The sequence below is a fragment of the Rutilus rutilus genome (genome assembly GCF_951802725.1).
Source record: "Rutilus rutilus genome assembly, chromosome: 20".
NCBI classification, from domain to species: domain Eukaryota; kingdom Metazoa; phylum Chordata; class Actinopteri; order Cypriniformes; family Leuciscidae; genus Rutilus; species Rutilus rutilus.
The window spans coordinates 9,113,126-9,185,214 of record NC_140225.1 but is presented as its reverse complement, the minus strand read 5'-3'; the positions used below and the strand labels follow the sequence as shown (position 1 = coordinate 9,185,214).

Genomic DNA, 72,089 nt, shown 5'->3' with positions numbered 1-72,089 from the left:
TTTGGTATATTTTTTTGTAATATTCTACTGTAGGCCTATCTAGGGTTTAGCGGCTCTGCAGACACTGACCTGTTGCAGACACTGACCTGTTGCTGTCTCATACAGTTGTGGCCAAAAGTCATGTCCGACTCAGGAAAATTATTTATAAAATTTTGTATGCATGTTATGAAGTTGTGCCTGGAGTGTAAAACTAATGTATGCATTACACGTTTCAGTTGTATCAGTTGTCAGTGAACGCAATAAAACCATTTTTGCCAAGTGGTCATACCTGTCACAAACTTGCCGTGGAAGAAAGACAAATGATGCAGGATCCAAATTGTCAATGGTGAGACATACAATGGTGTTGACATAGAGGAGTCGGTGGAATGGTGGACCATGGTGGAGCTGAAGGTGGGAGGAGCCAGGGTGGAGACCTGAGTGACGGGTTAGGCAGAATCCAGGGCACGGACAATGGAGACGGAACCGTGGTGAAGGTAGGAACCGGCATGGTAGAGAGGTTGACAGACTGGGGTGACTCCGAAGCGCTGGAAGCCTGGAACCCAGCCGCTGACTCACAGGACTGAGACGTTGACGGCTGACCGGGGCAACGATGCGGTGAGAGAGGGCGACGGGGAAGCCAGAGGAAGGGAGGAGTCCGATGATGACGTAGGGGTGCAGGGTGTAGGTGTCGCCGGAACCCCGGAAGTCCGTGTCAGGAGCTGGGCGTTGACCGCTGAAGGCCGACCTGTAGTCCCGATCAGTGGTGTAGTCCTAAAAAAAAAAGTGGTTTACTACACCCCCCCAGAGAAAAAAATAATTAAAGGCAAAAACATGTCAGAAGTCATTGTTTATTTGGTTTATTAGGTATATATCAATTCATATACATTTATATCAATTTACAAGTCATTGTTTTTTTTGTTAATTAGGAATATATACATTTAAAACTACATTTACAATCTGGTGTTTTTTTTATTTACATTTATCTATTATGCATTTTTTTTTACAGTACGTTCCAAACAGATTTACTATTTTTTGTTATATTTACAGATTTACATTGACGTGACTGAGGGTCATTTGCAGTGCGATGATGTCTTGCCCAGGAATTAACATATTTCTCTGGGTTGAACAGTGAAATTGGTGGGCCATTCAGGTTGATCATCATTAAATTTGAAACATGTGAAACAAGAAGCAAAGACCTCTTGTTGGTCAAGATGGTATTCATCAGACTGAAACCTCTTTCACATTCTGCAGTACTTACAGGAAAAGTCTGCATGCAGTTCTTAAGGGGTTTCAAATTCTGACTTTCAGTTTGGGGAGATTCAATTAAGTCTCGCATTCCCTTAATGGCCTGGTCAGGGCACACATTAAAACGTGCACAAAGCCTACAAATCTCTGCTTCACCATAACGAATGCTAGGCTCTGATGGCCACCTGCTTGTGTCAAGAATACTTAAATCTTTGAGAATGTCTTCTTCAAAAGGAAGACGTTTCTGTAGACTGTCAATTAGCCTTTGCAAGAATAGACTTGAATTATGCATCATTAAACTAACATGGGTCGCATAATCTACCCAAGTCTTTACTTTGTCATAAGACATAAGATAACACATCACAAATGTTTGCTTTTTAAAAGGTATTTGCAGTGGGATAACCTCGTAATGTGTCATTACAATTTTTATTTAATTTAAATTTGTTGTTGGATAAACATTAAATGACAGTCAGTAGCAGATGCACAAATCCCAAAGCAGCCTTCTGATTTTATCCCAAATGCTGCATTTATTTAACACATAACGTTAACAGACTGTTTTATGCAAATATTCATCATGATGGCAATTTTAGTATTTTTTGTGTATTTGACTTTCTGTCTGTGGCTTGTTAGCTACTTTAAACATAATTTCTGATCAATTTCTGATTCATGTATATGCTTCTTTATCAAGTTGAAATGTTTATAACTTCAAAAATCCTGTGCTGCTTAAATAACGTTATATTTCTGCCATATACGAAATCATGATGAGGCAAAGGCATCATAAATCAGCAACGGCATAACAGACTGTAATTACCGGTAGCTGTAATTAAACTAATTTCAAATACGTTTATTACCTGACTGCCTCAACGTGAAACCATCTTCCGTCGTCAATCGATGAACACTGTGCTCGCTCGCTGGCATCCTGCGAATGATGCTCGATAACGGCGTCGTCGGGGGCGGGGAACGACAGAATTCAAACAAAAATGCACCAATTACAACAAACGTTCGCGAGTTAAAAAAAACACTTGGGATACAGTTAAAGGGGACGCTAAAACAGGAGTAGATTAGGGACGTCTTAATCAGCAAAACAAGTGAGTATACGGAGGGTATACGCTAATATTGATCCTCAGAAGTTGTAATACGCAAACAGCCCTGGGGAAAAAGTAAGCATACGGAGTATACGTGCGTATGGCCCCGACTACACCACTGGTCCCGATGGAACCCAGCGGAGTCACTGGGCAGACGGCCCGTGGAGGTGACGAGGGAGTGGTGAGGCAAGGTGCAGGTGACGGGTTGACGGGCTGAGGTGGAGACGTATGCCCGGAGGCCCGATGCGTAGCCGGGGACTCTCCTTTATGCCACACTGGTGTTGGAGAGGCCCGAGGCAAGGCAGGTGAGCCACACAGAGCAAGCGGCGGTGGCAGAGCCATGGAGCTTGATGACATCAGTGGTGCCAACGGATCCAAGGGACTGGCTGAAACCAGCGATGGAGATGGGCTCAGGATGTTGGGGTAGGAAGAGGGCAGAAGAAGGTCTCTGGACGGAACCGGTGAAGAGACTGATGATACGAGGGTGGAGACTTGGGTGGGAATAGGATCCGCCGACCACAGGTCTATTAGGATCTGGCTCTGCCATATAGACTGATCCGCCTGCCAAAGCTCCGGCACTTCGATCTTCTCCGTGGATGCCTCGGGCTCTCAAGTGGCGAGAGAGAGTTCACCATTCTGGAGCATCATGGCTAGACACCCCAGCCACCGTCAGTTCTCTGGGCGAAGAAGGAGGTGCGTCCATCTTCTTATAATTAAATACTTGTTTAGAGAGTCAGTTATTCTGTCACAAACTTGCTGTGGAAGGAAGACGAATGATGCAGGATCCAAATAACATTAAAGTTTACTGGTGAGTAACACATACAGTGTGACCACATACAATAACTGACAAAGGATGAACAGAACGGGGAGGATAAATACACAGAGTGAAGAGGGAGCTAAACAGGCACAGGTGGAGAAAGGTAAACTAATCAGGGACTAACGAGAACAGGTGTAGACAATACATGACATCATGGTGACAATAGCAAGCTTGCACTCATTATCCCCCCCCCCCCCCCCCCCCCCAAAAAAAAATCACTATGTGGCAAGTATTAGCTATATTAGATATTATATTGTGGGTTTTAGTGAAAATGGCCTGATGGAAGGAGCTGTCCTCTGCAACCAAGGAAGGTATTGTTAAAATGGCTAAATCTGGTCAATCAGTTTTGGATATTACTCATGTGCTGGATATGCTGGCCAAAGAAAACTAGTAAGCAGTTTTGACAGGAGGATGAAAATCACCTGAATGTGGGTCCACCTCAGAACGGCTTCTATAGACCTGGATGAGACCTCCAACCTCCAATTTCATCTCGAACTGTAAGCTAACAGCTATAAGAGGCTGGATTGACAGGTTGTGTACCAGTAAACCATATATTAGTTTTATCTACTGCAAAAAACACCTTGCATTTGCCAAAAAACATAAGGATTGGAATTTGAAGCTCCACATATAGATGTAGTTTCTGATGTAGTAAACTTGCTCAGTAGCTCACCTGGTATACAGCACTCCACTTGAGATATGAACGCAATGAAATGAACAACCAAAGTTGCCAGATTTACATTAATCTGTTTCGAATAAAACGAAACTTGCCACTCGCTGGACATCACACTTTGAAAGTGTCGCGAAATGTGCAAGAAGCATTATTATAATATAATTTTGCAGAAATGTCCTTGTTTGCGCCACAGAATAAAACATTTTATAAAGTCAGAATTGCATGATATAAACTCACAATTGCGTGTTATAAAGTAAGAATTGCAAGATATAGGCCCCGTTTACATGATGGGAAAACGCAGATATTTCCCAGCGTTTTGGCCTGTCATTTACACGAAAACGCCGTTTTTATCCCAGAAAACGATTATTTCTAAAAACTCCGGCCAAAGTGGAGATTTCTGAAAACGCTGGTTATGTGTTGCCGTGTCAACTGGGAGAAACAGGGTTTTAGGTTCTCAAATGTCACATTATGCGCCAGAAAACGCTTACATCATATGAGCATCCTATGTTTAGAGTTTGTTTGGCTACTGTTTGATCATGGATGCTGTTAAGGTGATACTCATTTTTACTTTTGTGCAAACGCTTTTGGCCTGTTTGCATTTGCTTCGCTATCTGTCCACACAAACGAACCTCGCTCTGTTGTTTTGAAAGGAACAGGAAGTCGCTCGTGCTATTCGTTGTTGTCGATTTTGAGGATTCTGATTGGCTTGCATGGCTTTATCCTTCTCCCTACACTGCCGCCCATAGGTTTGGCATAGTTATGATGTTGCTCGACGGCGTATTTATGCGGGATGATGTAAACGACAACTTTTTTGAAAACGATGTTGTGTGCACGATGTTATTTTTGAAAACGGAGGGGGGGGAATATTCGTTTCTCTAAATACCCGGCTATGTGTAAATGTGGCCATAAACTCTTGCATCTTTACATCTTTTCTCAACTGCGACTTTATATCACACAATTCTGATTTTATAACTCACAATTGCGACTTTATACCATGCAGTTCTGAGATAATTGCGAGATGTAAACGCGCAATTGTGAGAAAAAAAGTCAGAATTGTGAGATAAAAGCATTTAATACAAAATCCAGCACATTGAGTGATTTAGTGGTTTCTAACAGCCAGAGAATCTATTTATTTATTTATATTATTATTATTAATTATTTATATTTGAATCCTTGGCAGAGATGGCATGCAGTGTTTTCATGTGGTTAGAAACAAATATACCCACATAAAGGTAAAAAAAAAAAAATGGAGGCACATATTTTCCCTTAATGAAAAAGTACATTTCTGACACAGTTGGAGACTGACATTGAAATCATGGTGAAATAATAGCTTTAGAGCGTTATTAGACTAGCATGTGACAGGACTCTCTGCTACTGCACATAACTCAAATACCCACCAAAAGGCAAACTGCACTGTCCCACAATACGCAACAGATGAAGAGCCAGAGATGTGTGTGTGTTTGAGGACACCTGTCCCCAAAGCTCACTCCTCTCTACGGCTGTCTCTCACACATCCTCACTAATCGCTGATTTGGCAGCGTTACTCTGACAACATTCCAAGGTCCAGTTTCAGGAGAAGAGCTCTCACACACCAGCTTACACACAATTACACACGGACGTACACTCACACGTCATTACGGGGGCTTTATGTCCCTTTTTCTGAACATGGTCTCTGTTTTGAACTTTTATCGTTGTGTTACAGCTGTGAACTCACTTGCGAAATGATGTTTATACGTAATACTTACTTAATATTTTAAGAAAAGTTCTCGTATCTTACAGGGGGATCTGACGAATGAAAGCCAAGATACTGATAATGCAATAGTCCATAATTGATCTCTTGGACTCAAGCAACTGATTTTATTTAATATCATGTTTCACAACATGGGAATATTGTAATACTCTTAACTTTTCAAAGTTCAAACTGTTTGCAGTTCATGCAACTTCATGACTCCAGAAAATCATTTTGACATTCATCAGGATGTGTGTTCTTACTGTATTTAAAGTGGAATCTATAGAGAAAATCTATAGAGAATATAGATCTAAATCTATAGAGAAAATGTACAGCACCACAAATATGCAACTATATACGGTTCTTGTCCTTTTTATTGTATTGAAGCATTTAAACATTGTTTAAGCATGAGAATGGTGCGTTTATGTGCAAAGATTTAGGCTAATCCAGTCATTCAACTCATGTTATAATCATGTAAATAAACTACATAAGGCATTTTTAAAGAAACCAAACTTCACTCATTTAAGTACATCCACTTAAAAAGTAATCCCACCTATCTAGATGAAATAATAAACTTTTTTTTTACTAAATAATTTGTCTAAGTGATTAAAGAGAAAGAAACGTTTTCACATCTCTGCTTTTAAACCCTTAGATTTCCATTGTAAGTGGATTACTGTACATGGGTTTTTAAAAGACTGAGGGACGAGTCAGAATAATTTTCTGGAGTAATCAGCCGCATGCCACAGATGCTGGCGCTACAGCTTGAGCTGTATTTAAGCCAGAACATTCTTCTGACGACAAGCATAAAGAGGTACATTTGAGCAGCTCTTTTGAGTGTGTCCGCAGTGCATGCTTTCCTGAAACATTCTGCCGTTGTGTTGTAGAGCCAAAAGCTTTCACACAGAATGCGTCTCTCTGTGGAAACATCTGGAATTTGAAGGAATTAAGGGTGCCAAATATGCTGCCACAAAACCTCCATAGCCAGAGAGCAGAAATAAGAATTCTAATTATGAATCTGACTTTTACTCCTGTATTCATTACCTCATGCCGTCAAACAGAAACATCATGGAACTTATCATGCAGTCAATGTTCACTTGGTGCCATAGGTGAGATAAAACTTGATCAATGGAACTACTATTTTAATTAGCAATAGCGCACCTAAAATTGAAAGTCATCATCATTCTGTCATCATTTACTCACCCTCATGTTTTTCCAAACTTGTATGACTTTCTACAGTGAAACACAAAAGAAGATATTTTGAGAAATGTCTCAGTGTGTTTTTGGTCCAATGAAAATGAATGGTCTTTAATATTATTGATTGGAAAGTTATACAGGTTTGGAATATAATAAGGCCGAGTTGCAAAATGATGACAGAATTTTAAATTTCAGGTAAACTATAGGCTACCTTGGGTAGTCTAATCACTGATTTTTTCCCCACTTTTTACATCATTTCATTTAATTTATTGGCAGTCGCATTCACATCCACTTGGTTCAGAAATCCGAAGTGAATGGGCATGATGCTTCTGCCATCTCTCTCATCAGCCAAAGGTAAAGAGCTTGTGGATCAGTCCTCATGGGTGTCTTACTTATCTTTTACCTTTCAGAACACAGGGTTCACATTCTACTGTGCTGGCGTTAAGACCCGTTCAAATTTCCTGAAGCTCTGTGTAAACTTCTGTCAGTAACTTCTCACCCCGGCCAGTCAGAGGAGTCTCCAAACCGACGCGACGCTTGAGACGTCTCTCCTCACTCAACCTCTCTTCTCACTTTCTTGTCATTTTTACCTTCCGTCTTGCTGCTCTCCCCATTCTCCCGTTTTCGCTCTGTGCGTCATAAGCGTTGGTGTCTGCAGTGGCTTTTTAATAGGGGCTGAAAAATGTTGCCGCTCCGCCGTCCAACGCCACAGACTAACGGTAAACATCTTGTCTGGTCAGAGCGCAGTGCCAGTCGGGTACACACATGCACATGAAAACATGTTTTTACTTTATTAAATTTAGCAAAAAATAGTCAGTGACTCTGCCCTTTCTGTAACCACATCGAAGGTATTAATTATGCTCAGGCCTCCCAAACTCTGCCTGTTATTGCAAACTTCAGACCACCGATGAGTGTGTGTGTGCTTTAGTGTGCACTACACACAGTCAACCAGCAACAATTACAGAAAGGTCTGGCACGACATGAGTCCAGCAAACACACACATATATATATATACAAATCAAATGAATTAAGTGCAGGCGGGAGGAGATTTCCTGCATCCTTTCTTTTTAGGATTTTTTTTCTTTGGTCAGAAAAAAAAAATTCTGTGTTGACTGAGGATACAGACCAGCATTGGGTACAGAGAGCAATAATCATCCTTACACAACTCACAAGTCATAGTTACAGGGATGCTATGGCTTTTAAGGTCATTTTTTATTTTTAAAACTTATTAGAGGCATTATTTAAACTCATCATATTCTCTGTAGTTCAAATATAATTTTAGTCAATTCAGTTTATAACCATTTTCCAACCCCATTCTGACCATGTTTATTAAATGAAGTTTTATGTAACAAAGTTCGGGAGGAGCATGTTCAGGTAATCATCCAATCAGCACAAGAAGAAGCCAGTATAAATAAAGCCTTCCCTTACCTCCTGTCTCATGACAAATTTCTCAGCATCCCGCCACCACCCCATCACCTCACACTCGGCTGGGTCTGCTCATAGATACCTATGATCTATACATTCATAGGGGGGAGTACTCTGGGGTCGGGCCGAATTCCGAGCTCGGAGCCCTCCCCCCGGACAGCAAGCCAAATACGCATTATAATATTACATCAGATTTCATTAACATGTGAACTCGTGAAATGGCTCTAATCCAATTGCGATTTGATTGCAATTGCTAGCGAGTCCAATATATTCTGCATCACTCCATCTTATTGCAAAGCCTCTGTGATGTACGAAACCCAAGGATTTCATAACAAACAGGTTATTGCAGCTAAAGATAATTATTGCAGCTTTAGCTAAAGATAGTCTTTTGAAAGTTTCGAGCTCTGAAAGTTACAGTATATTCTCATGATATGACCCCTTTAATTCAGAAAACTACATATTATGGTCTGCTTATTACAAGGACCCTAAGGTGGACTTGTATACCCTGCAAGGCATGTGAGTCATCTCTCATCTGGTATTTATTGTATGTTTATACCGTGTATACCACATATAAAGCACTGAGGTCATAGTGAGAGCTGCAGTGTGGAGTACCAGGTGCCCACATTTATCTTGTGGCCTATCATCAGCTCTAACAAACACAAAGCTTTTGCATTAGTAGAATTCTGAAGCCCTTAGACGTCCACCATCCTGGGTTTTGAACACCATCATTATGGAGAATTTTCCAAATCAGATGCTCAGAAGGGCCGTGACACATAAAGCCATCGGTAAACGTCTGTGGGGCTAGATTTTGCATTGTGTTCCACACATTGGGCTCATCTAGTTGGGCTCACATTAGTCTTGCGTATAGCCAGACCTTCAGAGTGACGGCAGAAGGTCTGGACTCTATAGCAGCTTTCATTGGCCAAGGACTGCCCAGAGGCCGTCTGACTGACATGTAAAGCAACCATGCTTTTTGTTTTATTCTGCTTTATGTTTAGGTGGTGAAAATGTAACGTAGATGTCCCTACAATAACAGACCGGTGTGTAAAACTCTTGGACGGATTTTAATGCCGCGAACTTTACATACTTTTTTGAAAATCCAGTGTTTAGTTGATCCTGAAAAGTTTACTTTTTGTGCTTGATTGATTGACTGGAGGCATAAAAAGCAGTCAGATTCAGTGTGAAACGTAACGGTTGTGCATTTTGAGAGTTTTTACTGGCCATGAAATTTGCATTATTTCTTTTAAAAACAGGCAGTTATTACTACTACCCATGTCTGAACGATTTGGTTATTTCGGTCTCAATATAGACTAAGCTTTACTTTTTGGTTCCATCGTGTGTGCATTTCTGTACGTGCATTTTTAGAGTCTAATTGATTTTCTGTGATCATTAAGAGCATGCCACTGATGCTGTCGGCAGCAATGCACAGCTCATTCCTGCAGTTTAGGATGACTTCAGCATCGCTAGTACCACTGCGTGACCAAACATATTACGCATCTCTACATAAACAGATGTCCTCATTGAAGTTGCCTTCAGCAAAACTAATTGTGCAGAAATATAACCAAAAGTTTGTAAAGCGCTTTGTAACATATGGCTATGGAAAGATTACAAATCTGACAAATCCCATAGAGCGTCTGGTTTTGAAGAGTCTGACTGGTAGGTGACTGATTTTCAGTGAACCTTAAGCAATTACATTCAAAGTACTGCACTGTGGGACAACTTGGTAATATGGTGAGAGCAGTGAAAGATGACATGTGGGGAGGCAAAATGAGAGAAATCGAGGCTTGTGGGAGTCAGAGAACCCTGCAAGAATAAAAAAAAAAAGAAAGAGGTGTAAAGGAATGAGGGATGCAAAGCCTCCCTCTGAGCAAACACATCTCTGAATCAGACACACCAATTTAGACCTGGCTCTCTCAAACACATTTGTGAAAGGAGCTCTTCAGCTGTAAAGTCCACGCACACGAGCACACACACACTAAACGGACTGAATGAGTCTCTTCAGAGCTCTGGGGAAGCAGGATGTTCCCCTTCAGGACATATTTGAGTCTTTCAGCTCTGGAGAGCCGGCAGGACTCCAGCAAACAAACATTCACAGTCACAAATGCAATTTGTGTGACAGTTTGTCCTAGTCTAAAACTTTTTGTTTTATTCAGAACTCTATTCCATTAGCAACTTGTGCTCGTTTGACAGCGTTTGTCGTTGCTTCAGTAAGGCTAGCAATGCTGTCAATAGAGTTGCTAATGCCACCACTGAGCTATATTAACTTGCATTAGTTTAGAAAGAGAGAGAGAGCACGTTAAAATAGTTCATTGGTGTCATCTTACGACTCAATTTGTCCATTGGCTGTAATAAACTGTCTTTGGAGGAGTTCAGTACTAATTTATATCATATTGTTAATGTATAGCCTATGTATAGACAAGGGAGCAAGGAAACCAAATTGTTGTATCTATAGTCTTGTGGCTAGGGTGATTATTTTATATGTTGTGAAAGACTTTCTTTTTAAGCTAACCCATATTTCATGTCCATGTTATTTTATTGATTATACCTAGCCATATGGTAAATGGGATTATGTATATGCAGCTCATAATTATCGCAAAATTAATTCAAACAGGGTGATAAAAGATCATGTGATTGTGATCACCCTGTCAGGGTTCATTTCCCTTTTTTTGACAAAACTAAACTTAAAGTTTTCAGTTTAGCTGAAAACCAAAACCGAAAGTTTCAATAACTCAGTTTGGGTAATTGTGTAACTGAACTCTTAATGTTGAGGGTGTCGTAGTAAAGTTCTTTGCCAAGAAGCAGCCAGAAAATTGTATACATTGTTACTGTAGCACAATTTTTGGTTACTGTGAAGTGCGTCCACACCGTTGACTTGTTGTGTGCATGAAATAGACACCGAAACAGTCAAAATGAGAAGCGCTAATTAAACATCACTGTTTCTGTTGATTTCATCCCTCCAAAAGCATTTAGAAAAATTCTTCTTCTTTTTATTTTATATTTGTACGTTTTATATATTTTTAGTTGCCCGAATGTATTCCTCATGAGTTATGACTGAGGATTATGTCATAATATGCTTATCAAATTCCCTCCCGCTATTGCTGCCTAAATAAAACATGAAATCGTGAACATGGCAAGTATAAATTTAAAAAGTAAGTGACAAGCGAACACTCGTTTTGTTGTGTTTATTGAAAAGGTTTTGATTGACAGCATAATTCCGTCAGGCACAGACTGATAGAGTGTAAAGAGGTTTAACAGCTCGTAAGGGGCACAACTGAAACAGAACGGAATGTTCCACATATACAGAGATATGGAAAAATAACAAAACACTGTTAGTCAACTATTCCACTCTTTTGTTAAACAGAGAGGGATGCAGATGCTGAATGACTTTAATTCTGCAAACACGTTACCTCACCGCATGAAGAAAGAAATCTACCTGGAATGCAATGCAACTCTTCTGTAAGAAAATACCGTAAAGAAGTTTTCATCCCTATTAAAATGAAACAAAACAAAAACACACCTATATAAAATCTACTCGACGTACAACAATCATTTGCAAATTTAAATCTATAACTTAATTTAATATCTCAATTCTAATAAGAGCTGAATGGCACTATCAAATAGAGCTTAAGAGGAAAAGAACAAATGCGTCAAATGAAAGAGTGTTGACATCAGACCAGTATTGCTCATCATCCAGCCGCTTTGAAAGTGCTGGGGAAACACATTGTCCTTTGACACTGTCTGGATGTTCATTGTAAACATTGTAAAGAAAACTTTCTCCAACCCCTAAATGCATCTCGGCTCTACCTCCATCCCAAAACACAAAAGCATGAAGGGACGCTGGCCTTTTGAACAAGATAAGGTCATGAAAGGAAACGGATCAAATAAAACATAAATACAAGGAAATAAATAATGTCGATCTGTGTCAAGGAGGGAAAAGGACCAGCAACATTGTTTGATATGTTTGAAACAATGCAAGAGGGCTGTCAGTAGTAGAGCGGAGGATGTGGAGGTGAGCCAGAGGTTACAGGTTGTACAAAAAAGGAAGCTGAGAGCGATCGCTTGCCCTGCCATCCCACACCAAACATTAAACGAAGAACTCCACACGTAATGGACAAACACTCAAAAACACTGTATCCAACAGAACATGATGTCCCACAGCTGGAAGAAGAAATTACAGAACAACGTCATCCATATCTTTGAGAACCCAATCTGAGAATCAAGGTAACAAAGTGCCGTACAAATATTGACTTTATCGCTTTAAGAAACACCCTGCTTATATCTTTTACTGACGTGGCTGTACATTCAAACCGTACGTCGCAATATTCAGCCACTCAACTCCCTCCCAGGCACTTAACAAGTACAAAAATGCTATGCTTTGCAGGAGGAGGGAGCTGTACAGTCATCTCGTATCAAATCTACAGTTTTCGTAGTTTAGCAGCAAGCGAATCATCCTCTTTTTCTCCCCATTATATATTATTGCCGGCTTTCTGCTTGAATGCAATTGTCTGAGGACACCCTGAGACACGACCAAGCTATCCCATAATGCTTCGCTTAGATTCGCAGGGCCAGAGACACTCATCTGACAACCATGCACGCTGGAGTTGAATAGCGATAACGGTTCTGTACTCATTAACATAAAACTCAGAGCAGAGAGAAAGATTTTGGCACTTTGCAAACACACCGACCCGGAGGATTACCTCAAAAACGTTATTATACATATTCATTAGCAAAAGAGCAAATAAGAGCAACAAACTCATAGTATGGTTTCACCATATTTCTATATGCCATGTTAGGTTTTACCCACATAGCACTCCTTCATATCAAAGAGCTAGATGAAAGGATCACAGCGCCCATCTTCAGGGAAAACCAACACTGTTATTTTTTAGTTTTTTTTAGTTTTTATAAACACTATGGTGAACAGATCTGCTTATGTCACGTGCATGGAAGCCCAAATATGACGTTTTTTTATTTTTTATACTATACAAAAATGATGAAAAGTGCTTTAAGTGTGAGTCTGACAAGAGTTAAAAATCAATGCGGTTTCCTCGTGAAGAGCAGGAGCGCTTGTGGTCCTTTTATCGCGAAATTCAATACTGAGATACGGGCAAAGCAACTTCTGGTATACTTATTTCTTGCTTTAGAATTCATAATTTCATCCTCTTACTCTGCTGATATCACCAATTAGTTTCTCATACATTCTTGTCAATGTAAACTAAGAAATGGAAGGAAAAAAAAAAGAAGCAAAAATAAATCTTGCACTTCTGTGGTAAATAACTTACAAAATTTAAAAGAAAAACCCTTTGTTTACAGTACCAAAACCCGACTATATTTTTAGACCCCCTTAAAAACCTTATGTCTATAAATAGCTTTACAAATATACATGTTAATTCAAATAAATCTTTTGTTTTGCTTTTTTTTTTAGATTAAATGTTTACAGGATCTCAACAGTGTATGCTCACTTGCTCTTTTAAAATCTCATTATTTCTTTTCTTTTTTTTCATCTTTTTTTTTTTTAAGTACACTGCTACTGACTGCAATATGATACATATTTATATCTATATATTTACAATAAAAACTTTAAGATACATACAAAGCACACAGTTATATATCATCTAATTAATTCTCACATCTAGGAGACCTTTCTCTCTTTTCTCATTAAAAAAGGATGAAAAACGTTCTTTGTGAGGAGTGGAGAGGAGAGACTGGCCATGGGTTTGATTCTCACTCCAGTCAGATATTGCTGTAAAAAACCCTTCCTGTCCACGCGTGACAGGACGACTCTGTCTGCCGCTTCAGAACTGTGCTGTTACACAGTGTTGATCCGTTCTTTTTGTTTCCTGTCCAGCAATTTGTCAGTCTGTTTGTTTTTTGGTAGGCACGGAATGGTTTGACCCTTCTGACTGCGTCGCGCAAAGGAAAAACGAAACTGGCCGAATACAAAAATAGGAATTCTCTTTTCGAAGACAAAAAGCTGAATAATGATTTGGAAGAAAAGGAGGAGCTGAAGGACAGGGGCGTAATCTGTCCTTCAGACCTGTGACCAGTTGGAAGTCTGAAGCTTCTCGTTGAGCATTTCATGAGATCCACACTGTGCCAGGAACCCCGTCTGCACTGCCGCTACATGCTGGTCCAGTGCAGCAAACCGAAAGATCCCCACAAACCACCATTCCTTATGTTCTTATGACCCCATTGCTGTGGTGGTGATGTTTAGGGAGGCAGGGCTCGTCAGGTAAGGAGTCGTGAGCGAACACGGAGTCGTCGCCGGAAGAACAGGTGCTGTTGGAGTCCGGACAGGTAGGCGAGTACTGCTCGAACGGTACCGACAGGTCCAGATACTCCTAAACCATCGAATGCACACAAACACACACACACGTCAGAATTGGCTTTAACAGTTAGGTGTTAAGAGTTAAGGTGTTTGGTTTGATGCACGAGAGCTCTTACGTCAGTGGAGGTCATGGAAAGAACCCTGTCGTGATCCTCCACCAGCTGTCTGAACGTGGGTCTTTGTGAAGGAACGGCGTGCCAACACTCCCGCATAATCATGTACCTGCACAAAACAATATATGCATTTACTGATCAGTGCCAGAAATGAACTTGATTGATGGACAATTGGTGCATCCACACCTTGTCAGAATTACAGAGCACTTGCGATCTCGTAGGAATAGTAATTATAACGTATCATTTTCTGAGAGCTCAGACTTGCACCACCTGACTGCAGCAACGTCATGCGGAAACACCCAAAATGGCTGCGGCTTCAGCAGTAAAATGAAGTTAAGCATTTATCTTGTAATGTTTCTATTTAATAATTCCTTTAATTGACTGTTAATGTCATAATAATGAAATAATAATCTAAACGTTTAATACAGTTTAACGTAGCTAGAATTAACTAAGCTCCTGCAAAAAATGCATTTGCATAACAACTGTTGTTGTTACTGTTTGTTGTATTGTGGTTTTGTCTATTGATTAATCAATTTAAACCGATTAATGTTGGCATCAACAGTGTTGGCACTGAAACAATATAATTTTGAATTTTGAGTAGAACTTCTGGGTTGTCATCTAGAAATGACGGTATTTACGACATGGCCTGCAAATATTCACCCCCTTGGAATTGGTCTATATAAGTCAAATACTTCAATTGAATCGAATCTGAACCATTACAAGAGTATCAGTAAATAATACACAAGATATAACAATGAAATTACGAGATTCACACCAGGAACGATAACTATAAAGAGAACTAAAACGATATCTATATAGGTGTCCACACCAACGCACGATAACGTAGGACGAGCTGTTTAAAGCAGGATGGATTTTGATTGGCTGTCAATGTTTTGACAAAAAAATCCAACAATATCATTCCTCTGTGTCATTATCATTATAGTTGTGGTGTGGACTCTACTATTCTTTCGCATTTAGAATGACTTTAAAACTATCTTTATTGTTATCGTCCTTGTTGTAAATGGGCCTTTAGATTATACAGCTCTATGCGTTCATGGTTGTCATATGCCATTATAGACTCATCAACATTATTTTAAGAGATGAATAAGAAGGTTTTAAGAGTTTTTCTAGATTAAAATGAAAATAAATCGTAATCGTACAGTTCATGAGTGCAGTTGGCAGGTTTGTCCATTCGATGTCCCTCCTTCAGCAGTTTAAAGAGCTCCTCCACTGGGATACCTGGGTACGGTGAGCCGCCCAGTGTGAAAATCTCCCATAATAAAACCCCATAAGACCACCTGGGATGCAAGAGAGGTCACAGTTCAGAGCAAATTTGGGAGGAAAAAATCATACATTTACATTAAAGTACAAAATATAATACAATTCAGTGAGAAAAAATGTCGAAACACTTGTTAGGCCACTATTATGCTGGCTGTGCTTGAAATAGTGGCGTAACAATACTCTCACTATCTCTATCTGTCTGTCTCTCTTTGGGGTGTAGATACTTGGCAGATGTGAGAGAGGAGTTTTGCTGGTTCTCACTGAGGCTTATAATGTATGTCTGTGATATGAGACGCGAGTCTATTAAACTAGAGCGAGTGTGTGTGCACGCGCATATGTGTATGTGGGTGTGTGTTATCACAAGCTGCTCTGTTAACTCAGGGCTCTTTTGTTTTGGCCCCATTCCTCCCACGCCACCACTGAGCAGTGCTAATCAAATTAGCCACGCTAAGAGACAACAGGAGCTATGAGCCAGCTAATGCTACTCGGCCAAATACATACACACATACAACACACAGTCAGTTAGAAGCCTTATGGGGGCTGAATAATTGGCTCGTCATTATATCACTATCCGTTCATTAGCTTTATGTCACAGTCAAATCTCATTTACGCCCATCAGCGTGGTGCTCTCTCTTACACACACACACACACACACACACACACACACACACACGCAGTGAATGAAAGGCTCACTGCTCATATATCATAGCATAAGTAGAGCCTATAGGCAGAGGGGAGATGATATTATTTTACTATTGCTGTCTCAGGCCAGCTGTGATTAAAGTGTATTTAGACATATTGGGAAAGTGCAGTTCTATGTACCAGTCTGAGTGTGATGAATGTGTGTTCGGTCTACTGAGAAACAGTGTGCAATATACTAACATACTAATCAAAACCTGCTGCACAAGTACACACTCTAGTCTGCTAACATACACTCATGCAAAACCACTCAAAAGTTTTGGGTCAGTATGATTTTTATCTTAAAAAAAAAGAAAGAAAAAAAAAGAAATTAATTATTTTATTCAGGAAAATGCCTTAAATTGATCAAAATTGTTAGTTTATTTGAAATAGAAACCTTTTGCAACATTATTAATGTCTTTATATTCATCTGAGAATCCTTGCCATTCAATGTACGTTTACACGACAACAATGTACTAAAAACGTTTTCCTTCGCGCTATTCGTGTACAGACTTCATAATTCCCGTTCATGCAGATCTGTAAGAACGATTAAAAATGTTGAATTATGAATGCTAGGCCAGTAGCTGCCGATGTAACTTTGTAAAGAAACACTACGTGCCTTTAGACTGAACACATAATACGCGTGCACATGATGTCACCGGTTTCAAAAATACATGTTTTTGTAGTTTACACAGTGATGATAACGGTATCGTTTTCAAAAACTTGCACTTTGAAACCCATTTTCAAAAGTTAGCATTTTTAAGGCCCCCAAAAACGCTGTTGTCGTGTAAATGAACGCCCGAAATGCATAAATTGTTTTCAGTTTTTAGTTGAAAACGGTGTTGTGTAAATGGACCCTCAGTCAGTAAGTTATTAATTCAGTAACCGCTCTGATGAATTGAATGATTAAATGGATCATTACAATCATTAGCTGCTTCAAACTGATTACTTGCGAGTTAGTGAATCTTTTTGATGGATTCATTAAAATAACTCCTTTTGAATAGGAATATGTAATAACGTACTGTAATAACATAAAAAAAAAAAAAAATCATGTCTCCAGTTCCGGTGAATTCCGGTGCAAGAAACACTGGCACACTCTATCGGATGGCTTTGATGCTGTTGTTGCAGGGTTATGGTGTTCCCTTGCATTCCTTTACCGCTTGATGAACTTTATGAACAGATGGCATGAAGTGATGGAGAGGAAAAAAAGAAGAGGCATGCATGGCAATGTAAACTCACACATCACTCTGGTGCGTGTAGACACGGTCGAACAGTGCTTCTGGTGCCATCCATTTGACGGGGAGACGACCCTGAAAGGACACAGATCAGTCAGAACAACAGCGGTGCTGACCCAGCAAGACATACAGACGCCCATCGAACATCAACAGGCCTGCAGCTTAATCTCCTACTGTCCTATCTAATAAATACACTTCAGCAGTTCACATCAACATCTTCCCTCTCCCCAATGTGCTCTAATCTCCAACTGTCCCATCGAATATCCAAGACTTCACCAAACCCGCCCCACTAAAACCCGCCATCACAACACCTAACAGTTCCATCTATTCTGCCAGTTTTAGGAACCTTGTTTGATCTTGCTACAAGCTACTATAAATTTATTTAAGGTATTTTAACTACTTACATACTATATAGTGGGCGAAAAACAGTAGCCTATGTGAGCAGAGTACTATATCTGAATTCATAGTATTCATAAAACATTATGCAAAAACTGATAACCTACTACTTGCGGCGAGATTCTAAAGTGTGCATCCGATGGACACTTTACTATCCCATGAGGCCACAGGAGAGGATTTGTGAATGGCAGTGAAGCAACGCAACTGACGCGTAGGTCGCATGACAATGACAACATTGCAGACGTAGTACGGCTGAATTTAATTCATCATACATATTCATAATACAGAATGTACTTGTTTAACGGTCGTGAAGTAAGTTTCAAGGCAGACGTAGAACGTACTATACAGCATGCGATTTCGGATGCAGCTCAAGTGTTTTACCATAGCTAAGCTAATGCCATGCTACTGAAACTTTTTAGTTAGTTACACCCCAATACTGCATTTTACAATGCATAGTGGGCCAGGTAAACCGCAATGTGTTCAATACCGTCCAGTCCTCGCCAGTACCCACACATTCTTAGTACCAACTCCAGACCTCATTCAACAGTTAATTGATTTATGACAAGCTGCTTATAAATGCACCTTCAAAAGTTCCTGAACTTGCACACACTCATTCGACTTCTACAGGCTTGACGTTTCTAAATACAGAGTGCCCAACCACATCTCTGTGCTTCAATCCAATGCCACCCAAGAGCCCTATCCTTCAAGCATTCTGAGATTGATAATCAGTGTCGACTTACGTTGGTGGTCTTCTTGTAGTAGTCAATGTTGTGCACGTCTCTAGCCAGGCCGAAGTCTGCAATCTTCATCACGTTGTCCTCGGTAACCAGAACATTCCGGGCTGCGAGGTCCCTATGGATACACTGGCAACACAAACAGAAAGAGGGCCATCCTTTATGCACAAGTCTGATAAATACACACTAGGAAAATAATATCTGGCAGCATTTATAAACTTTATAAACATTACAAGCCTCTTAAATTATTTCTATTCAAATAAGTTTACAAACTAAGATAAGTCGATGTGTTACCTTCTTTGAGGCCAGGTACTCCATACCCCTGGCGACCTGATAGGCGCAGGACACCAGGTCTTTAAATGTCAGAGTTTCGTTTGGGATCTTACAGGTGTCAAATGAGTAGTCCATCCCAGGAGGCCTTCTTGCCCGCAAATATTCCCTAAGATTCCCTTTAGAGGCATATTCCACCAGCACATACAAAGGACCTGTATGAACACAGTCAGAAACAATTCAGTCAGAGAAAATCAAAGCCGAACATCAAAGCTGTGATCTTATGTGTGTGCGTGCACTGACCATCTTGTGTGCACGCTCCCAGCAAGTTGATGATGTTCTTGTGTTTTCCAATCATCTTCATCATCTCCATTTCAGACACAAGGTCCGACAGGTCCTTATCTGTGCCATCATCTAAGAAAACAGTTACAAACAGAAATATTGTGAAAAATTATTATAATTTAAAATTTATTTTAAAAATGAATTTTCAGCATCATTCCTCCAGTCTTCAGTACCACATGATCCTTCAGAAATCATTATAATATGCCGATTTGCTGCTCAAGAAACAATTCTTATTATTATAAATGTTGAAAAAAGATGTGCTGCTTAATATTTTTGTAGAAACTGTGATGCATTTTTTCAGGATTCTTTGATGAATAGAAAGTTCTAACTAGAACAGCAATTATACTTACAAACATAAAATCATAAATAGAAATCTTTTGTAAATATTATAAACGTCTTTACTGTCACCTTTGATAAATTTAATGCATCCTTGCTGAACAAAAGTATTAATTTCTTTAAAATCTTACCGACCCCAAACTTTTGAATAGCAGTGCAAATATTATTAATGGCAGTTAAACACAACTACAATGTTAGAGTAATGAGATTTGCTGAAATTGAAAAAAAAAATTTGGACCATTATGATAAGATTTTTTTTATTTTTTTTGCATTACAGGAATTAAGATTCGGAAAGTAAATGTGACCTTGGAATGATGTTTTGGGACATTCAACCATAATTCAAGTCAACTTATTGATTATGTTATACATAAAACATAAATTACAGCATCTGAGCACACTAACCTTTGAGCATCTTGACAGCAACAGTGAGAGGTTTGTTGGGTTTCTCTTTGTCAATCCCAATGGCTTCAGCCATCACAACCTGTCCAAAGCAGCCCTCTCCCAACGGTTTTCCCAGCGTCAGTCTGCTACAAAATCATCATTTACAGTGAGCAAGGAACTAACTATTTGCTGTAGAATTAGTCTGATGATAATGGTCATTTGATGACCACTTCAGCTTTTAACTTACTTTGTACGTGGAAATTCCCACTTGGGGTCAGAGGGCAGTTCAAGCTCAGAAACATTGGGCAGCATCGGCCCATCGCTGGATGACAGGCGGGCGATCCGGACCAATGGGGTGTTTGAATTCATGGAAGAGTTCGACTCCAAGGACACCTGCTTGGGTAAAGAATAAAAACAGCATGTTATTGTCTCTGAAAGTGAAGAAGAAAGCGAGTGTAAGAGCGAGAAAGAGAGAGAGAGAGAGAGGAAGAATCAAGATGTCTATTTTAAGAAAATCATCAACTCAAGTGTTGTGCTGAAGACAGAAACATGGTGTCTGTTCCTCAGAGGACTGGTCCTGAGAGAGAAAGGTTTGTAGCTGTCAGATCTCCATGTAATGGACCACAGAAGTGTGTGTGAAGCAACATTTCCCTGCTGCCACGAACACACAGGAATAATCTGAAGATTCGCTGAAAGGGTGCCACTACCTCATCTGCCCCTCTTTCTTTCAATGCAAGTTGATGCACAGAGATAAAGTTAAACATTCAAAAGCAGCCATGGCATCATCATAATAAAAATGTGCATATCGAATTGTGATTGGTCTTCTTTCTTGCATCGATCTGCATCTCTTTAGCCATCCATAACTGACTTTGCATAAGAATTAATGTGTGATGAATGTCATGAGAACGACAGTTGCGTCAGTTTGCTTGTAACCGGAGGACAGTTCCTTGCAAGCACTGCGATTTCCTTTAGGAAATGCAAATCTATGTAGACTTTCATGAAACACTGAGAAAGTATGTCAGCAACCAAACTGTCTGACAATGATATCTCAATATTTTCTAAAATCAGAACTAGCTCAAAACACACTCCTACACAGACACTATTTGAAGAAAAGGAAGAAAAAAAACACTGCAACATGATTATGTAGCTTGATTCCAGCGTGACATTGTCAGGCTTTGATTGCTGGAAATAACTTGAGGGAAAAAGAAGAAGAGATCGAGAGAGTGACAGAGATTAGAGAGACGGTGTTTCAGCTGCAGCTGCTGCGATTTAAACTGTTTAACACAACTGGGAGAGAGCGAGTTTCACCATGATCTAAACACTGGCAGTCACCGGGAGAGCATTAATATTCCACTGCCACATTGCATCTATGACATCCACAGTACGTCTTCATACACACAAATAGCCCAAACACTACACATTACAAAAGGGTGAAAAAGATGCATTCAAGGCAATTCAGAGAGGAGATAAAGAGAAAGGAAGATAAATGGGCTGATCAAATCTTGTATCTACTTTCTGTTACCTGTCTCTTGAGGGGGAATTTGGACAGTTTTTGAACGGGCGGCGTGGGGAGCGTCTTCTGCGTGTTCATCCGCATACGGCAGAGGATAATGATGACCATGGTGAGGATGAAGAGCACGCAGCCCGTCACGTAGATGAGAATGTCCGCGTAGTCATCCTCTCTCTCCATCTCCACCGCTGACACAGAGCACAAGAGCACAGTTTAGACGTGCGTGATGACATTATGAGACAAATGTACCAATGTGTTGACTTTAAGGTTAAACTACTGTTGTGAATTGTAGTGAAGCGACTGACGCTGTAGGTCACATGACAATGACATCATGATGGATGTAGTACATATGGACACATATTCATTCACTCTATATAATGTAGGGTAGAGTGGGGGAAAACGCCCCCCTGGGGTAAAACGCCCCCCACCTGTTTTTCCCAAAATAACCACTAAAAGTAGTCAATATACATTTTTACTGTTGCTATGCACTACGTTGATAACGGGGATATACAAATCTCTATGGAGAAGCTGACACCAGCGACATATTTGAAGAGAAGAGGATTACATGGTAAATGCTATAATTTTCAGATATTAGTAAACAAGTGTTTAAGAGAATATTGTTCTGCAGGATATCGCAGTGATGTATGATAGATGAATAGTGAAGTCTGTAGTTTGAGATCATATGTTATTTATAAGGAATATAATTATATTAAAAAAATAAAACTTTTTTTTAAAAAGTCATAGCTTGTGGGGTAAAACGCCCCCTATGCTGAGGGGTAAAACGCCCCCCTGGGAGCATAGTTTCTCTCTATCATAATTACTATAATAAAATATTTCTGTCTATCAAATCCTTTGTTTTACACTTAATGCAGTATAACTAGGTGGTAAAATCTAAATATTTGAACAAAACATAAAAAAATTACCTCAAGTGAACATTAACTAGCTAGCTTGCTAGCAAAGTTAGCTCACTGTTGGAAGGTAGTTAAATTTGGCTATTTTGGACATTGCTGAAATAAATATTAATATATATATATGTTTATACATTACTTGCCTTTTACTTTTAGAGATTAAAAACTATTTTCTGTTAATTTTGCTGTTGATCTATGAAGCAAACTGGTTTGTAAGAAAGGGGGCATTTTACCCCACCTTGGGGGGCATTTTACCCCACCGCTGGGGCAAAACGCCCCCTTTGTACAAAAATATTTTCAGTCAAAATGCTAATTAATTATGAAGGCTGAGCAATTTTAATATTTGGTGAATAACTCCTGCCATAGTCACTCAAAACCGGGATGGCAATTCTAGTCACATTTATGTTTTGTTTCACTGTAATGTCACATTTTCCTTAAGGGGGGCGTTTTCCCCCACTCTACCCTACTTTAATTTGAATGGTTGCAAAGTAAGTACTTATTCAAAATAAGTACCTACTGAGAGAGTATGCGATTTTTGACAGCCTTTTCTGATTGAGAGGTATTAAAATGGCCCTCTTTTCTATTAGTGTTGTCTTTCATTAGTGTCCAAAATGAGCACTTATCCCATGCCAAATGCAAACTTGTAGAGTTTTGCTTTGATAAGAAAATAATTGAAGTTTTATTAGGGACTGCAACATTAAATGATGGTAGTCTGACCCTCACTGATGTAAGCAATGCAAAATATTCAAAGATTCAAACATACCAACATTTCCTCAGTGGAAAATTTGCCATCAGAGGTTTATCTAGGATGCCTTTTTTCTAGAGCTAAATGTGGTGACACATATGTGGAGTACAAAATCAGAGGAACAAAATCATAATGTGAACAGCTGAAGGCTAAATAGAAATATTTATGGCCGGTAAATTCATCCACCTGTGTTCATTTTGGACCCTGTTTATTTCTAATACACATAATCAACTTGAATAAAACACGAAACCAAAAATAAATTGGCCACTAACTACAGTCTCAAGACTTTAATTGAAAAACTAACAGTAATTTAAGAAACAAGCCCTACTAATGGTTAGATTAGAGATCATCTTAAGTCAATCATTAATTTGTTTGTTTGTTTGAAGTTATAAAGCAGAAGGCTTGCAGTTAATTTACAGCAACCTTACAAACTAATTAACATGCTATCGCGCCCCCATTCAGGTACAAACATCCCATAATGCCCCTCTCTCTGGGAGGCTTATTTGGCACTTGTGTGATGAGCCCCACAGATAGAGTTCGGTGGCTCTGCACGAGACGAGCGATTTTAATTACAGCAGCAGAACGGAGAACTGGATAACAGGATGAGAATTAATGAATCGGGCCTCCCAGATACAAGGACTGTGTGCCATCAGTAAATACTCCAGTAAACACGACAAGCACTTCCATCATGAGCGCATGTGTTATCGAGTGGAAACAGTCCATGAGAAAAACCCATCATCCGTCGTTTTTTCCCCTGCATATGTCATGTTTAAATCTAAAAACAATTACAAACTACCAGGTTGTTCTTCAGAGCACTTTAGTCTAGTTGCCATATTTAATTTGACATGATTAAAAACTAGGCTGCCGTGATTAGGGTCCATAGAGAATATCACTGAAAACATTTCAAAAACATTTTAACTGCAAAACTATGAATAAAACATGCAAGGACAATAGGGAAAACGGGAAGTATAGAGACTTGGGAAGAAAGGAGTGAAAAGAAACCCCAGAGAGTGAGACTAGAATACCTGGTAACACTGTAAGCCAAGCAGAGTGATGGTTATAGCCAATCGAGTTCCCTGCCAGACAAGTGTATTGCCCCGCATCCTCAAAAGACACATTGGTCAGGTAGAGAATCTCCAGCTCTTTATCCGTAGTATTTATTCCCGCAGTCTGGAAAAGTAAGGAGAGACGGAGAGAGAGAAACTCAGATGCTTAGAGCACAACCCTTGAGAAAGGACCAGCACCCAGCACCGGGAGGAAGATCAGTTAACCCATCACCAGTAACCCAGAGATCCCACAGTACCGCTTATGAGATGACCTAGAAGCAAAGTAAAACCCCAAACCCTGGCGGAAAATGTAACGCCCCATCAGCAGCAGCGGGTCACTTTGCTGTCATCCATAACGTGTTTGAGGTGCAAAGAAAACATAAAAAGAGCCAGGAAGAATATTACCAGCTTTAAGCTTAATTTAACCTCTCACTAGATAAAACTGACACCTATTTATGTAGAAGTGTGTGTTCCAATTCTCAAGAGAGCAGTGTGTAGGAAATCAATAAGAATGTGATGTGGCACAGTCTCTGCTCCTATTCAACATGCCCTTGTTGCATTGATTGGGGAGGAAGAAGAAGAAGCGAGCATTTAAATGAAGCAGACATACACTCGCCTTACATAACAAGTCCTTGAATCAGGTCACCTTATTTATTGTGTGAGAAAGGGGCGAGAAGAGCAGTGAGAAATAGAGAGAGATTAGGGGAGTTTGACTCTACGCCACCAAGGTCTTTGACTGACAGCGGCTGTTTGGAGAGAGATTTACCTGGCTGGGACACTGTGAGCCAGAACGTATTCTCTGAAATGCCTAAAAAGTTGTGGGCTCTGCACCAGTACTGGCCTGCATCTTTCTCTGACACATTATACAGAGTCAGCGTATCGTGGGCCTCTTTTACCTTACTGACAAAACTCTGCAGAGAGACACACACACTTAGTCAGAGGCGAGCACGTTCACACATGAACACACACTTAATGATTTCAAATGCTCAAGCAGCTTGTTGTAGCACTTCTTTAAGATACAGATACACTTTCAAATTCACTAAACAGTTACGCCACTTGTTATTTTCAGTACAAAAACTTGCATCTTATTCACCAACCACCCACAATCCAGTTTAAACTGTCAAAAAATAAAGGTTCTAAAAGGTTTTTTTCACAGCAGTGGTATAGAAGAACTATTTGTGGTTCCCTAAAGAACCTTTCAGTGAACAGTATTTAAAAGAACCATTTTTTCCCTACATTTTAATAATCTAAACAACTTTTTCCACATTGTTTGTAAAGGAAAGGTTCCATTGATGTTAAAGGTTCTTAATGGAACCATCGATACCAGTAAAGAACCTTTATTTTAAAGAGCATATCATTTAAATGAATTGAAGTTGAATTGTAATTTGAACATATACTGCAGGAAACATTTTTATTTACATTTTTTAATTTTAAAATAAGGTTTTTTCTTTTCTTGTTAAAAGCATAAAAATCATTTTGAATTATATTACATTTCTTTGACTTGAAGTTCAATTCAAATTTCAATTACACTTTCTGTTTGCGAATTGCGAACTGGAATTCAATTCTGGAACAAGCTCAGGAAATGTTGCGAGCTGGATTCAAACTCGTTTCACCTGCACTGGCGCCACAGCTCAACACGCTAACTGCTAGGCAACTGACGTCTCTGTATGTTATAATTAAACGCTCAAATATTGTCTTTAGCCCCTTAGTCCACACATATCGGTTTCTGTATTTCTTTCAGATGCTTCATTTGCTTTATTCTCTGTTTCCGTTCTTTCCCTTGATCGTAGGCGTTGCGCCACACATGATCTGTCGCTCAGCACTCTCAATCTGGGAGGGCTGGGGAAGGCTTTAGAGGGTGCGCAGATGAGACTGCGGGGAAGGGCAAAGCCGCCGCGCGGCTCCCAGTAAAATACTGTTTCAATTATGTGGGAGTCTAAAATAGCGTGGCGGTCTGGCCAGCCGACGCACTCCCCTCCTCTGCCTGCTGACTCGGCCCTTCCCTCGCTTCCCACACTCATTTTTTCCATGGCTTTTTCGGGAGCCTCTTCCCTCGTTCCCTCCCTCCTTCTCTGAAGAGAGAGTGGGGCAGCACAGCTAATGGCTGTCTCCCTGCGCGACGCCACCGCGGCGGTTAGCTTAGCCCAAAACAGATGTCTGCCTCCTCTCTCACTCCTCTGAGAGGAAAAAGAGAGCGAGAGCCCCCTAATTCTCCAGTTGCAGAGCCTATAGTGAGATGCTAACATGGGTGGGATTAGGAGTTGGAGGGAGGTGCTCTTAGAGTCACTCAGAGCTCACATGAGACTTAATATGTGGTTTAATTTAAGCGGCACTTGGACACATTTAAAAAAAAAAAAAAATTCCTTCAACAATGTTCTATTCTAACAAGCACAAGCTAACAATGTTTTCATAATTAAATCGTTGTGTCCTACACACTACAAAAGATCATTCTCTTAAAAGTGCTTCATTCATGAATTCTTCTGATGTGCCAGTATAGATGACTGTACCTTGAGGATGTTGACGTAGGGGGCGCCATTGGGCCCATACTGGCTTCCGTTCACCTCGATGTGTTTGAGCCACTGGATGTGTGGCTGAGCATCACTGTACACCTTACAGTGAAACTCCACGTCACTACCAACCACCACTGTCTGATTGGCCGGGAGTCCCGCCTGTAGGATGGGCCGGTGAGGAGAGCGTTCTGATTGGACAAGAGATGGGGGCAGTCAGAGATGAAGTTAAGTTTAAGTTAAAGGTTGAATGTGTGTGTTGCGTGTTCATACCCAGCACGTCGAGTTGGTAAGTGTGTTTGATTGTCCCGTATTTGTTCTGCACCACACACGTGTAGTTCCCTCGGTCAGATGGAACGGCGCTCTCCATGACCAAACTCCACTGCTGATGCCTCAACTAGAGAGAGAGGATGACAGAGACAGAGAGAGTTTTAATAATAAAGTGGGACGTTACATAAGAGGGCCACTTGAATCCTTCCTCAGGTTTTTCTGTTAGCTGAAGAAAAGCAGGTGCTAAATTATCTGTGTCTGTATAACGTTATGAGTAAGATCCACTCTGCTGATAAATCTGAATTGAATTAGAATTAAGGAACCAAACAGAATGCAGAATTGCAATTCAATGTAAGGAAGTAGAATTAAAATGAATGGAAATTAATGAACCAGATTTATTTTAAACTAGAAACATATTAAGCCTATTAGATAGATAGATAGATAGATAGATAGATAGATAGATAGATAGATAGATAGATAGATAGATAGATAGATAGATAGATAGATAGATAGATAGATAGATAGATAGATAGATAAATCACAGACTTGTTTTATTTATTTATTTTTGGGTTTATTTTGGAATTCCTTTATCATCACCAGATGTGGAAAATATGTAGATGGGTCCTTCACCTCAAACACACACGCATATAAATACATATACATCCATTCATTCATTCATAGAGCACACTCTAATTGCATACGTCTCTCTCTCTCTCTCTCTCTCTTCTCTTGCGCACTGTCTCTTTCTCATTCCTTCTCTACGTACTTCGAAGGTCTGAGTGGAAAAAAATGTAACTGTGTAAATATTATGGGCTGTGTTTTTGAACAGTTGCATGGTAACACCAACTGAGAGGGCAACACGCACATAGACAAACACACATGCCTAAGAAAGTTGGCAAGGGCGCCTGTGCCCCCTGCACTCCTCCTCCTCCCCCTTGTCTTCTGGATCCTCACCTCCTCTCGGCTCGTTCTCGCTGGCTCACTCTCACACAGTGAGCCTTTGGTGTTTGCTGATTGACACACTGCACGGTACGAGAAATGTGTGTGAGAGTACGTATGTATGGGAGTAGTTGGCATATGTGTCCATTGACTTTTTTTAAATCAAGATTTTAGGCTCAAATTAATAAATGTATAAGGGAAAATATTGTATATTGAGTGTCCTGTAACTAGTGTTCACCTTTGTTAACTATTTAAATTTAAACTATCCTGCATTGAGACAAATTCATTTTTAAAAATATTTAATTTAGTCTCTCAACCATTTAAAGGTCATAAAGACTACTTCATAATAATAATAAAAGAACAAGCAAAATGCTGTTCAAATAGTTTTAAATTAAATAAACTTTCATAATAGTTGCTAAACGGTATTTAGAAGGGCTTTAGCCCACCTAAAATAATCGGAAATTAACTATAAATTAACCCTTAAAATCAGTGATTATATTATATTATGTTCTTTTATTTATTTTTTATTAAATTGTTGGTCGACCAAGAATTAAACCTTGGACTAAAGGCAAGAAATATTCCTCTGAGCAACATCAGCTCATGCTCAGGTTGGAAGCTGAGCCCCATTGGACTGAAATCCAGGTTAACTTCCCAAAAGTATTTAATGTCAGCTACTTGTGTCCAGTGAGAGTATGAGAGGGCAAGAGTTTAATTTAAGACCCTATCTTACTTGAAATTGACATTTTGTGTGTGTGTAAGACATTTATCTCAATCTGTCAGCTGAAAAGAAATGCCGTGAGGAATTCTCAGCTGTTCCTCAATCTACCCGAGCTCTTTATCCAGAGGGAACGGGAGGAGAGGGTTAGTGCATTTATCCCATCCTTCATCAAAAGATAAGAGCTGAAAAGTGTTGTGATGTCGCGCTGTACCCTACTGATTCAGACACATGAGAATGACCCAAGCCAAGGTTCAATAATCAGTCGAAAAGCACTGCTCAGATTCCTCCCGGCATTATACTGTTAACATATTAAGCCTCTTTAACTCTGATGTCAGACTGGGGTTAGGAGTTAAAACTAGTGCGGTGGATATTCATTTAGTTCAACTGAATTGTGACAGAACTTCAGAGAATATTGGGAGTAAAGGGACTCAGGAGGTGGCAAGAAGCTCAGGTCCCTCTTGAGTATGTGTGTATGTGTATGTCCAGGATTTATGGCTGTGTCAAAACGGTGCGGGCTCGTTCCGACAGCGGTTCTGTTTAATTTGACCCACAGAGACAGGAAGCAAAAACAACTGACCCCAGGGCTAGTCATTAAAACGACAAAACTGTTTCTCTATCTCTCTCTCTCTCTCAATGGAAAGTGGTACTTTCTACTAAGTGGTCTTACTGAAAACAACATGTTTCACCATTAAAAGAAGCCATCGATATTGTACAGACGGCCCGGGTCACTGTGATTTTTCCAAGTAAGACATGTTCCTGGATCAACATATTTTGTTGATCCCGGAACAACATTCTTCTCCGAAAATATAGTGCTAACCCTACTCCTACTCCTGAACCTAATCCTACCCTGCTGAAAAATCCAGCATAAACCAGCATGAATTCCATGCTGGTCATGGCTGGTTTATGTGGGTATAGTGCTGGTTTAGCTGGTGGACTAGAAAAGTCATGCTGCTCTCAAGCAAAATGGAGCTGTCAGTCACTGATTCCAAAAAGTGTATAGTAAAAGGTGTCATTGCAGTAAGGAGCATGAAGTACAGTAGATAAGCCACCAGACAGCAGCATTCCAAGCTGGTCACAGTATGCCAAATATACCTTTGCTGGTGTACCAGCACACCCGCTTCCCATGCAGGGGACCAGCAAACCATCAACCAGCATCCCATTCTGGGAACCAGTAACCAGCATTTCATGTTGGGGCCAGCAAACAATCAACCAGCATCCCATTCTGGGAACCAGCAGAACAGCAACCCATACTGGTCCCAGCATTCAAAACATACCTTATGCTGGTCACCAGCAATACTGGATTTTCAGCAGGGTACCCACAACTTATCTGAACATTAAAATGGGATAGAACACACTTGACTTTTAAACGTATTTTTACACATTAATGAATAACTAATTGCACCCAAGCACTTCATAAAGACACTGTTGTGGCTTACAGACAAAAGAGACATTTGTCGGTGGATTAGAGATTCAGCATTTCATTACTGATGCTCTAAGCATGGTGGTCCCACAGAGAACAGTGACTGAAATTGAGTCATCTCTCGGAGGACGCAACAGTCTTTCTCCACTCGCTCGTCAATTGAGCTGTTGAATATGTTGCGAGCTGCACACGCTCTCAAATGCAGCGTTTTCACAAAACATCAGTGTTTATATGTTCGTGAGGTGTGACTAACCCACAGTGCCACAGATTAGCATTCTAATAATGCGACTTCGGCTGCCATATGTGAGCATGACAAAAGCCACGCCTCCCCCTGTCAATCAAGATCTCTAAATCGCCACGGCAACACCCTCTCAGAACCTCCCCCTTCTGATGACTCAATAGAAAGGTGACCTCTGAACTTAGAACCCTGCCAGTCAGGGACAGAAAGTGTCTGAGGTGTGTGTGTCTGTTTGTAAGTGTGTGTTTGTGTTAATGTGTGTGTGGCTCTTTGAAGGGGAAAGCTGTGGGAAAGTCAACTGTCTAAACAAAGCCATGGATCGTTTCAAACAATGAGAGTGCGGCAAGTGACTCATTTTCTTGCATTTAAAACTCATTCTGCAATCTTAACGCATTTAGTCAGCAATTAACGTCGCCAGAGAGGTAGTCAAACTTGCAACCAGCTCCAGCGCCAACAGAAACATAATCACACCGTTATTGTTCCCCTTGCCATGCAGAGAAGAGCTTTAAGATGCTGATCTCCTAGAGAAGTCTTCATGTTTAATTTAGCATGACGCTCTGCGTTTTAACACATCGTTGAGTGCGTTATCAAGCCATCAGGCCTGTCATATCCACACACACACACAAGGGAAGCACAAATACTTACACATATATATAAGAGCCGTGACTTTTAGCCTTGGTCTTAATAGAGACAGAAGACATTTAGGATTAGCTGTCAAGCCCCTGTGTATGTGTGTGTTAAATAAAGCTATTATGATGCTGTCAGAGATCTCTATGCCAACAGTGACTGTGCTGATGCGGAGGGCAGGTCTAGTATAAAGGATGACCCTGGGTCAGTGCAGTCCCCTGGTGTGTGTATACGTGTGTGTTTTTGTAAGGGCAGGACGGTCACTCTATGGCTATGGAGAGGTGAAGAGGTCAGTGTTTTGTTTCTAAATGTCTCTCTTAGGAGACACTGGTAATATTCTATGCGTACAGGTCAATGCAAAGCAAGGCTGTGTTAAAGAATCTAATTGTGTGAATGCGTGTGTGTGTGTGCAAAAGTCACTCAGAAGGTCCCAGTTGTTGACTTAGTTTCAGGGTTTTCTCTTAAAATTCTGTTAATTTAGAAACAAATGAGGCAATTGTTGACGTACAATTGTAGTATACCGCTATAAAACAAATGTGGATAGCATCAGAAGAACTTGATGAGAAATACTTTATATTGAGACTTTCATATCTTAGCAAATCTACTAAAAACTACTACAGTTTGAGATCTCATCTAAAACTCCATAGGACAGGTGTGAAATTACTGGTGTCTTTTTTTCAAGAGAAAATTCTGTAAATGTGTTAAAAGTCTCAATTTGTTCTCAATGCTATCTAGAAGAAACAATTGAGAGAGAAGATCTAATTTGTGATTTTTCTTTCCTATGGGGAAAATATGTGCCTCTTAAAGGGATAGTTCACTTTGAAATAAAATTTTGGTATGTTTTAGCTTAGCTCAAGGGCATCCAAGATGTAGGTGTCTTTGTTTCCGCAGTAGTTTCCATTTTGATATTTTTAGGTCAAACCGTTCTTGTCTGTCAGTCATATAATGCAGGTCGATGGTCACTGTCTCAAAACACAAGCACAGAGTCCAAATTAAAACAATTCCCCATCGTCCAAATTAAACAATTCCCCATCGTAAGTACACATTGATGGCCTAAGACACGAAACGAGCGGTTTGTGTGAGAAAACGAACAGTATTTATATCGTTGTTATCTCTTGAACACAGCACACGTCCAAATGATCTTACGGCGCGGGCGGGTATAGATATATACATAGATGTCGCCTTGGCTACTGCAGTTCATTGGAACGAAACCGTAGCCAAGCGACATCTAGTGTATACATCTATACCCGCCCGCGGGTATACTGTTCGTTTTCTCACACAAACCGCTCGTTTCGTGTCTTAGGCCATCAATGTGTACTTACGATGGGGAATTGTTTAATTTGGACGATGGGGAATTGTTTTAATTTGGACTCTGTGCTTGTGTTTTGAGACAGTGACCATCGACCTGCATTATATGACTGACAGACAAGAACGGTTTGACCTAAAAATATCAAAATGGAAACTACTGCGGAAACAAAGACACCTACATCTTGGATGCCCTTGAGGTAAGCTAAAACATATCAAAAATTAATTTCAAAGTGAACTATCCCTTTAAGGAAAGTTGCGATGAATAAATGCTGTCATATTTAAAGGGATAGTTCACCCTAAAATGTACATTCTGTCATCATTAACCCACACTCACGTAGCTCCAAACCTGAATGACCTGTATGACTTTGAACAGTTTTGGTCACCATTGACTGAAAAAAGAAAACCCTCAACAAGAAATAATTCTCAAAATATCTTCTTTTATGTTCCACAGAATAAATGTAAGTTTAAAACAACATAAGGGTGAGTAAATGTTGACAGAATTTTATTTTTTGGGGGTGAACTATCCCTTTAATTGTGTGTGTGTGTATGTGTGTGTGTGTGTGTGTGTGTGTGTGGGGGGGGGGGGTGGTCATTGAGTGCTAAGGAGCAACAGCTCTGAGAGATGAAAGTTTGGTAGTAATAAAAAATAAAAAATAATCGAAAGAATCAGTGGACGCCCTCCAATACACGTCACAAACAACACCCGCACACAAACGTATCGACACATAAATAACAAGACCACACAGAACTTTGTGTTCATCTGCTCTTTCACAGAGGAACAGCAACAGGTGGACGGATCCTCTAGAGGCGACAAGCAAATAAACTCCAGAGAGAGAGAGAAAGAGAGAGAGAGCTCTTGAAGGAGCAGATGTTTGGAGCTAATTGCTGACTCTTATTATCTGTAATACTAAACACACAATCACATATTTGCACATACACACGGCCATGTTCTTAATCGATATTCCTATTGCCTTACTTTAATCCCGCCCATTCTCTGCTCTCCTTTGAATTCCTTGCCATTTTTCAGCCAATGGATGGTGGGCGTGGGGTTGCCAGCGGCGGGACAGCGGAACTTCACCGTATTGGCGGCAGGAACGGCCAACAATTTCTTCTCCATCCGGTCGGAATGGGTCCAGTATGGAGCTTCTGTTGGACAGAAATATAAATATGAGAATCAAATCACATGCTGCTGAAAATATAAACAATAACTTATGTAATGAAAGTTTCCCAAAACATTCCAATGTACAGTACATGAATCCATAGGTGCAAATGGAGCTCTATATAAGTGTATGTTGACATGCAGTGCTATTTTTCAGGGGGTAGGGTGTTCCCTCTCCGGGAGTCTTCGTGCGGGTGAATGTTTATGGAAAGATTTTTCTTGTGCGCTCTGTGGCAGCGTCAGACTGGCTGCCTAATTCCCAGACTGAATTAAAATTTGTTTGGAAAAGCAAACACACTTACATACACTCTTACGTGAGTGTGAGGAGTGTGCTCTTGCGGACAGAACTCTAAAAGATTCCCAGTGTTGAATCCTTCACAGAGCCATGATCGCACAATGTGGATTCCTAATAATAACAGCCTATTATAATAACGGACCAATTTTCCTTCATTTAATCTTCCCACAAATTTAGTATATAATGTTGACTGTCATGTGGTCGGGTCTGTGTTTATGCTTCCTAGTAGCTAATGCCAAATATCAGAGCATAAATACTTACAGTAACATTCTTTAGCTAAAATAATAATAGTCATTATTTTCATTTTCAGACAAGTCTTGTACTTTGTAAATGTGAGTGTGTGTGTCTTTAAGAGATTGAGTAAACATACTTTCATCCCTCCTCAAACAATTAAATCCAGATCCGATCAACCCGCGAACTTGGCGATTAAACCCACAGACGCCACATTTCGCTCCAGACATACATGCAAGCTCACAAACACACATCTGTGAGCGCGCGCACACACATACACACAATAAACCCATTTACTAGACTGAATATAATTCTCTTGTGCATTATTTGCTCACACTATCAGATTGTGAATGTGAAGGGTGATTGGCAGGCAGGCATTTCCTTTGGCATAACTGACACACTGATGCCTACATACAACACACACACACCCCCACACCCACTCTCTCTCTCTCTCTCTCTCTCTCTCCCAGTTTGCGCTGCATACTCAAATGGTCAGTGGAACTGTCAGGAAAACTCAGAAAAAGTCTGTACCCAACAGTGGACCTGGCCCCTATGTGTGTGTGTGGTTTGCTGTTTTATAGAGTTCAATACAGACAATTTGAGCTTTGAAGTGGGAACCGCGAATCTACAGTGACCCAACTTTTTTTTCCATTTCTTTTATTCTACAGCCAAAAAAAAAAAAGCCATCAAAGTGCAGTTCAACTCCACACAGCTGATATTACGCACAGCTTGCTTCAGTCAGCCAAACTGAGAGCAGTAACCAGCACTGCATCATTAAGATATTACAGAATGATGTCATCAGATGTCACACGACCTCAACTCTTCTCAAATGTTCCAGAGAGCCCAGACCTCACAGCTCTCAGCTCCAGCGTGCTCTCATCTCTCTCTCTTTCTTAATTAGAGCTGGATTACTGGTCATTAAACTCTAAAGGGGTTTTGGTTTTTCGCTTAATCCCTCGTTTCATGCCCTCCCCTCAACCCTGAGACCCTCCCCCAACCCCTATCCCATCACAACAGACAGATGTGTTAGCTTTCCCTTCCCTCTCTCTTTCTTTGAAAAATCACAAATGAGATCTCTTTCAAATCTCAGTTGTTTCTCCTACAAAGCAATGATATCAAATAAAGATCAAATGGAGAATGTCTCCTGCATCTCAAATTTCTCCCTCAGAGAAAGACTCACAGCAATCTTGTATGTGTCATCTAGAGTTTCAGAGATCCTGTTTTATTTTACTATTATTTATATACTATTTCAATATTTATGTTTTTTAATAAGCTTTCATTTTTATATTTTCAGCTTTTATTAAAATTTTTGTTTAGGTTTGAGTAATTTGAATAGGCGCTTTTGTCAGTTGTATTAGTTTTTAGCGTTAATACGTCAGCTTATTAAACTTAATTATTTCAGTAAGTTCCCGAGGCAACATTTCTAATTTTTGTTTTCCATCTAATATTTATTATTTATTTCATTTTAGCTTTATTTTAATTACCAACAAATATTTTTTAATAGTTTTAGTTAATAACAACAGTGAAGAGATCTTCAATGTGCTCAGTTTTTCCAAGATATCAAAGTCTGCGAGATTTCAATATTTACTCAAACGTTTCTCAACAAATTGAAAATATCTGGGCTTTGCTATGCATTTGATTTATTTATTTATCTCTATACACTTATTCTATTAAAAAAAAAATCATTTGTCTCGATTTGTATTTCTCCTAGGGGATTTTTAACAAACATCTGAGACAAAATGTATACTAAATGTATGTAAAACATAACATATGTCTGATCTTCCTTAATTCTGCTGAGCTTTGAAAGAGTAAAGTTTGTTGTCGTGTCTGATTAGTCACCAAATCCTACTTTTAAATTTACCTTTTAAAAATGGTTAACAAACAACTTTTGACGTGACTGATTTGAAATATGAATAAAATCAGATATTCTCATTCTCTTGCTACAGTATATTGACCTGTTTGCCTGTATAGACATTTATCAGAATGTGTTAAAATATATGTATATATATATATATATATATATATATATATATATATATATCAGTTGGGTCACTGAAATGAACACTAAAACAGAATCTTCCTCTAGTTTCTTTCTTTAGTTGTTATACACATAGTTGAAGATATTGTGGCCTTTTCTGAGATTTTTAGTCACATTTCAGTTGATGCTATTAGACTTTAAACTATTTCTCTTCTTTTCCTTTCTTCTCTCTCCATCTCTCGTGAGAATTTGCATTTTCGTATCAAGTGGGGGAAAAGTAGCTGATGAAATGAAATGCAACCTATCCCCAGCTAAGAAAGACACCAATCACATGCATTTATTGCAAAACAGAGACACCTCATGAAATCTCAATCAAAAAATAGGAATGAAATGAGAAATAAGAGGGTAAAACACACCATTTCCATTACCTGCATCGTCCTCATCTTCATCATAGTCCTCATCATCACCAGAGGACAGCGAATCTAAGAGAGACAGGGAGATGGAGAGAGTGATCTTGTTACTACACAGCACAGTGGCCTTTCTGTATGAACAATGAACCTATTCATATGATCTGCAAAATGAGGAAAATAAACTGATAACAAATCAAAATCAATTACTACACACACACACACACACACACACACACACAAACACTCACACACACAGAGCGGTTAATGGATGGCAGATGTTAGCCGAGATTCAGTGAGATTTCTGACAACAGCTGTATTTTTACACACATGTCCTGAAATACACACACACACACACACACACACACACACACACAAATACACACTCCCGTATCCTGCTTCTAAATGAACTTATTCAGAGGGAGAAAAAAAAAACACTATGACCCTGAATAGGAGATTATTCTGTCTTCAGCTCCTCCTCTGAACATTTACACAGGTAAAACTGTACACCACACACTCCTAAAATACCAGTGGAGCGTGAAATCCAACACTAGGCCTATTTAGTACTAAAGATATGCTGTTACTTGGACACTGAAGCTTTCTGTGTGTGTGTTAGTTTCAGATTTTTGTGGCTTCACAGTCTTTATTGGCTACTGGGAGTTTATGTTACATATATTTTTTTGAGTTATGATGGTTTGTGTTGTTGTTCTGTGGTGTTTCATGTTTTTAAAGGATTAATACACCCCAAAGTCAAAAATTGACACAACGTCACTGACAAAACCCATGCAAACCAATGTTTCATTTCATCGATGTCAAACCTGGCGTTAAGCATCTTAAGACATATGCTTCATCCATACCACTTTATTTACAAAATATTAATCTTCAACGCACGTTCACGTGAGCACCACTAAGCATGAGTATCGTGTTGACGCGAGAGCAGATTTTAAAAATAAAGTGGTAAATAATGTTTTTTTAGTGCAAACAAAGCACTCGCATCACTTCATTAAACTGAGGTTAAACTGGAGTCACATGGATTACTTTCACGATGTCTTAATTATTTTTCTGGGTCTTGAAAGTGGTAGTTGCGTAGGCTGTCAATGGAGGGGCATAAAGTTTCATTTGTGTTCCGATGATGAACGAATGTCTTACGGGTTTGGAACGACATGAGGGTGAGTAATTTTATATGAACTATCGATGTAAAGATATGTTGTGTGTTGCATGTTGCTGTCTGTCAGTGTATCTGGTAGCTGTGTCTAGTGTTAAAGTGTGCAGAACAGGATATTGCTGTCTTGTGGACATTTTATCGGCATGCAATAATTGGTGCAGGTTGTGTGCCCGTTTCACTTTTTTTTTTCTCTGTCTTCCTCCAGACGCTGCGAGAAGGAGAACCGGTTTGCCCTGGCCTAACGCCAAACACATGTTGGTAAAAAAAAAAAAAAAACTCTCCCTGTGCTCTTACTTTTTCCATTTGCTTTAAATGATAAAGAGATTCCAGATAATTACATTCTATTAGTTGTCAATGAGCAGCTCAGCTTGTGTCCTCGAGTTTACAGAACCAAAGATCACTCCACACTACCATTTAAAAACACACACATTACAAACACACACACACACGCCCCACAAAAAAAGAATCTGCATTCAAGCATGTAATGTCTGTTTGTCTTAAGAGTTTAATGATATCTTTTTTGTTACAGTATGAACCTGCAGTATTTAGTATGTAAACTGTGCAAATTCAACAGCAACAGCATCAAGAGCAATTTTAAACATGTTTTTCTTAACTCATTATTTGATTGGACAGCCAAACGCAAAATAATTTTTACATATTTAAAACAATTTTTTTTCAATTGTTAATTTAATTATAATAAACAAATGTTCTTATTAAAAAAGATTAAATAACACAAATTCATAATTATATATGAATTATTAATAAAATATAAATAATAAATAATATAAACTAACACTAGGGCTATACTAACTTGCTGAATTAAGATCATGTGTCAGTAATGTAGCATGCCAGCACTGAAACGTGTAGCACTGCATAATGTAAACTGTGCCACATACTATTTTTATATAATTACAGACATTATACAGTATACTGCGCAGTAAGCAGTGTTCAGATTCCATTCTTCAGGGTTTGAATTGTAAAAGATAATAACACCTAACAGGCCAGTTCAGTGGGCCATGTGTGATGCACAGACAAACAACAACTCTAGTGTCTATTCTAAAAATGTTCACACTGATTTTAATTTGTAGTGACCAAAATATGCTATTTTCTTCCCTACTTCCCCAAAGAGGCCCTATTTTATAACACCCATTTTTTATTCTGGTAAAACCATACACGGTTTAAAACAGCCCAGTTACTTTGGAATATTAAGCAATACCCAGCCTTTGAGTGAGTGTTATTGTGCTTGTTTGATAAACGTCAAGTCAGCCTGTAGGTGTGTGCTGGGAGTATGTCTCAAGACCTATTTGCCTGTTGAGAACAAGTCTGACTGGTGAGTTTCCAATTAATGTTTTGCGTGCCTGAGCTTGTGCACCAAAGTCTACTGCAGGGAAGGAACAACAAGACTGCTACTTAAGTATTATTAGGAGAGAGAAGGAGAGACTGACCGGTGACTCTGACGGTGTAGTTGCTTAGCAGCATGCTGCTGTGGGCATGTCTACAGGAGTACACCCCCGAGTCTTCATAGGAGACGTTGATGATGTGAAGCACTTTTTGCCCCACCCGCATACGGTTGCTAGGAGACACGGCGCTGCCATCTTTCTGCCACACGATGGGAAGCAGGAAGTCATGCGGTGTGCAGGACAGATCCACGGTGTCCCCGACTCCTGCTACTTGGTCATCCAGAAACACTTCCGTCTCACTAGACACCCAGTCTAACAGAGAGAAAAAAGAGAGAGACATGTTAATGAAGTAAATTCAATCTGCAGTTAACGAAATTGCCGAAAACAAAATATACAAAGTTATGTCACAGGCTGTCCTTAACTCAATCCGCTTGCAAACACATCATTCTTTATAGGGCGCAGCTGATTGGTTCCTGCTGTATCAGCAGACAATGAGCTTGCCTGCTCAACCTTAAAATACTTGGTCAGCATTTGCTGTAGCATTTGCAGTGCGCTTTCAGAAACACTCCACCTTCCCCAGCTCCACCTGTATAGATCTGCTATGGGTAATTCATGTATGCTATATTGTGCATGCCAACTATTGTAATGGATATGAGAGTTGTCATGACAGAAATGTGGAGATTTTATCTGAAGTGACTTAAAGGTATGTATTTAATTGGTTCGATCTACATTGTAAGTCTATGTAAACTCACTGGCGTCACTGTATTCTTACCGACAGCAATTCAGAACACAATTTTTTTTTTTTCTCTCGACTATTGTAAGGGTGTTAGGGAAAGTTGACGTTTATATCTAGCTAACATTTAAGTAGCTAATTTAATTGTACAGGCGTTTGATGACAAGTCATACATACCCCTGAGATTTGTTAGATATGATAGTATGTTCAACATAAATTCCCAGGGAATCGAACCTACGTTGTACTCTAACCCTTAATTAACAGTTACTGTTGTTATTTATATCTACATTTTTGGATATAAAAGGTTCCAAAAGGGGGGTTTCAAAGCGATGCTATAGAAGCACCAATTTTGGTTCTTTTTAGAACCATTTTTTCTTCATGTGAAAAATATTTTAATTATCTGAAGAAACTTTTTCCATTATAAAGCAACTTTTGTCCAATGGAAAGTTTTCATGGATGTTAAAGGTGCTTAGTGGAACCATCAATGGCAATAAAGTACCTTTATTTTTAAGAGTGTAGTAGAGTTTGACAGGCAGATCTACAATTCATTTTAAATAACAAAATCACTACATTTTTGCACCAAGACTGGTCTAAAAATCACACAAATGCACAGCAGGAATAATAAACAAACAAATATGTTTATTAACCACCCCGGTGAACGCCATGGAGACCCCGCTGAGGCGCAGAAATGCAGCATGCTGGAATAATAATTCCACCTAACACAGTTTCCTTCATTTTCCTCCATAAAACCTGGTTTTATTTCTGTAGCATCTCTATCACTCTCTTATTCTCTCTTCTCAAAGTGACATTCATCTCTGGGAAGAGCGGTGACAGACTTACAAAGGATTGATATATTTGATAGATGTTGCGCTTGAGTGTGTGTGTATGAGGTCAGGAGTGTGTTGGCAGACGGCTTGCAGACAAGACTAAGCTTGAGTAGAATACAGAATTGGGCATATGAATTATAGATCGCCCCGCTACATGTGAACGCATACACACATGCTGTTAAGCGCAAAGTCCAAAAACACCACTCTGTCTGAGACTGTCTGAAGGCCACGTGAAGTGTTAATATCTCTTTGATCACTTCACATATCAGTTCTTGTGTGTTTCACTATTGAACGCTGTCACATCTGCTTCTCCGTCCCCTTTTTCTACCTTTCATCTTGTCTTTCACTCATTTCTCTACCTCTTCCCCCCCATACCACTCGAATCCGAAGGTACCACAGTGCTGATCAGATGGCGGCACCTTCAGAGAATAAAACGCTGCTGTGTGTGTGTGTCTATTCTATATCCTGTGGAAGAGAGGGAGTGTGTGTGCTTGTGTAACATATGCTGGGCCCAGTGAAAGACACTAATGTGCGTGGGGGAAGGGGTTATAAATAAATATCATAAATGGCTACTGTGTGTTCCTATATTTCCCAGGAGGAGAGTGGAGAATAGAGCTAGTGTGAGGTTTTACAAGGCTGATATAGAAACCTCTTGAGGGCAACAGATCCGGTGAGATTTAGGCTTTTATGAAGGCTTACAACCTTGGTTTACTCTGTAAGACTATGCAAGCCTCCTAAGTCACCGTGCTCCGAAATGCATAATGCAAAGTACGTATCTGTTAGCATTTCCATTATTGGGGTTACTCGGGTAAAGTACGATCCCGAAGTATGTGATTGGAAAGTTGCTGTTTTTGAGTCGGAAATGTCATGTGACTAATCACTCTGGAGCCACAGGATATGACATCTTGACAACACTGATTGGCTCAAGGCAAGACTAGTTCGCTAGAATCCAGCAGTGGTCAAACATCCTGGATGTGATCCGTTGGCATAAAACACACAAATGTCCTGGCCTTCGTGACCACAACGCTACCTTCCTCCAAAGCCTGTAATCATACTTTCTCTCTATAATCAGCTTCATGTATTTTCATAATCATTCAAGCACCCATTTATATTCAGCACACACACACACACACACACACACTTGCATGTATTGAGGACAGTTTTTCCTTTGATCAAGCGGAAAAGATGAAAGGTTTTTTTTGTGTTTTGCCAGAGTTGTGCGGGGTAATATGTGAGATGTAATTTAAAACTGCTGCCATGGGCAACACAGCAGTTACTGGAATATATCTGACTGCTTTTATGATACATGAAACAGGTCAACAAGGCATTTTTTAGCAGTAGTTTTGAGGTCAAAAGTTTGGGATTAGTAAGATAAAAAAAAAAAAAAAGTAAGTCTCTTACGCTCACTAAAGTAGCATTTATTTGATCAAAAATACAATAAAAACAGTATTCTATTTTAATATATAAAATGTAATTTATTTCTGTGATGGCAAAGCTGATTTTCAGCGTCATTACTCCAAGTCTTCAGTGTCACATGATCCTTCAGAAATAATTCTAATATGATTTGGTGTTTAAGAAACATTTCTTATTATTATTAATGTTCAAAACAGTTGTGCAGCGTAATATTTTTGTTATAAAGGAAAAACCCTAAAAAAAAGCATTTTTCGATTTTTTTTAAATACAAATATAGATTTACAAACACATCCGTGTTTTGAGAGGTGGTTAATGAGGCCTCTTGATTTTTTTTTTTGATTTTTTTTTAGACTTATAGTGAGACGCTATGCTGTCGCTATGCATTTACTCTCTCTTTCTCTCTCTCTCTCTCACACACACACACACACACACACACACCTATTTCAGATTTTTTATAAGCTTGTTTCCTCATGGGGACCAAAAAATGTCCCCACAAGGTTCAAATGTACGGGTATTACTATACTTGAGTGGACATTTGGTCCCCATAACGTAGGGAATAACAGGACCACATACACACACACACAAACACACACACAGTTGACAACATGTGATAAATGTATGTACGATTAACAGTCTCTGGTTCCACTTGTTTTGGGTGTTGCAACAAAGCGACAGGTTAAAACAAGAGAATGAGGGGGAGGATAGAGAGGGTGCTTGGACACACACACACACACACACACACAAATAGTCACAGTCATGGCTGAAAGCACAGGTACGTGATCTATTGTGACACAGTGTAATCAATACATGCAGCTGATTTATAGCAGGTAATTAGTCTGCACCTTTATCAACTCACAGACACACACACACACACACACACCAATCTGAGCTGTGCCAGTATGCTCTTTTGCCGTTTCCCGCTGCTTTCGGTCGTTTGGCGTGACACACTCAGTCAACAACCCCTACGGTCATCTGACCTTCAGACTGAACACAACACACATTCACGCACACAGTCTCATGCACACTTCTCGCATGATACAATCTGGTTACTTTAAAGGAGTATCTTTCTGGAGCTAAAGTCTGCATCCACCGTACGTCTAAAACATAGATGCCGGATGTAGGAACCTCACGTTTCTGAGCCAGATCCTCCTCTAAATGAGACTGGCAGGAGAGAAAAAAGAAAGAAAGAAGCAATCGGCGATTAGGATTACGACAGAAAGAGAGGTGGGCGGAGAAGAGTTTGCAGCTTGTTACCTCTTTTATTCTGTCCTGTTGAGGCGTGTGTGTGTGCGATGGAGTGCCCCTGAGGAAAGTTTAAGAAAGCTGCTGCATCCAAAAATAAAGCCTTGTCTACACACACACACACACACACACACAAACCCTCCCGCATCAGTGCTCTAATTAGTAACGGAAGCTGGATGTTCTGAAGATACAGACCCCATCCAGAGTCTGAGCCAAACCCTTTAAGAACACACACATGCACATATTAAATAAACATACACATAACTTGCTTTATCTCTGTGCTAAAAAGAAAAAGAAATCCTTTTCAACACGTACATGTCTACACCCTCAAAGAGTCACACACACACACACACACACACACACACACACACACACACACACACACACACACACACACACACACACACACACACACACACACACACACACACACACACACACACACACACACACACACACACACACTGAAACAAACACACAGGTTGTAATCAATGATTGGACCATCTTAATTGTCATTCCATAGACGAACTGGCCTAGTTTCAAACCCTGCACACTGTACAGAACACACACTCAAAACACACTGCAGTAGCTTGAACACATGCTCTTCATCTAAAGTAGCATCAGCAAATCTTTGGATATTTCACAAACTTATTTTTTCCAAATCATTTCTTAAGTAGTTTTCTTACAAGTAGGGTCATCAAAATTTGTTGTATGATCTTTTGAACAATAGAAACTGTTTAATTAGAAGTGGAAATTAAGGCTTGTTCTCGACCCTAACCCTAAATGTTACATTTATTAGGACAAACTCCCAATATTCACATTAGTAGTCAAATATGTTATATTTTAAATATTTGGTGACATCCTTTGAATGTACCTGTAGTATTTAGTAACAATTTATTTTACACTGTCCTTGTTACACATTACATGTGCTTACTTACTACAGCAATAACTTTAACTATGTGTAAATACAAGCAACAAACCCTCAACTAAACCCTATAACTGTAACCCTATAGTAAACACGTTGTTAATTAATGTTACTCAGTACTTAATTGTATAATTACAGCATAACAAGGACAGCATAAAAAAAGTGTAACCCAATATTTATTTGTTGTGTAATTTAGACCAAGAGAGGACAATAGAGCAGTTAACAATATCCACCCATATACATTTCAAGGGCTAATATAATACTGATATATACACATACAGTATAACCTCAAAATTGCCAAACATTGTCTGATTCCTCATCCTGGCCAATATATATTGGTCGATCACTACTAAATTGTTCTATGTCAAATGTGTGCTGTAAAGCCCAATAAGTTGTCTTAACTCTCTGAACGAAGTTAAAAAATGTCATTGTGATGATGACAGAATAAGAAATGAGCTGAGTGAGATGTTACTCTTTCAACTCTGTGACCTCAAATTGCCCTTAAGGAAAACACAAGCGATCAAGCAAATACACACACAAACAAGTCACCTCTCCATGGCCTCTGCCCTTCCCCCTTTACCCCCTCTGTCTTTTGGTATGAATAGAAATATAGCATTTTCAGAGAGAACCGAGAAAGAGAGAGAGAGAGAGAGATGGGGTATTACTGGGCAGGAAAAGTACTAATCCTCTGCCTTGCTTCCTTCCAGCCAATGATACCCAGAAGCAACTGGCAACAGCTGCTCAGAAAGATCCTAAATCACACACACACATACACACAGTCTGAGTGTATTAACATGAATATGCAATACCATTTATAACTCAAAGTTATAAACAAAAACAGATTCCCCTAAACATATGACAGACTGTTTAGTCTATCACAAACTGCTTATAACTAAAAGCAAAAAATTCTTAGGGCCCGCTGTCCCTGTGTAACATTATAACAGTTTATAATGCTCTCACACTGCTAAACAAAGCCAGCACTAGATCACTTTCAGTTACAAACTGATCAGTGTGTGGTATAAGCTTTGTTACACTGTCATAAATGCATTATTCATGCTTTTTGTTACACTGTCATTAATGCATTATTAATGCTTTATAAACTATTCATAAGCATCCCAGGAGAGAAAGCAGCCGTCACACAGGACTCTGTGTTCCTGACTATAACATACTAATATACCAGCCAAAAGCTTAAATCAAACCATAATCCAGGGGTGATTGATAGATGGACTGCTGTTTTTGTGACACATCAAGCACTGGTTTGTTGTGTGTGTCTGTGTGTGTGGTACTGTATGTGTTGGACCAGGAATATTGCCAAGGCAGAGGTTCATTCCATGGGTGGTAAAGGAGAAGTGTACATGTCTCTGTGTGTGTTTGTTGGACATCTTACAGCACATAACTTCTGCCATCTGTTCATGACTGCCAAAAGTGGTATAGAAGAGGTGAGGCAAATCAGCAGCACACACACACACACACACACACACACACACACACACACACACACACACACACACACACAAAAACACACGTTGACTTGGCTAAGTGACGGCATACCATAGACCTCTATTGTTTTTATGTAAACCTAATTACAATTAATATAGGCTAACTCTAACCCTTACAGGAAAACCATTCAAAAGTTTGGGGTTGGTACGATTTGTGAATGTTTTTGAAAAAAAAGTATCTTATGCTGACCTAGGCTGTTTTTATCTGAACAGCCATATAGTGAAATAGTATTAAAATATAAAATAACTGTTTTTTTATTTTAATATATTTTAAAATGTAATTCAATCCTGTGATGGCATTCTTCAGTCTTCAGTGTTGCATGATCCTGCAGAAATCATTCTCATAAGCCGATTTGCTGCTCAAGAACAAAATGTCATCAATGTTGTGCTACTTAATAGTTTTTAGGAAACTGAAACTGTGATGGATTTTTTTCAGGATTCTGTGATAAATACAAAGTTCAAAAGAACAGCACTTTAATGTAAAAGAACCACAGAAATGTTTATAAGACTCAAAAAAAGAATAAAAGGAGTCGTCTGACAAGAACTGGTCCAAAGAGGAACAACACACACACACACACACCTGTTTGTTTGACCACTTATGACTTTTAAGTAAGTATCTAAGTAATGTCCTTCAGGGGAACTTATAATTACACTGAAGACACCCATCCTACAGGTTGACAGGCCAGCAAGTGTGTACGTGCTTCACATGCCTCTGCCTCTCTGTGTGTAGAGGTGTGTGCGTTACTGCGCAGGTACTGGTATAAGGAAGACACTCCATGTGTGTGTGTGTGTGAACAGGTGGTTATCGACTGCATTCTGAGGACGTGTTTCTCTTCTCAATATTAACTCATCTGCTGACCTGCAGTGAGTTTCAAAGATCATTAATGAGGTGAACAAACCCCAACTAATAACAAAGAACAGAAAACATTCACACAAATGTGCAAAGGGTCTATAAATGTCCATAAATAATCAGAAGAAATTGCAAAATTGCCACTTTACTATGCTGTGCCTAAGAACACACTTGTGTCTTATTGATTTAATCTGTCTGTCTGTAATGATCAATTTAAACTCACCGTCACTGAATTAACAGACCTAAAAAGACTGGGTAAATAGTGGAATAGAAAGAGAGAGAGAGAGAGAGAGAGAAACAGGGGATTTGGTGGTTAGGATTAAGAGTGAAAAGGAGCTGGGTGGTGAAGTGTTTGCAGGTTCTTGTCTCATAACAATCCCTCTTTGTTTATTCTGTGGTTTCACTGAAGACTTTCTGCATTCTCTCCTTTAGACCATGTGTGAACATTAACTGTAATTCTCTTGCTGTCTCCTAATATTTGCCTGTTATCAGTATGAGAAATCAGATCCATCACCAATCAGACGATCTCTCCCAAAAGCAGAGAAATGGGCCAAGAAAGCATCAAGCTCCTTTCTATTTTCTAAGTGACTGTAACATGTTTAGTAGAGCTAGAGCCATCTAGAATCTAAACACAACAGAGAACTCAGCCAAGAAACCTGTCTTTAACAAACAACTGATAATGATCAACACATCTCTCAGCACCCTGGGCTCTCATACCTGCCCACATATGCAGAAAATTCAGACAATATCTGCCTAGAGCGATAAGCTTTTAATCAGTCCACACACACACACACACACACACACACACACACACACACACACACACACACACACACACACACACACACACACACACACACACACACACACACACACACACTTAACTGTCATGTAATCCACTCTGCAGGGCCTCATCCGTCAACTGTGGGATAATAAATCAATGGCAAGGACAAAGTGTGTTTACATAATATCAGCTACACAAGTGTTCATTGCAACAATACCCACTTTGTGCCACTGTACAAACTCAGCCCGTCACACTGACCAATCGAAGAGGCTGTAACTCGAGCTCCTTAAAAACACAGAATCACTGACAACCCTTTCATTTTCATGTGATAAATAATAGTAACAAACAGTACTCCGTTTTCGAAGCAGTTTTTTTACGCTATTTTAAGTATTTAAAGAAGGTTTCGTGTTTCAAAAGGAGGTGCAGATTAACTAAAATGAATCATTCAGACCAGTGTGAACACGGTTTGACTGATTCATAGAAGAGAAACAACACAGTAATTTACCACTCAAACATCACATGGCTTGCAAGCAAGTTTTATTATACAAGACCTACTGAATGTTTTGAAGACAAAATATACTGTAAAATCATAACTGTAGAAATGTATATTCACTATAGAAATGTCCATGACCTATCCAGTCATTTGAGATAACTTTGAATGTTTTTTGTCAAAATTGGGCAATTCGTAAAATATGTACGATTTAGCAAAAATCGCACTAATTCGAACGAGTGAGGTCGTATGAATTCGTACGAATTAGCCACCTCGTAGAATTCGTACGATTTGCCGTGAGATCAGGCTGGCTTTATACATTGTTTCTTGTAAATCAGCATATTAGAATGATTTCTGAAGGATAATGTGACACTGAAGTCTGTTCAGACTGAAAATTCAGCTTTGCATCCGAGGAACAAATTACAATTTAAAAACAGAAAACAGTTCTTCTAAATTGCATAAATATTTAACAATATTTCTCTTTTTACTGTATTTTTGATCAAATAAATGCAGCCTTGGTGAGCACAAGAAACTTCAAAAAAATCTTACAGCCCCCAAAACTTCCAAACAACAGTGTAACTTTTCCGGGCATGAAAAACACAATGTAAATTTTTCCAGGTTTTTGTGATTTTCTGGGAACCCTGCAGACAGTAAGACAGAGAAGGTGAGGTGTAATGTCTGACCTGTGGGGTCTGGAGACAGCAGGTGGGCGCCGTCCACCGAGGGGAAGATGAGGGACACGAGGTACAGGAGGAGACAGAGCGGGACCATCCCGGGCGGAACGACGCTGGGACGGGTGTCCTCACCACGGAGACCAGACTCAGACATCCTCCACCTTTACACACATGCTGTCAATGTGGCGCTGCCACAAACACACTCCTGTCAGAAACGCTGCCTCTTCCCAACCTGAAATGCAAGATCATATTCAACAATCATAATAGGTCTAGGTGAAGAATAAAAATGGTCTCATATATTCAATTAACATTGTGCCTGTTTTTTTTATATTTTGATAGGGGACATATTTTTCAAAGCACTCTATTGAAATGCCATGCTGACGTGCAAATGTCTCCAGCAGGCTCTCTGCGTATACTGTAAATTGAAAAATAAAGTGCGACGACCACACACAACTGCCACGAGAGCATGAAATGGAGTGATTTCATATTACGTGTCCTGCGCTAGTTAAGACGAGACTGGGATTTGTTGTAAACTCTCTTTTGCGTTCTTACTCTCCCTGTTTTTTTCTCTTTCTCTCTGGTCGGGCTACTCTGAAACACCTCTTTCACTAAGCTAACACAAACACACTTATCTCTCTAAAGAAAACATATGCTCCCCTCACACTCTGTGACTTGTGTGTGTGTGTGTGTGTGTGTCTGTGTCTTGACGCATAGAGAGTTTACATTAGTCACAATAAAAGGAATGTAAAGTGCTTTAAATACACACACATATATACTGTGGGCTGTATGGTTTGGTTCCCCGCTGAGAGATTTTCGTTCAAAGACGTTGAGAAAATGTGAGAACTCTGGGTTGCTTTAAACTTGAACTCCTGTTATTTCAGAACAGCCTTGGTTTAGACACACAAAATGTTTGTGTTAACTTTAAACGGTGGCATTCTTCTCCAACGGACCCACAAACTCTCCTGAGGCTAGCGCGGCGCTGTTTTTCTTTCCCTTGACGAGCAGACGCTCAATTCTTGGTCAGCACATACTGAAAAGAGAGAGAAAGAGAGAGAGAGAGAAAGAGAGAGAGAGAAGCCAGGTTGGTGTGTTGAGTAACTCAGTGTTTTCTCTGGCCGGCAGAGCAGGAGTGTGCACTGCGCTGTGGGCTGATAGTGTATCAGCGCTGGCTGTTCTAGGAGAGAAGGGTTTATTTGTGGAGCGTATTTCTGGAGTGTGTATCGTAGGTGTGTTTTTAGAGCATGTTTCTGGAGCCATACTATCTTACAGTAACAGTGATGGAGAGGCCTTAACAAACTTTTGATATATTCTTAGAAATAGCCTTATATTATAATGCATCATGCATCTTTTTGAAATACTTGATTCTGATTGGTCAATCACAGCAATCTGCGGTCATATGTTTTAGTAGGACCACTATACTATATAATTGACCATTTTGACCAGACAACCAATTTTTGAGTTTCATAACAAGCAGGGTAATATACAGTTAGTCAATAATCGCAAAATAGACCTCTTTGGGGTGATACAAGACTATCCTGATCACTATCCTGTTTAATTGCGATAATGACTGTACATTATCATGAGTTTAAGTCATTTGAACACAATATACATTACCATTTAAAAACTTTTTTTTTAATGTTTTTGAAAAAAGACTTTAATGCTGCATTAATTAAGTTGATTGAAAGTACAAACAGTGATATCGTGAAATATTATTACAATTTAAAATGAATGTTTTCTATTTTCAAATGTAATTTATGTCTGTGGTGGAAAGTTGAATTTCCAGTCTTTAGTGTCACGTGATCATTTAGAAATCCTTCTAATATGCTGATTTGCAGCTCAAAAGACATTTCTCCTTATTATCAATGTTGAGAACAGCTGTGCTACCTAACATTTTTGTTTTTAGGATTTTTTTAAGATTTTTTTGAAACAGAATGTTTTTGTAACAATATAAAAGTCTTGTAAAAAAAAAAAAAAAAAGATCTGCATCCTTCCTCAATAAAAAAAAATCTTAATGATCCCAAACTTTATTGTATACAATTCTTTGCAGATTAAACTTTAGGATATAGGCAGCTGGGATTGTGTGACATGACGGATACGCAGGAGTGTGCTGCCGTGTGGTGTGTAAAACTCTCTCAGAAGAGTCAGTGTTTATCTATGGGATTACTGAAGAATTTGATTTGGACTCCATTGAAATATTATGATTATCAGTTGAGTCAATAAATCAACATTAGCTACTATGTTTTTACTGTCTGTCTGTATCTCTTTCTTACTTTCTTACTTTTCGCCCCCTCACTCAACTTTGAATGCATATTAAAGTATATTATATTTAAAAAATACAATGCTCTTTCTATGACAATCAAACAACTACAGACCTGAACAAGACCATGCGAGGATATGCTGTCATAACCTGGGTATTCATGTGTGTAATGTCTGATAGTTTTGGGTGAAAGAGGGTTTTAATGGAATCCTATCACACGCTAGTCACACCTTGCAACAAATCTGGGACTCAAAAATGTCAGTAATCTCCAGTAATTGTGCAGCCATGTCAACGGCCAGCCCAGTCTAAATCTGCCAATGAAAATAGGGATTAGGAGGGAGACAGAGTAAAAGAGAGATAAAGAAAAAGAGAGAGAGAGAGAGAGAGCAGATGAAAAGCTGAAGTCTGAGGTGTCTCTATTAGAGTTTGGCTGTAATCCTCTTCCGAGGACTTCACTCGCCCTCCTGCGGCTCTCTGAGAGCTCTGTCAGCGTGCATGTGGGATTGTGTGCGGCTAGGGGTTTGTGCATTGCTTCAGTGTAGACAACTGCATAAAGGTGAGAATTAAACTCACTAACCCACCCTTTTAAACATCCCCATGGAGGAACACATCAAACACACACAAATCACAGAGGAGCAATTTACAAACCACATTTACAGATGTGTGTCACTGTGAAATTATGGGGTTCTCTAAACTTTTCGGTCAGTGACTTTTCTGTGCTTTCTAGCATTAAACTCATCATCTTATTTGCTTACATGCAGCATTTGGTATGACACTGTCCACAAAACCATTCACAGAAAAAGTAAACCTAAGGGTAATTAAAAAATGGAGGATGAAAGGGCGAGAGAGCACAGTAACATTGTCCATTGTTTATTGTTTGCTCGATTTCATTCATGCCGTTTTTAACCCTTGGACTGCATTGTGCATTGTGTAAAATGATCTTGTGCACTTTTTGTTTTGTTTTTGCTTTATATATACTAAAAATCACTTAAAAACTAAATAAAGAATAACAACCTTTAGAGAAAGAGAGAGAAAGTTTGATGGCACTTCTTCAGGACTTCAACTCCCAAACTTTCGACAGTCCACAGAGTGGCGTATTGATTTTGAGCCGGCACTGGTCCACTAAGGGTCACAATTAGTAGAGGATTCCAATTGAAAAGAGCCTCACTTTTCCCTGCTGACGCGACCGCTCACATCTGAGTTGTGTGAATGTCGCTGAGAGACCTTTACTGGTTCCAACAGAGCTGGTTTGAAAAGTGCAAGGGAAACATGACTAGAAAAGTAATGATTATCTCCCAAAAAATTGGTGTAGACATTTCTAAAAGTGGGAGATGACGATTGCTGCACACACTGCAAACAAAGCTTTCAAGTTTTCAAGACATTTCTACTCCATTTAATGAGTTTTCAGAGATTCAACTGATTTTTTTTTATCGGTAAATTAAGTTACGGTAGTACAATGACTGTAATCACCAATTAAAAATGTAAGGCAGCTATTAAACGTTTCAATTTTAGTAGATTCAAATGTTCCAAAACAACCAAATTTCACCAGGACATCTGACAAGCTGAAACAGACAGAAAGAAACTTTATCATCTGCCATAAAGTCCAGAGACCTAGACCTGCTAAAAATAAAGAAGTACTCAAGATTATGTGAAAACCCAACAGTTCTCAGCATGGACCTCATTCGTTTGAATGACTCTGGTACATGAGGTGGCTAATTGCCCCCAGTAGCCCGCGTTAACACCTCCAGAGACTCTAATTCACTCCGATAGCTACAATTGGTTTCAGATGGCCCGGCGGATGAAAAACTGGTGAGGTTCGCTTCAGTGTGAGCTAAAAACAACACAAATGAAGCCCTGCAGAGGTGGCCGCAAAATAAATGGATGTAATTTTGGTTTTAAAATGCGTCATACGCCAAGTTGTAAAGGGTTTAGTCTCTCATCAGACAGACACATCAACTGAGGTACTGTTAACGAGTGGAGTTTACAACAGGTAAACTCAACATACTGTGAATAGCTCTATACACTGTCTAAAGGGAATAGCTATAAACAGTTTTTTGTTTAAGTGCAGCAGAAAAGCGCTCAAGCGCTCACCGGGAAGATCGGCTGATACAGTAAGCACCCTTGACTGTGTTTTCCATCACCTCACATCCCACGGTGGGTTTCGGCACCATTAAAACACCTACACCTAGGCTGCATGACAAAGAGAGGCTGCTGACCAATTACAGGTTGGTTTCTGATTCGAGTCTCAGGAAAGGAGTAGTCAATTTCACAGCTCAAATCGACTGTCCACACAACAGGCTACATTATAGCCTACACTGCAAACACTTTTAATTGAGACTTATTGAAAATGTAATGTATTGCAGCACAGGTGCGGCTTCTCCTCACGACTGGTAGAGCAGCTTTCGAGCACGCGGTACTCTCTTTCTCTCTCTCTCTCAAACAAACACACACACACACACACACACACACACCGCGCCGCGCAACACCTGTCCGACTGACTGTACAGGCACACACCACATGTCACCGCGGCTCACTTCTACACTAAAACTTTGTTTCCATTCATAAGGCTTTGATTGAATCGTCTAATTGAAAAACACGTTTTGGAACCAAAACAAGGAAATAACTAGAAATATGAGGAATAAGACATTTTCCTATCCCTCCATAGGCATCTTTACACTGCTGAATTAAGGGTCTGAGCAGCTCTGTCTGCTTCAAATTCTGTCAAAATGCACACAAAATGCCACAAAAAAACAAAACAGGTAAAATATGCCCCTATAGTAGGCCTAGATTAGGCTATATCAGAGACGGCTCTGATGGTGCTTTGCGTCCATGTAAATGATGCATGAGCAGCCTAAACGTTATTTTCATGACAGAGTATTTATTTGATAATTTATCATTTAAAAAAAATATATTTTAATGTCATGTTTATATATTTAATAGACCTACCACACATTCCATAATTTAATTTCCATTGAAATTATTAAAGACAAAATAATAATAAATAATAACAAACTTCTCACCAAATTCCTTCTTGACAGTAATCCTTTTCAAGATCACAATAAAATATGTTGATCGGCTTTTTGAGAAAGACTGGTCTGCGAGGTCCCTCCAGATGTTACGTGAATCACATTCAGGGGGCAAATCATCCAAATACACTGACGTTTTTAAATCCAGGCGTAAAGAAAAATCTAAGCAGACGTTAAGTCAGTCAGTGGAGTGTTTGAGAAGAAGCTGTAGGCTATTCACCACACAGCCTTGAGTTATCCGTCTCTGTCCAGTCCTTAAACCCCTCAAAAGTGTATCAAAACCACACTAGGCTGTTTGTTCATCTAAAAGAGCGCCAGTGTAGTGTTTGGTCGTAAGAGAGTATCGGGGTCCCACAGAAGAAGCTCCGCTCTTCTCTGCTGCGCTGTCCGGGCACAACTGCTCCGCTGCGCCGCTGGGTCAGTTGTGAAGTGCGGGGCGTTTGGTGCTGTGTGAAAGCTTGGCTCACAGACTCCCACTAACAGTTAGAGCACCGGGCTCTGGAGAGAGGGAAAAAAAATTAACTAGGATCGGATTTCAAACCGCGTCCCTGCTGCGAGTGCGGTGCTCGCCGCCTAACGCCCCCCTCGCGAGTTTGGGGAGAGAGAGAGAGAGAGAGAGAGAGAGAGAGAGAGAGAGAGAGAGAGAGAGAGAGAGAGAGAGAGAGAGAGAGAGAGAGAGAGAGAGAGAGAGAGAGAGAGAGAGAGAGAGAGAGAGAGAGAGAGAGAGAGAGAGAGGGAGAGAGAGCCGCAGGCGCCTCCCACACCAAACCCGAATAGGCTATTCAATCAACTTACTCGCTGTCAAATTAGCTGCGCTCAGCGAACCCAAACCGCGCTATGGACTGTGGAGAGAGTCAGCAGAAAAACAATTAAAAATAGCAAAGATTTTGCTGTTCATACTATTTTCAGGGTGCGAATTGTAGCGGGGTTTGAGGGGCATGTGTGACAACGTTCAGTCAGGGGTAAACTTGCGACGAAGTTTATAGAGTTATTGTTAGTTATTATAGATTTACACAGCAGAAATAGGCCTATATATCATCACAAAAATAATGTTTAGTTTAAAACAACTTTAAGATTACTTGTAGCCTAACTGCTGCATTTATAGCGACAAAACAATTTGTATAGCGAGAGACGAAAGTCAGCCGATGGCGCCCTTAAAATTGCAGACAGAAATCCTTGAAAATCATAAAAACATAATTTGCACAGTGATCATGTTTTTAAAGTTTTAGTAAATTTTTTATGTAATATTGCAGTATTTATCCTTGCACATCTTTTCCTTTTTTAAAATTTGTATTCATGTGCTGTGTCCTTGTAACCTTTAATAAATATAACTTACCCTCCCCCTTGCAGAATCTCTTCTCTGATGACGTGTTTACTAGCGTGAGGGCGGGACAAACTGTCACTCACATGACATCACAGTAGTAGTAAACCACAACCATCCAACAATCCAATCAGTTCCTTCTTGATGGACAAAATCAAGCACCGTCCTACTAGTTTTCTTGTTCGAGAAGCCGTTTCTGTCGGATATACATCACAATAGGGAAGAAAAGACAATCATAACTTATGTTTAATGCTAACTTTAACATATCATTAATGTGTGAAATAGCCTATACTTACCAGCAAAAATGTTTCTGGTTGTATGTCATTTCATGTTAGCGTTGCTGACTAGTTCACTGACAAATCACATGCTGCTGGGAATAAAAGCACATGAACATTTCTATATAGCACCATGATCTTTTTTTCTTTTTATGCAATTAGGCTGCTTGGTTTTAAATGAAATTTTATACCCCCAAACTTTTCTTGTAGCCTATGTTTTGATTGTTTTACCTGGCTGCAGACATCTCATGCTGCTGTCATTTCTTCAACAGAAACCAGAAGTGCAAGTATGTGCGTAATTACAGGTTGTGCCATCAGGTATTTCAGCTTATGTCAGGTGTGTGTGAATGTGTATAGGTTTGTGTGTTCTTGTCAGTGTGTGTGTATTGATTTTTCATCTCATAAACCTGTCATGTGTCTCCTGATGGCTGATTAGCCGAGCGCCAAGTGTCGACGAGAGCCGTAATTCTGTAGAATAAGCACCAAAACAAAGACTCAATTACTTTTAAAGCTACAAACATGTTTGCAGAGAGAACTTTATGAGACCATAAAGAGAAGAAACCTCTTCTTAATTACCAGAGGAGTCTGTGTACGTGTGAGGGAAGCAGAGACAGGGAGTTCTTATAGCTGTCCATCTGTGTTTGCTTTAAGAGAAGGGCTGTTAGCCTGCAAGTGGTAAAATCAGCATGCAAACATGAGGATCCTCAGTCACATCAACACTCTGTTCTCTGACACCAGGGTTAAAGACATTCAGTAAAAAGACATATAAACATCACCCATCCAATAATAACCCCTGTTAGCCTATTTCAAAATAATATCCTCTGTGAATACTAATGCAGTCACTGTCATTATATAGGCTATCTATTAGAGCCTTGAGAAAGAAGATTGATTTTATTGATTGACAAAGTTGGATGCAGCGCTCTAAGTGATGACTTCTGACCCCAGCAAAGGTGTTTATGGGAATTTTAGTGGCTTGTTGGCAGCACGTGGTAAAAATGACTGCTACAACCGTAAAGGCGGAAAGAGGGACACAAAATGTGGTCAATGACTAAAATGGATTTTCAATGTCTTATGGATGTGGTTTTAGTGATTGGATCACAAAAAACATTTTGGACACTTTTTAAAGCCCTGTATTTAACTGTTTAGTTGACCATGGTTCAGGGCAACCAGTGTCCTAAATAGATCTGTTTTATGTCTTTTATATATACACACAAGACATGTGCCTGAAAATGTGCAGTTCTTCCTGGCATATCTGTGTCACTAGTTCTTTATCTGCATACAGTGTTTGCTCTGTTACCTGCCGGTATTGTAATGAACACATGCATTAAATTCAACTACATAAATATGCATACATATATGCATTAAAGCAACACCATGTAAGTTTTGCTCTCGGGATCCCCCTACAGTTGGGAAACAGTATTGTCTTCTACTACTGTCGTAAAATCTGTCATGGTTACACCATTTTTTTCATTGAAAACTAGCATGTTAGCGTTTACTAGCTACCAGATTGATAATTCGCTCCTCTACTAGCATTACTTGATTCATGAAGATAAATGGAGGACCAGATAGCTTCCGTAACATAGCCAGGCAGACAACAAATTCGAAAAACTAGAGATAGTATGCAAGCAATATACTTACTAGTCCAACAGCATGACGGCCAAGTCAGCATCGGTCGGGCACCCCTCCTCCTCCTTTAGCTCACGCCAGCGAGCGAACGCTGGACCAATATTGATCCTCGTCCGCCCTTTGATTTTGTCACTCTCCCTTTTTCTCTTCCTAGTCTCCTCCGACAAAACCTTTGCCTTCTTCGGTTTCGTTGCTGCTTCGGCCATGGCAACAACATACACACGCTATACCAGCCGGAAAACAAACGCTAGTTGGGCTCTTACGTCCGAATTTGAGGAAATGGGGTGGTGGGGGAAGTGAGGTATGCCGTAAAGCAGTCAAATTTTGTAGTTCTTTTTGTGCTCGGGTTACTACCCGAACCCCGAAGTTCCGTATAGTGCCAGTAAAAGCGATACAGACCCCGTCAGGCTATGGCAGACCTGTCATTCAACCTATTGTAAGTTGATGTACCATTACAAGGGTCCTGGAAATATATTACGAAGGCTGAAAAACTCCATGGTGTTGCTTTAAATTAATCAAAAGCAATAGTAAAGACATTTATATTGTTACAAAAAAAGCTTATTTCCACAAACATGCTGTTCTGTTGAAATTCCTATTCATAAAAGAAGCATAAAAAACAACAACAAAAAAACTATCATGGTTTCGAAAAAAATATTAAACAGCACAGCTTTTTTTAAAACTCTGACAATATTGACAATTTTGTGATCACCAAATTTTTAGATATAGCCCAAGGCCTTGCTTACACAATGCAGCGTCAGACATTCTGAGACCTGAAGAACAGAACGGATGGGTGACCTCCCACCCCAAGAGCCGAGTGAACCCCTGAACTCTCTCTCCAGCTACACCCCTCAGTCTAACCCCAGCCTCTGGCTACAACACACAATGAAGCAGAGGTGAGGACGAGGGCCTCCTTTCACAAGAGGTTGAATATTAAACTGGGCTGCATTTATCCTCTGAAAAACACTTTTCATGGATGGCTCTAATCCATAAGGTCCATTGTAGGCACCTACTGGCCATGTTTCACAACATCAGAGAGTTGTGATTTTGTGAGCGGTAGGAGATAATCACAAATCAGTAACTCCCTCATTGATTACAGATGTGGCTAAATCCCTGAAAACAGCCCAGGTTGAGCATGAGATTTAAAGCATCGGTACACCACATGGGCATTTAATCTGTTTGAAACGTGAAGAGAGGAGAGGCAAGACAGTCCACAGAGTGTGTGTGTGTGAGAGTGAGCATTCGTAATATCTTTTAGCTCTTATCAGTGTGCATTCTTTTACTGATAACCTAAAGAGCTGATAACATTGCGTTTGTTTTCTTTTGATTCTTTCTGTATTGACTACGTTTTTTTGACTGATTGTGTGTGTGTGTATGAGAGAGAGAGAAAGAGAGAGAGCTGGTTATGAGTTCATTTTAGAAATTCATTTTCAAAACATTTAATATAAAATATTAATAATCATGTTAGATATGACAGTAGCAGTTAAGATGATTACATTTTACTTCCTGTCCCAGTCCTAATTGTCAAGTCCAGATCAGTTCTGCAGAACATACTAAGGAACATTGTGCCAACCTTCCCTACTGTACATTCAGATACCGCTCGCAAGGCGTATCCCTCAGCAAGGTACACAGAGTCTATCCTTCTATAAACCATGCATGCACAAAATCAAACACACACACATATACACACCCGGATCCGTGTGTAATGCTCTCATGGAAAATGTGCCTTAGTAAAGGTATTGTCTCTGGACTTCAGAGTTTGTGCATTTCTGCCCGATACAGAGAGGAAACTGGCATATCTGTGTCACTAGTTCTATTTCTGCATACAGTATCCAGGCTGTTACCTGCTGGTATTGTAATGAATAATCAATTAGACACTGCATCAATGAGATGTGAAAAAGAGTTTGAGCACAAGTGTAGAAATTCGTTTCTGGCAGGTTTTTATTTTCCTTTTCTCGAGACAATTCAAAGGGACAATGTCAAAAACAAAATACAAAATGCTATTATTAACATTACGTTAATAGGTCAGTAGAATAAATAAAATATAATAGAATAAAATATTACATAAATGACTGTATTATTGTAGTTATTTTTTAAATGGATGTTTTACGAAAGAAGTCCCTTTTGTTCTTATTTGATCAAAAATACAGTAAAAACAGTATGAAATATATTACAATTTAAAATAATGTTATCTATTTGAATATATTTGAAAAAGTGATTTATTCCTGTGATGTAGAGCTGAATTTTCAGAATCATTATTCAGTCTTCATAGTCACGTGATCCTTCAGAAATTATTAATATGTTAATTTGGTGTTCATAAAAACATTTCTTATTATTATCAGTGTTGAAAACCTGTTGTGCTGCTTGATATTTTTGTGGAAACTGTGATAATTTTTTTTAGGATTCTTTGATGAATAGAAAGTTCAAAAGAACAGCATTTATGTGAAATATAAATCTTTCATAACATTATAAATGTTTTGCTACTTTTTGATCAATTAAAAAAATTTGCATTTTTATTTTATTTTTGTTTTGTTTAAAGTGTAAGGTAAATGTTGTTCTTCAACCAGCCTTTCAAACCAGAAACCATGTAAACTTCAAGGAGAATGAATTTACATTAGACAAAAAAAAAAAAAAAAAAAAAAAAAAAACACCAAAGGCAAATAGGGGACTTTGCCTTCTCATTTCAGAAGTCGACCACTTGTCACTGGTGTCTGGCATATACCTGAGAGCCCGTTTATCCTTCACATTTCATCTCTCCCATCAGCATCTTTTTTCCCACCTCCCTCTCTGTTTCCCATTATCCTTCTAAAAGACAGTGACCCCTCCCTCTCATCTTACCCCTCAATTTGTATGTATGTATTCAAGAGTCTTTCTGAGGATGCATATTTGTGCAAGGATGGCCTATAAATCTGTCAGCGACAAGCAAAGCAGTCTGCACAATGCAGGGAGGAGATCACAATGATTTCACCTTCACTCGCACTGAAATCCAACCAGTCAACACGACTTAAGAGTCAAATGATTGAATAATATTCAGTTTCCACAAGATGCGAGTTATCATGCCCGATGATGCACCGCTATTAAAGGCTGTAGCTGGATTTGTTCCTCTAAAAAGCAGAGCAGATGATCACTGGTCCCAGGCCTGTGCAACTGCTGCTGATCCATATCCAAACACACCAGCCCTCATCCCTGATCCAGTAGGCATCCCTGGAATTTCGGCCCTCTGCTCCCCTCCCGTCCTCCTGCTCACCCTAAAGCCCCGCTCCATCTCCTCCTAATCTCCCGCTCAGACACCCTGAATTAACGCCACATTCTCCGCTGATAAGAGTTTAATGCATGTCTCTGAAGCATCGGACGTCAGCAGCATTGATGGGGAACAGAGATGTTATATGTTGCGTATTTGGTCACTGTAGCTCAGCATCTGAAATGCTATTAGAGCCCATTTATCAGCTTGCTTGCGGCTTTCGCACACAAACGCCACATCTTTTTCAATGCATGAAGCAACGTCAAGCCGTTTAATGATATGACCTGCCCTTATAATTTCTTATTGCACACAAGTATACTAGAGCACCAGTAGACAATCCATGTGCTGTCCTGCTAGCTTAGCATTCACTAACAAAAACGTACTACGGTATTACCATGTTTTTTAGGACATGTTACATGGATACCGTCACTTTACCATGGGACTGCCACAGAACATTGTTGTAAGGGTCACATAATTCCACTACAAATGCAGAACAAATCCGTTTCTCCATGTGCTCGTTTTCCCTTCGCAGAGATTAGCTTAGCCTAGCATCTAACTCAATAAGCAAGTTGGCCAAGAACTCTGAGTCACCAGAACAAACAAAGAAACACCCTCCGCTGTATACGAACTCACACAGACACACACAGAGAACAATTACAGGAGACCTGTTGGTACTCAGAGAGCAGCGTCGGTGCAATGTTTACCAACGGATTTAGGAGTAAATCTGCCCCCTACATTCCTATTGAGATTCAGACTGAGCCTTAAGAGAGAGCAGGATTACTGGCCGTTCTCTATAGACCCCACTGTACACACAGTGCTCGGCCTTAAAAAGAGCCTGAAAAAACCCTGCCACAACAGACAGACACACAGAGAGAAAGAGATTAAAACCATTAAAAGTTGAATTTGCTGCTCTAAATATCTGAGTCAGTGTCGCTTGTTATTAAATAACTCGGTGCAAATGTCTTATTAACGGGTCTTGTCGTACTATGACAGTTCAGGGCTATCAAGCTCCAAAAAAGACAAAGCAATATCATAAAAGCGACATTAAATCCATGACTCATGCACTATATATATTAAGTTTTCTGAAGCCATATAGCTGAGTATGAGGAACAGACTTAAATTTAGAGGGATCATGTGTAAAAGAAGTGTACATCATTTTATTTAATGTGCAAATCTTAAAAGTATATGCTACATAAAAAAAAAAAAAAAAAAAGTACTTGCAGATAATATAATTTGAATGAAATAAAAGCCACTTATGTGTATTTAAAGCGGGCACACTTTCATGACACACTTAATTGCACTTTTCAAAACTGTACTATACATTTTTTTTAACTTTAAAGTACATTTAAACTCATAATGTTTTGCTTTAAATAAGAACACATATTTGATATGTTGACTAACACTAAAAGCACAAAATACTTATATTTTCATAATAATTTTCATTGTGTTTTTCGATATTACATTAAAAAGTTATTTATTTTAATTCATTACAAATGTGTAATTAATTACAAATATATTTAATGACAAGTTTCAATAGAAATGACATTAAGTACACCTTAACCATATGTTAAAGAAAACTGACGTAATCATGAAATTACACAACAATGTATTTATGTCCTTAATTGGGTAAAAAAAACTCTAAAGTTCAGCTAATTAAATTTTATATAAATTTAAACAATAATGCATTTTTATTTAATTGCAAATAACAAGCAATTAAATGTCCGAAATAAGCACTAAACGTACTGTATGCTAAAGTGTACTCCTTTTTCACAAGGGAAAGTTCACTCAAATTATAAAAGTCTGTCATCATTCACCCTCATGTTGTTTCAAACCTATATGACTTTCTTTCTTCTGTGTAACACAAATTTGTGTAGAACATATTTATTACAGAGAGTGTGTGTGTGTGTGTGTGTGTGTGTGTGTGTGTGTGTGTGTGTGTGTGTGTGTGTGTGTATTAGCAAAATATCAGTCATACAGTTTTGGAATGATTTGAGGGTGTGTAAATTATGAGAGAATTATCAATTTTGGATGAACTGTCACTGTACGTTGTTATTTAGTAGTGCTCAGTACAGTCACAGTTATGTTGAGTAATCCTTCAGTATGATCTGCAGTAATACTAAAATGAATGGCCATCATGCTAGCAGTGAATTATGAGGCAGAATGCAAATACAGATAATCTCACTGCATACAGCGTTTACCGTTGTTGTACGGACAAGTATTCTGTTTTTAACCATGCACTGAATCACTGGGTGGGAGAGTTAAAGTATGTCCTTGCATAAGTGTGTTTGTCTTTGAAGAAGCGCCAACCATGTCACAGTTAACAGCCAATCCAATAAGCCGGTGACATCATCCTTTTAAATATTTCACAGCTCTCTAAAGTTATTTTAGATCTATCTGATCTTTTATGAAAAAAAAAAAAAAACATTTTCCCGTCGAGCTTCTCAAAATTTGCTTTTCACATTCACATCACAAACTAGAACAAAGATTTCCAAAGGTTCTGAACTGTGAAACTTTACATTTGTAAATTGTTAAAGCCACCAAATATTTAGAACGTGTTCATGTTAACATTTAATATGCCAAAAGCACATCTATTTTCATTTATTATAAGCAGTGTGCTTGAGAGAGGGTTCTTTGAAGTGCATAAATGCATGAAGGTGAATATCATCAACTATAGTTTGATAAATGCATTGACTGGATGGCGGGAAGGAAAAGGATATGATTTGGGGTGTCCTTGTGAGTCATCGGTTCAATCTTGGTTTATGTAAGACATTTATATATGAAACTATAAGAGCGCATTCTACTGTGGTAGTAGTATGTAGCATAAACCATAACAGTAAGTTTATAACTTAATTATTAACATAAAAAATACTTACATTCTGTATTTGTAACAACAGAGTTAACCTGTGCTGTGCAGTCAGAATCACAAACAAATGATTTTTATGACTGTTCTTTTAATTAATCATTCAGAAAGACTCACAAATGCATAAATTGCCGGCTTGAATCAGCTTCACAAATCTTTCACTGAATAAACTCAACAAATCCTTCAGAGCAGCTACTGTATCCAAAATATGACTCACTAAACTGCAAGTTCCATGTCAATGAATCATTAGTCTACTTAAATGAACATGACAATAATATGACCAACTGAACGAAAAGGGAATAAATAAAAAAAATTTACTCTAAACAGTTTGTGGTGGGTCTTGAGATTGATTATACCTCACTAGGTGGTTTATACCTCTGGATTATACCTCTTGTTTCTCTTAGCATGAGAAAGTATGTAAAATGTATATTTTAGTGCTGTCAAATCGATTAATTGCAATTAATCGATTCTAAAATAAAAGTTTGTGCTTATATGTGTGTTTAAATATATATACATACATTTGACAGCAGTACTGGATGCATGAATGAAATGTACAGGTATGCCGTATACATAATCCCATTCATCCTTGTACTACTGATACATTGATTATAGTCGCACACTCTGCTGCTTGAATATACATGACTACTATTGAATATACATGGCTATGTATTCCCTTAATCCAGTCTTTACTGCTACCACATATCACACATGCTGGCTGCTAATGCTGAATGATTCCTATTCATGGTTATGAAAGAGACAGAGAATCTTGGCTCTTCCACAAGACACATGAGAATTATTATTGAGGTTTATGTAAACTCATAACCTTGCTCTCGGTCAGAATTAGTCTATGATTATTATGCATGTTTACACACTAGGATTCTTAACGTACCCTAACACACACACACACACACACACACACACACACCCTTTACGAAACGCAAGCAGATTAAAGCCAATTTTCAGCTTGTTCAAGTTCTATTTTTAGCTGTTGGATTTTTCAGTTCAAACCTCACTGATCAGGCCAACATCAAAAAGAAATAGTGATAGAGGAGGGAGCGAGGGCAAAAGAGAGAGAGAGAGCAGGAGTTTTAAAGTGACATGCAATCTGCCGCATTCGAGAGAAAGGAGAGCGAGAGAGTGAGAGAGAGAGAGGGAGTTAGATGAAACGGACTGAAAGAGGCTGAGAGAGGACTCCTCTCTTACTACTAATGACTGAGGGGGTGGACAAAGAGCCAAGTCTCTTCCCTCATTCTCTGTTTCTTTACTCACAAAGCTGCCATCACCCCATTCAGCACTACTTTTATTTACCCCTTACACATACACAAATATGAGCAGCTGAGAGTTTGTTTTATCTGATTGGTTGAGATATCTGTTTTAGATGATACAGCTTGTCCCAGTGTCCCATCATTCAGTTTGGGTCCATCACTTTTAGCCTTTTTCACACACAAAAAAACAACCTAAAAATCCATGCTTGCAACACACTGGCCACCTGTCCAGGGTGTTCCCCCGCCTGCAGCCCGAGATGCTGGGATTTGCTCCAGCATTCCCGTGACCCTGCAGAAGACAAGCAGTTTAGAGAATGGATGGATGGATGCTTGCAAAGCAACATTGCATAAGATACTGAAGGTCATAATACACAGGGCAACTTCAAAATGCAATCTATAGATCATTTGGATGTTTACAGAGATGATGTTTTTCTTCTTTCTCTCTCACAATTCGGAATAGAAAAATCAGAATTGGGAGATACAAAAATTGTTATTCTGTCTTTTTTTTTCTTATAAAGTCCGAGACATTAACTCATAACTGCAGTAAAATTTGTATAATTATTTAGAACTTTTTTTGAATGTGCTGTATGTTTGAATGTTATCTATGTAAAATGTTTTAGGTTTAAATATTCATGCTTTAATTATAGGGCTAATATATTATGTTGCCTTTGATATGCATATATGAATATTATGTAGACCAATAGTTTACATCAAATTCATGCTTTAGACTAATCATCACAGGTTTCATCCATCTAGTCTGAGGCCTACAACCATAAATGTCTGCGTTTGGCTTCAAAGGGCGTCTTCATCTTTTCTGACATCCAAAGACACAAGACGATTTTTTTTTCTCTTATTCTGTGAATTTTGGCCATTTTCCTCCACTTTTTACCACTGTTTTTCTACCACCACAATACGTGCGCGCGCAGCTGCAAGTGACATAACTGTGACGTCTGCTCCCAAGTGGTCTATATCTTTTATGCAGTGTTGATTCTTAAATAAATATATGTTGTTTAAAAACTAGAACATTAGACAAAAAAAAAATACTCATGAAGAATAAGATTTCATAGAACACAACTGTATTCTGCTGCTGTGAGAACGTATTCACAGTCTGGGTGCAAAACACTCTCTCCCATTAATTCAAGACCTGTTTGAACCCGTTTGTTGGGTGCACATGTTTGTGTCACAGTTTGGCAACTTTATTTTGAGTCCAAAAACCGTTGCGACCCTCCCACCGACCTCTAACCCCACACCACCAGAGAAACAGCAAGCCAAAGAGTGTGTGAGAAAGCGTGAGAGAGAGTAAAAAGAAAGATAGTCCAGAGGGGATGAAAGAGCAGAGATTAGCTCTAAATAAACTCTGTCAGGCAGAAAACGGTAGGAGGCTGACAACGAAGCAACCTAAGTCCCAAATCTCTCTTTCTGTTTAACACGGCCTCTCTCCCTCCCTCACTCAGTATTTTACTTTCTGGCCAACAATAGTAGGAGGTGCGAACTGCAGGCCTCATGAAGGTGGACTGTATAGGGATAAGAGCTTTTGTTGGCAAAATACAAATTACACATCTCCCGGTACTCTCCTTCTCCTTTTCATTCATTTCTTTTGTCTGTCTTTCCCTCCCTCCGGAGCTTCTCCCAGTGGTCTACATCAAAATTTCCCTCTCACTTCTCATCTATATTGACTCCCTAAAAAAGGAGAATGAACCAAAAAAAAAAAAAGGTTGAGAACGACTAGGCCTACTTCAAATGTAATAAAAAATGTTTCTGGTCACAATCTCCTCTCATCCTGTAAGATTTTAATTGCGACGCCATGCATGGTAATCACTCAACAAATAAAGGCATTGAAATGACTGTATATTGCACACATGTGGTCGCACAGACAGTATATGCAGGACATGAGAAAAGAAATCACATCCACTGAGATGTGGGAAGCTGACTTTTTTACATACAGTATAATAGCCTACAGAAGATATAGGCTATACCCTAAAATATAATAGGTGTATATTTTGCAGTTACCCCATTACTCAGTCAGGCTATGGTGGAGTAAGATTTTGATTTGCTTTGCTAAAACTATAAAAACAGAAACTGCAATACAAAGTGTTAAAATAATAAAATAATCATTACATTAACCATCCGCAATCCAGTTTAATATTCGCAAAATGTGCTGAAATAGCAAAGCAACATGAGTATGTAAATAAAGTCATTAAATAAAGCAGACACCCTCCTTTCTATGTAAATTAGGCTCATTATAAATCGCACCTAATCGGAAAATTCAGCACTATTTTCTTGGTTTAATTAACATTGTGCTATTATGACCACGCAACGTGCAGGTGTTAAAGAAAATTTCATTCTAAAGAGACTTTTGGGTGAATTTTTGTATTGATCATGGCAGCAGTAATTAATTACATAATGATCATATGACAAAGAGCATTATGCTGCCTATCCAGACGTGTTGTGTAGTGGAGCACACTTTTAAAGAACCGATTGTTCGATGCTTTTGAAGTCATTTCTTCATTTCTTCTGCGCAGTAGTCTTTGATTCACGAACTAGAACTGGTTCATAAGAGCCACGGACTGCACTAGCTGTGCTGTTATGTAAAGAGGAGATTTCTTACCATTCTTTTGAGTTGCACGAACTTATTTGCCACAGACTGCAAGCTCACAACAACTGCAAGCCGAATTAATTCTTGGTCACGACTCCCACGAGAGTTACGTTGCGCATGTGCGGGATTCGGGAACGTACGCAGACGGCAATGCAGCACCTTTTCTCTTGGACGAACGGTAGGCCTATTGAAAAAGTATTCAAACTTTGTTAAAGTAGGCTAACAGTAGCTGATTTGAATATGGGTGCTTGAAAACAAAACAAGGGCTGAATCCGAAATCCTCCCTAAACCCTCAATCACTATTCCCTTCGTTAGTCCATAATACTGTTCACTTGACTTGAGTGAATGAAAACGAGTGAGTGAATTCGGACAGCCTAGTGTACATCGGTTGTACACTCGTTATTGCCGTGCAAAGTGGGATATAATAAGTGCAATCTATAACTTTCACTATGGTTTCGGAAACCACTATAAATGGCTGTCCCCTCAAATAATGCCCTATTTTAGGGTATAGGGACACAACATTCCTCCCGGGTTAGTGACATCACAAACCCTAAAATGTACATAAACCCCGCCCCCGAACACGATTTATAGATTATCAAAACAGAATATGCTAATCAATAACTAGAAGATAACGACATAAGCTACAATAATTCATCAACTAACCATTCAGAAATGTTGTCTACATGTTGCCACTTCTTCTTGAGTCTCTCCATCTTTCTGACTCCGGTTTGAACATAAAAGGCAAAACATTTTAGAAATTTTCAGTGCATGTCTGTGTGAGGTAATCGAAGCTGCTAAGGACACAAGTTGTTGTAGCTCCGCGCTCTGTGCCGGGAGCAGCAGCTCATTTGCATTTAAAGAGACAGATACAAAAACGGTGTGTTTTTGCTCACCCTCAAAAAGTGACAACTTTAACATGCTATATAAAAATATCTGTGGGGTATTTTTAGCTAAAACTTCACATACACACTCTGGGGACATCAGAGATTTATTTTACATCTTATGAAAAGGGCATTATACCATGCCTTTAAGTTCCTCAAGTTTACCCTCATTCTTTGTCCAGTATTTTGTGCATGGCAAACTGTTTCAAGTTGGTTGGCTTCTGTATAGACTGTCAATATTTCATCTTTGTCCTTGGACTTAAACCGTTACAGAGGCTTAGTTAGGGGAGCAACATATTTAAGTTCTGACAGTAATAACGAAACTGTAGTGGATAGAAGTTCAGTGCATAAAAACCATCACTGACACCTCATGGAGTTTGTTTTGATACGTGAGGCTGCGTGCTGCACAGAGCAGGGGCCTGTGCCATTATGGTAGTTGAACAAACTCAGGGTTACAGGATTAGTTTCGAGTTGACAAAACCAAACCAATCCAACCCCACATGTAGGAATTGTATAGCTTTATCTATTGATCCTAAAGCGTATTTTTATTACCTTCATATATGTATTAATTTAAACTGTGCGTAATAATAATTGATAAACTAAAATTGTACATGTGTGATCGATTAAGGGTATATCTAATATCTAAATCATACAAAATTGTTATTCTAAATAAGCATTAGTAAAAGCCAGACGATTTTGTCTTTAAAAATCATTTGCTATGTAGTGACCTTTAATTTGGAGTAGAAACAGGTGGAGTGACTTTATCCTTTGCTCACAGCTTATTGGTCCAAGTTCGGTTTGCAACCTCCTACCTGGAACATAACCTGCCCCGGACCAGGTTAGCCGTGGAGCGTAAGTTACTATGGCTATGAACACTCCTAAAAACCAAACCACTTTCATAGTGCCTAAAACCCAGGGTTGGCACAAACTAACTGAAACATACCTGGCTAGCCACCTAAACCGGCTTCATGGTATAGGCCCCGGGACACTTCAGAAACGGATTTAAAACATAGAAAACAAAACGGTAGCATGTATACAGTACACTGTAGCCTACATGTTTTCATTAATACGTTTGTTGACTAGATGTGGAGAACAGCAGTATGTTTGCCATAGAGGCTGAGAGGACACTAACATTACCTCAAGTGGTTAAAACAATGTGACAAAAACACATGCAAGCCCGACCCAAATGTTTAATGCCACGAATGTTACCATCTATTTGCATTAGTTTATATCCATTTATTCGTTTTTATGCATTCGCTATCCAGCGAAGTCAAATATTTAAAGCTAGTGGCATGTATCGTCATGCAGCCGAAAGAAACATAACAGATCAGAAAAGCATTTGATTTCAGCTGTTTTACCATCACTGTAGCCTAATACATATTTTGATTAGATAATCAGGCCATCCTTAAAAATATTCTTGTTTGCCGTAACCCGACCGACCCAGCTATCAATTTAGTACCGACCCAATTATTTATTTTTTTTCCCTTTCAGTCCGACCGACTTGCCGGTTGTAAACTTGCGTTAAGACCGACCGATTTTTTTTTTTTTAACTCTTCAAACAACTAATACAAATGCAATAAAATAATATTAGTTATTAAGTATTGTGAATATAAATTGCCTAGACCTACATACAAACATAAGCTACGTTCTTTCTTTTAAATAAAAACCCGTGGCGCGTCATCTATGATTATGTTTACACCATTGGTTAACCGTTAACGCATGTCACACTACTGCCTGCAAGCTAAGTTTGCTTCGTTTCATTCACTGTCAATGGTTCACGCTTGGTAATGATGGCTGCCGCTGCGGCTTTACTCTAAAGATTATTTCATTTTTATATGTTGTTGAATATGGTTTATTAAAAAATAAACATGCGAGAGCGTGTTATAGGCTATATGTCATGTTTTAGTCAGATATGACGACGCTACTGCAACACGCATTGCCGCAGATGAGAAGCTGAGCATCAACGTGCAAGCCGCAAATCAAAGTGAAAGTAAGTCGCTGACGCTTAACACACAATCATCATCATTAAATGTAAAGAAACGAAATGATCTTACCAGGGCTGTTTCCGCTTTCTCTTATTGCGGGCTTTGATTCAGACATTTTAGCTGATGATCAATAAAATAATGTAGTCATAACTGTTGCTTTCGGTGACGTGCACTCCATTAAATCTACATAGCGGTAATTGAAGATCGGATTTATATCCGCAAAAAAACAACACACATTTAGCCTATGTAACCAGGTGTAAATGGAATCGTTTTGATAAATCAGATTGCAATCCGATCTGAGAAAACGCATGAAGTGGCCTGGTGTAAACAGCCCTTAGACATAGGTGAAAAATGTCATCCCACCCCCCCACCGACCCTGATTTTTTTTTTTTTTTAAATGAAAAAATATAGGCCTATACTTTTTTATATTATTTTTTTTATATATAAAAAAAATATAGACCGACCTACCGACCCTTTTTTTCTTTTTTTTTGCTGTTACTGCAAACCAAAATATTTTTAAGGATGGCCTCACCAAGTGTTCTAAAGTCCCAGACTAAAATGCATGTTTGAGCTGTTTTGACTGAAAGCAACTTGCACTGACATATCTTGAAATATGTCACTGTTGTCAGGATGCAAACTTGCTAACCAGTAAAGATTTTTTCTAAGGCAAGTTTATAAAAGCTGCTTAAATTTCCTAATTGAACTAAGGCCTAATCCTGATTTAATCTAAGCCCTGACTGTACATCCAGGCCTATAAGGCCTAAAGTGCACTTAAAGAATTTACAGGTATACTTGCAGGATAAAACTACTACCTAGTAGTTCATTGAGAATAAACTACCTAAAAGTTCACTTGTAGTATGGTTGCTGTACAAATGAAAAATGCAGTTGTAAACCAGTTGTGTACTTGAAGTTTATTACTGTTACACAAAGTATACTTAAAAGTATACTTTTATACACTAAAAAGCGGGACAATTCAATCCCAATTTGTATTGAAATAATGCACGTGCAAGTACTACTAGTACATTGTTAGTATACCTGCTAGGCTAGTATACACTTGCTTGAACTTTTCTTAAGTATACTTAATAAAATGAACTTGAAGTATACTTATTTTTTTGTATTGTCTATAGGACATTTATACAGTATATGGGCCTTTGTAAAGACTAAGTTTCTCCCTCAAAGCCTCGTTTTTCAACCTCGTTAATTTCATTATAGCGTCTTACCTGGCTGTCTATTACATGTATTCTGTTTGAACCTATGGCAGATTGTGGTAGTCTGCTGCATCCTCCACAAATAACGTAGGCCGCATTAGAAAATACATGGTGCTATCTTGGTGAATTTCCTCTTTGAATATAATATGAGTAAGGAACACATTTCTATATAGCCTTGAGTTGATGAAGGTATCCTTGATCCGTACTGATAGAGCTGTGGGGGTGTATGAAGCAAGACCATCCTGCATACACTTATGAGATCAGGAAGGCATGGAGACACTCACACAGACCAAGGTGCAGAAGGAAGAGCTGTCTGAGCCTCTGTAAACCTTTCACCTCTGTGCCAACCTGAGAAAAAGCTGTTGGATGCCAGATTGTCTAGGTCTGTGTTTTTTCTCCTAGTCTTGGGCATTAGCCGCTCTTTGAAGAGCCCACTGACTGATGAAGACCAGGTGTGACTATGTGCCTGAGTGTGTGATAGAGAGAGAATAGGACAGACAGGGAAAAAGAGAGCGAGAAAGGAAAGAGACAGAGCTTAAGTATGTATACTGGAACTATTGGTAGGAATGACTCTTATGTAAGTGTGTATTTATATGTGCCGTATCCTCTGGGTACAAGTTTGTATGATTTGGCTATACAAATTTTTGAAGTTTGACACTACATTGGAAATCTGGGATTTAAATTTCTGTTTAATCCTGGAAAATAAAGTCACCGTTTTAGGCTCTTACAAATATACAAGCTCATTATGATATAAAATGAATAATAATGTTTTAGAATATTATGCACCACAATTCAAAAGTTTGGGGTCAGTAAAAAAATTATATTTTTATACAGCAAGGATGCATTCAATTAATCTAAAGTGACAGTAAAGATATTTATAATGTCACAAATGATTTAAATTAGAAAAATAAATGCTGTTCATTTTTAATATGTTTGTTACATTGTGATACAATCATGAGTGTATCACAAAGTATCAAATTTATTATAAATGTTTTCAACATGATAATA

The 72,089-nt window shown here is 39.1% G+C and overlaps 1 protein-coding gene across 3 annotated transcripts; it reads right to left on the bottom strand.

The window, feature by feature from the left end:
• Window positions 1-13,629: 13,629 nt before the first annotated feature.
• Window positions 13,630-54,304, bottom strand: fgfr3 (fibroblast growth factor receptor 3). 3 transcript variants are annotated; one of them, XM_084390784.1, is made up of 18 exons: window positions 53,821-54,304; window positions 48,553-48,775; window positions 39,152-39,418; window positions 36,551-36,616; window positions 33,448-33,617; window positions 27,225-27,348; window positions 26,952-27,142; window positions 24,424-24,568; window positions 21,758-21,933; window positions 20,483-20,631; window positions 20,257-20,381; window positions 19,480-19,590; window positions 19,201-19,391; window positions 18,913-19,035; window positions 17,781-17,851; window positions 15,743-15,880; window positions 14,586-14,691; window positions 13,630-14,482 (listed from the first exon to the last, which is right to left on the bottom strand). In XM_084390784.1, exons 2-18 carry the CDS (start codon window positions 48,695-48,697, stop codon window positions 14,315-14,317), a joined length of 2,466 nt encoding a protein of 821 aa, XP_084246910.1. In that variant the 5' UTR covers window positions 48,698-48,775; window positions 53,821-54,304; the 3' UTR covers window positions 13,630-14,314. The 3 variants fall into 3 exon arrangements, with proteins under 3 accessions (XP_084246910.1, XP_084246911.1, XP_084246912.1); XM_084390785.1 differs by having other exon boundaries at window positions 20,483-20,628; XM_084390786.1 differs by having other exon boundaries at window positions 36,563-36,616; window positions 53,821-53,959.
• Window positions 54,305-72,089: the final 17,785 nt, after the last annotated feature.

Bases quoted from the DNA above. Each gene is read 5' to 3' on its own strand.
- fgfr3 (XM_084390784.1), bottom strand. From the start codon at position 48,697: ATGTCTGAGTCTGGTCTCCGTGGTGAGGACACCCGTCCCAGCGTCGTT. The intron at 20,632-21,757 runs GTAACAGAAAGT...TCTTTACCCAAG, and splicing joins AATTCCCCCTCAAGAGACAG to CAGGTGTCCTTGGAGTCGAA. The intron at 19,036-19,200 runs GTAACACATCGA...TTGTGTTGCCAG, and splicing joins AGTACCTGGCCTCAAAGAAG to TGTATCCATAGGGACCTCGC.